Here is a 72,089-nt window from a genome sequence, read left to right on the forward strand (position 1 = left end):
GGTTACCAGGTTGTCTCATGAAATAATTAACAGTGTAGATAACAATAAAATTGCATTCTCAGGAAGATTCTGGGAAAGTATATTTTCTTCACACCTTGGTTTTTGCTTCTCCCTGTACATGTCAATATAATTCATATTGTTGTTCCTTTATGAAGTAGTCAAACAAAACAAAACAAACAGGCAGTTAACAGTTGTCAAGCTTCCCTGAGTCCATGTTGAAAATCCCTAGGGAGGACACTGATTGTCCCAGCATGTTTCATTTGCCTTCTCATAGACCAAAATTTGCAACCTTGGGATACCATGCATTGGTGTATGAATGACTACTCTTAGCATAATTATGTTTGATAGGGGAAAAAAAATCCCTGGGGAAGCAGAAGAGGCAGTACAAGGTTAACTACACAGTACTTTAAATACAACATATTCCTATTCATTCATTCTTCATGACAAACTTGAGGTGACTCCAGGAAGCACTCCAGATTCCTTTTATGGGTTTGGCTAGCATTGTTCCACACACCCTTACTGAACTACAAAATATTAAACACTACTATCAATAAAATTTTCAACAATCCATTTCTGTGGGAACTCGTTAAGGGTAAAATTATATCATTTCACTATTGTATCTGAACCACTGAAAATGTAAAAATAATTCAATGATAAATGCATAAACATACTGAAAGTTTTTGGAAACACAAGCAATTATTTGTACAAACGAACCTTTGAACTTCATTTCTAATAAAATCTTCTATGCATAAAAAGGCAGAACTTATAATTTTCTTTGGAGTCATATGTATCTGTACTCTTGCATAGTAAAATCAAGTGAATAACAAAAAATCCCAAACCTTATAATTATATTGTCTCCTTCTGAAAGAATTATTAGGAATCAACTAATCTAATTGATTTTGTCTAATTGAAAAGATTTGTCTATTGAAAATAATTTTGTACAGTAATACATGAAAAGCATGTGAAAGCCACATAAACTCCCATTATGCTTATAAACTTTCCTATAACATAGTCCATTTGAAAACCTAATCAGCCAACAATTTAAGTTAGAACTTCAATTCAATGAAAAATGCATTTTCTACCCTTCCCAAAAGTGCAGGAAAGAACAGCATTTTCCTCAGCACTTTTAGGAATATATTAAATGTGTTGAAAAAATCAACAACATGTGCATAATGAGGAGATGGTTAAAATTATCAAAGCAATGTTTTGTTCTCCCTCTGCTGGTTCTTAGGTAGTACTGCTCTTTGAGTGACTCAGAAGAAACTCTCATAGATCTGCAAAAACATTGCACCCATGGCAGTGAGTTCTAACGAAGTCAGAGCCTACCTCTCAAAGTCATCAGCATCTTCTCTCCCTATCACTACCAATGACCCTTACAGAAAAATAGAACACACAGAACTGGGAAGCCTGACTAGTTTTCCAAGAGCAATTCAAAAGATTATGTATACTACAATATACACAATTGTTATTATTTATATTATGGTTTTCTTATATGATCTCTACAAGTTGAGATGCAGTCTGAAGGAATAAAGTAAACAATGCATTTTAAATAAAAGATCTGGCTATGAGTTTTGACTTTCCTTGTAAATCAGGTAATCCTTATTATCTACTATTACTTACATATCAGTTAGGCAATATCACCATTTATGGAGCTGAGTTTCATAAACCTCTAAATGAAGAAGCCATGCAACAGAATGGCTGAATCTTTTTTGTTTTAATATTTTATAACTCTAAGTGTTGTTGATTTACAAAATGTTAATGATTTAGTTCTATTTTTTTCTTCATACCATTTGAATATTTCTCAGAATAAGCAAAATTGGTGAAAATCATCATGCAGTTGTCCACTTCCTTCCTTGATATAGTGCCAATCACACTGTGGACACCCAGATGAATCTTAATTGATACAATAATGATTGTGATGGCAATGAAAAGCCCAGGAATTTTAACTGGAGCCAAATTCTGCTCTGGTTATATGGCTAGTATTTTGAGTAGCAGCTGTGGACAAATCTGTTTTCTCTTCCCCACACCACCCCCACAACAGTCTGAAAGCTTTTCTTCAAATAAAAAATATCAGAGGCTAAAAATGAAATTTCAATCTGTTCTGTCCACTTACTAATTAAATTTTCTATACCACATTTCTTTAAGTCAACTGAGCCTTAAATATTGTTATAAGGAAGCAGATGACGAGTAGGGGGGAAGCCAGGGGAACAATTTTGAATCACAACTACATTTCTCAGTTTGATGTGCATCTTTTAAAATTTGTAGACTAAGATGAGCACGGCCTAAATAAAAGAATATGTGTGCTGTCACCCATCATTTCTAGACATAATCAGTGATTCATAAATAGTGGCAAAAATATACTTGCCAGTTATTGAGAGTTCGCTATGTCACATAAGTTATTATATATACTAGAATGCAAAATAATTCTATTTATATATAATTGTTTACATACATGCAAAAACACACATGAATACCTTTTCCCCACAGTATATGTATAGACAGATATATAGATATAGATAGAGATAGAGATAGAGATAGAGATAGAGATATAGATAGATATAGATAGATATAAATTTTTTTCTACAGAAGACCTATCAGGGACATGCTATTTTCCTTATTTTGAAGATGAGTATTAAAGTTTAGGTTGTCCCATTAGCTGGCTGATGAGTCAATATCTGTAACAGACTATGAATTTCCAGAACCAAGTTAGAATTTTTTTGTACTCCTGTGGATCATTAAAGTAGCTGAGCATTCAAACAGCCACTGCTGCGACTTGTATTGTAGGGCAGCATGCTAAGCTTCAACTCCCATCACAGCATTCCATATGAGTGCCATTTGAGCCCCAGCTGCTCTGCTTTTAACCTCTCCCTCAAAATGTACACTGCAAAGTACCTGAAGATGACCCAAACGTTTGGTTTCTTTCCATCCATATAGGAGACCCAAACAAAGTTCAAGCCCCCTAACTTCAACCTGGTCAATCCCTGACTATTGTGGCCACTTGATGAGTTAGCCAACTCATAGAAGATCTCTGTTTCTTCCTCTTTGTAACTCTCTTTAATATAAATAAAATACATATTTTTGCTTTAAAAAATATATATTGTTCCTCTCCAGGATTGCTATGTTCCCCTCCAGAACAGCCAAATTGAAAATGATTAATGGCTAATTTGAAATGTTTATAATAATGTGTAGGAATAAGTTGGTGTTGAAAGGAACATAAAAAGATGTTTGGAAAATTCTTTGGCAGTATCCATTCAAGATGAACACATAAATCACCTATGAGCCAATAATTCTACACTCTACTACATACCAAACAAAAGTGTGCATTTGTGTGCACCAAAAGAATGGTCTTAGCAGTATTATTTGCAAAAGTACCCATACAAATGAACCCAAGGCCTTCAACAGTAAAATAGATAAAGTAATTTTTTTCATTTACATGTAAAAGAAATATAATTCAGAAATGACAAGTAACTAGTGCTATGTACAACATGGTTAAATGTCAAATATAATGTTGTGTAACAGAAATCAGATAAAAAAGAGTATATACACACAATTCCAAAGTTCAAAATTTTAAAAAAAGTCAAAACTAATACATATGCAAATAATTAACAGTGGTTGTCCTTGACAACAGGTGTAACTAAACAAAAGGCAAGATAAAGGAGTCTCCAAGGATACAATGATTTATTGACCTAGTTATGATCATACACACATGAAATCCCATTGCACTCTACACTTTTTGTGTAATTCTCTGTGGTAAATTAAAATTCAAAATGTAAGTTCACCCCCAAAAAACAAAATTTATAAGACACATCTTGCTTTATTTTCTATTTTACTTTTAGAGGACGATGTCATCTTTTCCAAAGTTGGGACCCCTGGCATTCTAATGTTTTGCATTCATCCCAGTGTCAATTACTTTCCATATCCTTAAGTATTTTTGGTGAGAAGCTGAGACTTGTCCTCACAGGGAACTGCATGATCAGTTGACATCTTCTACTCCTGTTCAGGGGCTAGCAAGCTAATCCTCCAACCTGTACTACTACCACCTAATATGGGCACCAGTTCTAGTCCCAACTGCTCCACTTGTGATATAGCTCTCTGTTATGGATAGGGAAAGCACTAGAGGATGGCCATTATATTGGATCCTTGCACCCATTCAGGAAGCCAGCAAGAAGTTCCTAGCTTCAGATTAGCTTAGTTCAGGCAATTGTGACCATTAAGGGAGTTAACCATTGCATTTAAGTTCACTTGCTCTCTGTCTCTCCTTCTGTATGCAAATCTTCCTTTCATATAAATATGAAAACTCCAGTTCAACTCTCTGACCACAACCCATACTCTTCTAATGTGAATACTGACTCTACCTTTATGACTTCTTTTTTGATTTTGAGAGCTCCTGATCTCTTCATTGTCACAACTGCTTCCATTTTGCTTATTAGTTTGTAAAGATTCTTCAATTTGACCATACCATTCATCAACCAAGAGTATTAGGATCTCAGAATTTTATAATGAACCATATCAACATGATATCTCTCATGATTCTGACTATCCAGTGACTTCTTGAACAATACCATAAACCCTGTCCATCCTCTTTCATATGCATCTGATTCATAATTTCTATGTTTTAAATAAATTAATTTTTCTGTCTTGGCCTTCACCAGTCCCACACAAGACCATTTATACACCAAAACAAAAACCATTTTCTGTCTCTGAATGTTCATAATCTCTAAATGGGCCCTAAGTGCTCGCCTTAACGTATGTCCTTTATTATTTAGGTCTTCATTTTTCCTAGTCTGTAAATGAAAATATAGCATGTCAATTATGTAGAAATGAAAGCAACACACTGCATGTTATTAGTAGTGCCCATTGGTACTTTTAAGTACTAATAACATTTTCTACATTGCTTCATTTTTTTTCAACAATGAAAGTCACAGGAGAATTTCATACATTAGTTGGAACTACAACTTGAGCTGTTGAAATTCCCATAGCAAAATCCTGGATTTGAACTATGAATCTGCTCTCCATTTGAACTTCCTGTTTATGCAACCCTGGGAAGCAGCAGGGGATGACTTAACCCCTGACACCAATGTGAAAGACCTAGATTGAGTTCCAAGTTCTTGGCTTTGGCCTCAACCAGCCTTAACTATTGAGGGCACTTGGAGAACGAATCAACATGTGGGAGATCTATTTTCTCTTTGCACTTTTCTGTCTTTTGAAAATAATAACTCAAAATTAAATGAAAGATTTCTGTAATGGCATACTATGATTTTTATAGATACTGCAAAATTTAATACCCATTACTGCTTTGAAATTAGGCCATTTTCAAAAATGATACCAAACTATGCTACTAAATGCATTAGTACCTTTTTACAACACATCTGTCAAGTTTTAGAATCTCCTTCCATCAAGAGGTGGCGATGCTCCCTTCCCTTATTCTGGGGCCAAACATAGTAATTCCAATAAAATCAACAAAATACAGCAGAAGAAACTGACATTATATGACTACAGGGACTAAGTCATAAGGGACAAATTAGCATTCACCTTCCCATTGAACATAGGCTCTGGGAGCCACAAACCACCAGGTAGGAAATTCAACTACCCTGCAGCTATCATGTTGTGAAACAGAACAAAGTAGCCTTCCTAACCCATAGATACCACCTAGAGAAATGAATAGGGGTAGGAATGTAGAAAGTAAGAGAAAAAGGAAAAAGAGGAAAGAGGGAAAGGAAGAAAAGGGGAACATGGGAGAAGAGGCCTACATAGACTGTTACCTTCATTGGTAGAGACTGATGAATGCTTATCATAAGGCCTCTCTACTTTAGCTGATGGAAACATAAATTAGTCCCAGCCCTTTCAAAGGGGACTTCAAAAAGTTCATGGTGAACTGGAATTAAAAGGTAATTTTTCTTTGATACAGAATAATTTTGAATTCTAGACAATTTTAGTAATACATATTTTTATGAACTTTTTGAAGACTCTTCATTAGCATGGGTTTCAATATTTTTTTTTACTCTGAGAATGAATGTATCTTTTATTTCCATTTCCCATGATTTTTAATTACATATATTTGAAAGTCAAAGTGACATAGAGAAAGGGAGAGACAGAGAAAATTTGGATGAGCTAAACCGAAACTAGGAACTAGAAACTCCATCCAGGTCTCCCAGATGAGTAGCTGGACCAAACAATTGCGCTATCCTCTGCTATCCTCTGCTGCTTTCCCAGGAACATTAACAGGGAGCTGGATTGAAAGTATAGCAGCTAGGACTTGAATTGGCACTCTAATATACAATGCTATTGCATCTAAGGGACAACTAAATCCAGTGTGCCACAGCTCTAGCCTTCCTATTAATGTTTCTGATGTACACTCATGTAAGTTATACAAACTGGCTTTTTGATTGCCCCTCAACTCGACTCACAGAATTTGACACTTTTTGCACAGATCACTATTCAAACACAGATGTAAGGGAGCACTTTTGCAGATGTCTAATATTCTCTCAGTGTGGATCCATCATCTCTAAGAGGCTACTCATTGACCTTCCAGCTCCCCACCTGTAGCTGGTTCATTAAGTGAAAACACTGATCTCTACATGGGGACCTGCATTAGTCAGCTTGTTGTTACTGTACCTAAAATAACTGAGAAAAGCTACTTATGAAGGAAGAAGCTCACGTTTTGTAGGCTCACAGTCCAAGATCACAGTACCCCATTTTGGTCAGGCTTCTGAAGAGGGCAGTAGATGGTGGCTGATCTACTGATGAAGAATCACCTGGCAAGAAAAGAAGCATATCAATTTCTGTGCTCTTTCTTGATAAACCACCATGATTAAATCATGGACACCACCCTAATGACACAATCCAATCATTCCAAGATCTTTTTTCATACAATATTATTTCATCTGGTTCCTTTCTTGATTCAATAACATAAGACAGTGAGGATCAAGTCTCTAAATATAGACCTGTTACAGTCTCACACATATTCAATCCATATAATCAGACAACTTAATTTTTTCTTTTAATTTTACAATGTTTCAAAATAATTTACTACATTCACTTCAAATGTAGACATTATATACACAAAAATATGTGCTTTTTCTTGAAAACAGGTATATTAATAGCACAGAGGGGCTCATGACCATGAAGTGAGGAAAGAAGCTATAAGTCTTTTGAATTAGTTATTTCTTTGAAAAGTAGAGTTCGAGGGAGAGACTGAATCTTTCATACAGTTGTTTACTTTCCCAAACAGCAACAATGGCCAAACCTTGGCCATACTGAACAGATTAGATTGAAGTCAAGAGCGAGAAGCTTCATCCAATGTCCTCCTCCATGAGCGCAGGGATCCAAGTACTGGGCCATCATCTGATACATTGACAAGTACAGTAGTAGGAAGTTGGATCACAAGTGGAGAAGCTGAGACATGACCTGGTGCCCATATGGAATGCCAGCATTGCAGATGGTAGCTTCACCCACTATACCACAATGTTAGGCCCATGTGTTATCATTTATATGATCTCTTCAAGAAGTATTTACCTAAGCCAAAGTCATAAAGCATTTCCCATATTTATTCATTAACTTGCTCATTTCAGGGCTTAGGTTTACATTCTTGGTCCACTATCTATTTTTTATGTGGGGTATAAGACAGAAGTCTTGTTTCAAACGTCTGCATGTGGAAATCCAATTTTCTCAACATCATTTGTTTAACAGAGTGTTCTTTCAGGAATGAGTTTAGCTCATTTGTCAAAGATTAGTTGTCTACAGAAGTGATTTCTGAGGTTCTTTTTCTGTTGCAATGATCTACATGTCTATTTTTGTACCAGCTCAACCACAGCAAACTGATTTTGGTACTTTGGTGACGGGATGGGCAGAAGGAGCAAAGCAGTTATACTGACCCCTTATCAGCTCTCCAGGCTAGGCTTGAAGTCAACAACAACTGGAATTCTGTGTTGGATGCCTTGGTACTTTCTTCCTACCTTACCTGGGCAATATGGCATTTCCCAAATGAGAGCCAGATAGGTAGAAGTGCGGACAACAGCCGCAATGTATCTGTCTCCTCTCCTAGCATTGGGTCTCTGCTCTGCTCTTTCCTTTTTCCACTATTTTCCTCCAATCAGCCCTCTGAGAAGAACTAGGCTAGCTGGCTTGCTTGCTTGATTTCTGATGTCTTTCTGTAATTGAATTCAGTGTCTTCTTACTCGTCAAACATCTTGGACACCTTCCTTTAGTTTTCTTACTTGACCTTCTATGGTTGTGTTATCCAATCTGTTAGTTGCTAGCCACATATTGCCACTGAATACTTGAAACACGCCTAGTCTGAATTGAGAGGTGCTGGAGGTATAACATACACATTAGATTTCTAAGACTTAGTAGGAAAATAGATCTCATAATATTGTACATTAATTACATATTGGTATAGCAACATTTTAAACACACTGGGTTAAATAGAATGTGTCTCCAAAGCTAATTTTACTCTTGCATTGTTACCTTTTTCATATTGTTAGTAGAAAATCCACAATTTCATATGTAACTTACTTTTACTGGCACTGCCCCCACAGTGACCTCTAACAACAACAGAAATTTACTTCAAGTCTTTTTTTTTCCCTAAGAACTGCTTTCACCTATTTTTCTAGATACCTCTCTATATGCCCCATCTCGAACTTTTCTGATCTAAATCTACTGTTTTCAATTCTTAGTCTCCTAAAAATCACCTGGGCTTTTTACTAAAATTGTAGATTCTTTGACTTTTTTTTCTCCCACAAACTCCCCCTACTTTCCTGCATCTCTCCAACGGAGCAGGTGTATGCCATTCTCAAAGCACTTTACTCCTTGTTACAATCTCTTCTATTTTCACAAGCATACAGTCAGTGGAGAATGCGCACGTGGTAGACAGGCTATTTGAACACTGCTTAATGTTGTGGTATGCTTCCATTCACCCGTACCCTTTCCCAACTGTGACAAGTTTCCCTTCCACTTTTCATTGCATCCTTAAGTTGACTCAATAAGCCATAGTATTCAAGAACCTTACTTGGTTTGTTCCCTTCCCTTTGGGATAGCTTGCCTAATAGTTTACTAGATGGCTATCATTACATAGTTTGTTTCTCATATGACAGTACAATTTAAGCATTAATTTACTTGTAGAATATCCCTGTTTTATTGTCTCTCCTTTTATCCTGTGAATATTACCATACTGTCATTGTGGAATGTATCACAGTGCACTGATTAACTGCATTCTCTCTCGAGATTATCCACTCCTTTTGCTTTGCTCGTGTTCCCTAGTTCTAGAATTCGCCTAACATAGTGAGAGTCCAAGTCCTGTCTAGTGATGGAGCAGCATAGAAGCGGTGCGGAGAACCATAGCTCAACTGAGAAATACAAACTTTATAGGTGGCTGGCGTCACCGCCAAGCTCAGGCTGTGGGGGATCTTACCCGCCTTTTCACAGGCAGTTTACAACGGTCCCTGCTTTTTGGTTTTCCACTGTCTCCACCTTAAAATGGTTCATTGGTCAAGAACCTCCAATTAAGACATTTTAGGCGTTCAGTGACTCAAGGTGAATGAAATTCACCCCAAAAATGAAGCCCCTACACCTGGCTGGGCGGTATACGACACACTGACTCTTCTTTCCTCACGACAACCACCTTCCTGGAACCTGCATGTTACTCACAGTAACGGCTCTTTTCGTCATTTACGACTTTAAACAGGCATTTTATTATGTGTTTTGACGTGTTCCTTACGTTCCGGGTCCTTGCTTAAGATCCTTTCAACTCTCTCTCCCTCGGAGATTAGGTGCCTTTGGGACCTAAACTCTGTTACAGCTGCCGCAGTCAGCCGAACCTGTATCCTCCAAGACAAAGTCCGCCGGGCCCTTCCAACTCCCTGAACTCGGAGACGCGGCGGCAAAAGCGCGTCGACGTCTGAGGTAACTACCGCGGCCTCTGGAGTCTTTCGCCAGCCCGGGGCGCTTCGCTCCCTCAGCATCCGGAAGCCTCCCGGCTCCGTTCCGCTCTAGGCTTCACCTAGATTTTCTTGGTGGTGGCGCCCGGAGCCTCTCTAGCCTGCCCTCTTCTTCCTCTCCATGGTAGCGCGGAAGCGAGCGGCGCCGCGAGCGGCCGAGTGTAGACGCAGGCGGTTCCTTAACCGGCGCGGAAGAGAGCTGGAGGTAAGGTGCGGGAGAGCTGGGAGCGGCTCTGGGGTGCGGCGGGTCGTGGAGATGCGTTCCTGGCTGGAGAAGGAGACCGGGCGGCTTGGGGAAGATGGGAGAGTAGAGTTGGAAGGCGAGGCCTGAGCGCGCAGGGGCTTCGGCTACAGCCGGGCCGCCCGCGGCCTCCACCCGCGTTCACACCCTGCTGCCCCCAGCTCGGACGTCTGCGCCGTCTGCTCTGGCTTTGAGCACCCAGTCCTCTGCACTAGCCGTCAGGAGCAAGATAGATAACGTCCATATGTATATATTTTTTTCTTCTCTTTTGTTCCTCCTGGTATAGTGAACACAGGTGCCCCTTCCTCGTGGTGTCGATCATTGTAATAGAACCGAACTTGGGACGTTTCCCTGATGTCAGCGCTTCCGCCGTGTGGGGGGGGGGTAGGATTCGTTACAGGGCAGTTAGGACGCAATGGCCTTGCTTTCGGGAGGGAAATTCGGCTTTGTTAGCGTGAGTTTCTGGCGCTTTCTGAACTTGTAACCATGCTGGAGAAGTTGTCTCCCCTGTGCCGGTCGCGCCACCCGGAGCTGGTCCCAGGGGATTCCTTGCCCTCCCAGTGGCTGGTAAGAAAGGCGACCAAGCACAAATAAGCCTGTGGTGAATGCTGTAAATAGGGAAGTGTTAAACACCGATTAACACTTGCCTTCCAAAAGCTGAGCAGTATTACAGAAAACCTTTCCCTGCCTTTGGAGAGTGTTGTGCAAACACACTGGAGGAAGGACCTGTCATTTGTCGTTGAGTAAAGCGTCCTCAGGTGGGCACAGGCCTTAGTGGCATTTAAAAGAAGAGTATGTTAGCTTTTCCTGACACAGAAAACCTGTTTCAAAGCAAACAGGCCAATCCAAAGGCATGCTGTGCAAAGTAACTTTGTAGGCGACGCGGTTTGACCCACTGACTTGGGTTTCTTCTTCAGAATGATCCCAGCAGTTTGACAGTTTGGGCCACATTCAGGTGAAAGAGAACTTTGCAGTCCTCTTGGTCTAGAAACAACTTCTCCGTGTTGAAATCCCTCTTCTGCACTCATTGACATTGATGTATCGAGCAATTTGGAAACCTCAAGAGTTTTTGAAATTGTCCCTAAATAACATGAAAGTACACTTTCATGTGTGAAAAATGGAGGATACGCTTGGTGAACTCAGAATAAGCTGGGAAGAGCTTAGTAAGAGGAATTCTTCATATAAAGTAAACTTTTTTTTAACTTACTCATTCTGCAAATCCATGTTTGAGTGTCAGGTGCTGTACTGGGCTTTGTGACTAACTACAGCTGCAACCTTGAGGTTCTTTACTTGTAGATGGGGTGCCAATCCACACTCCATGTTATAATGAAGATGAGTGAGATGGTGTTTGTGCTTGGTACTGAACCTGGCACTTTAACTAGCTCTTTTTAAAATGGTGCTATGCATGACGTATTTTTTTAAACTATTTTTACCTCTTTTATTGGCCCTGAGCCTTCCCATTTACTTAGTGTCTATTCTCATGCAACAGAGAAGTAATGCATGAAGATAAAAAGCTTAAAACCTTGCTGGTTGCGAGATGCAGAGCTTTTTATAAATATGTGACCATGTTCAAAGCCTCTGATTTCAGTAGTATGGATGGATGAAAATATTTTTATTAAATAAAAGATAATGTGGGGAAATATTCCATAGAACTCTATACAAAAAGAAACAAAAACCCTATTTTTTTTTCAAGCAATGGTACAGTGAAATTTTTACATGAAACGTTTCTACAAAAGGGCAACATGTGAGTTCACCTAAAAAGTAAGTCGTCATTTGGATAGATTTCTTCTTAATGGTTCTGACACCTTGGGCAGGAAAATCATTTGAACCCCTGACAGAATTTCCAAGAATATAAACAGTTGTTTTGCATTGTCACTTGGTATCTGTAGTTAGCCATTGTAAAGTAGATCAGGGATGGTATGAATTCAGAGCCCTATAAAAATCAGAGTGCAGAAAGTATGTAAGATGGTATTCTGAACAGTATGGATTTCTGTTAAAACCCCTTTCAATCTACCTGTCTTATCAGATTTAAGGCAACAGTTTTTACTAAAAGGGACCAAATGTACCTGTCTGTCTAGTTTTCTTACCTTTTTTAAAAATAGTTTTTGTTTTAGTAACAGACCATGACACACACTTAGCACACAGGTTTTTTTTTTTTTTTTAAGCTTTATTTTTATCGGAAAGGCCAATCAAAGCCAGGGGTTTGTTCCAGGTCTCCCACGCAGGTGCAGGGTCCCAAGGCTTTGGGCCATCCTTGACTGCTTTCCCAGGCCACAAGCAGGGAGCTGGATGGGAGGTAGAGCAGCTGGGACAGGAACCTGGTATCATGGTACATGCAAGGTGAGGATTAGCTACTGAGCCTTCTCATGGGGCCCTTTTAATGTGTGTTTTTTTCAACATAGATCATGCTTTGTAACTTTTAAAATTGATGATCTGAAACAGTGTATCTTAGCTTGTAATGCTATTATGAATAACATGGCACTTTTTATTTTTTTAATGCAGGTTCTCATTCTGGAAATCCTGGGGCTGGTACTGAGATTTTACATTCTACCAGGTTCCCAGCTGATGCCAGTTCTGGTTCCTGGGCAGTAAGTAGTCTGTCTGTCTTTCTTTCTTCCTTTCTTTCTTTTTCTTTTCTTTTCTTTTCTTTTTTTTTTTTTTTTAAGCAGTAAGCCTGGTAATCAAGTTTAAAGAAAGAACACTAGACAGACCAGAAGAGGCTCACAGGAAAGAACTGAGAGCCCAGTCTATTCCAAGTGCAGTTTTTATGGATATGGGTATGAGCCCTCTGTCCTCCTCTCCCCTATCTTGGAATGTTGTTGGGTGGTAATTTTCTGGATGTGGAGTTCCTGAAATTTTTCCCAGAACTTCGTAACAGACCTAATAGGTGAGGATGGAGAAGATTTCCCTAAGCTGCTGTCGGGGGGGCGGGTCAGACCCACCTGACAGGGTTGCAGCAATATTTTACCTATGTAACTGTTGGTAAGACTTGCTTCCAATTTTTTTTTTTTTTACCCTCATTCAACCATACAAAAGACCCACCCCATAAATGCTGGTTGTACCTGAGCCTTGCTTTTTACATTTCTTCCCTTATTCATCCATAGTAAATTACTGTTTTCTTTGGCCCCTGATACGCATATGGTCTTTTGTCTACCTGCCTACCTTATCATTCCCTCTCAAGATAAGCATTGTCCAATGGGATTAGCGTGGATCCATCTTCTCTGTTTTCTTTGAGTTGGCATATGGGCATGGAGCTATCTCTTTCTCACCCCCTTCCTTTTAAAAGTTTGTTTGAAAAGGTTATGGAGAAGGGGAGAAACAAAAAACTTGTTTCTTCGCTCTGCAGATGACCACAATGACCAGTGGTAGGCCAAACTGAAACACGGAACTTGGCATTTCATCTAGGTCTCCCATGTGACTGGCAGGGGCCCAAGCACTTGGGCAATCTCTACTGCATTTCCTAGTAGGCAGTTAGCTGGCAACTGGATCAGAAGTGGTATGACCAGGCCACAAACAAGCACCTATATTGTATGCAGGAGTCCTGTATGTTATCTGCTATGCCACAATGATGGCCTCAGGGCTTTCCTCTATTGCTGTCTGTCCCTTGGAGTTTGGAGGTGGCCTTGAAAAAGTTGTTCTGTGTACTACAGAAGGTTGCTCACGACTAGAAAGGTTAGAAGCGCTACCTCATAACCATCTGGAACTGGACAATATTTATTCTTTTTCCATCTCTCCTGGCTGTCTGTCAAATAAGTTACCAGAGACGGCTTCACAGAGGTTCTACATGAAGGTGGAGGTTCCACATGAGACAGAGTAGCAGTAAATTCATTTAATGAAGAAAGTGCACCTAACAGACCAGGCAGTCCTTTCAGAAAAGAACTGAGAGCTAGTCATGTATTTCTACCACTAGTAAGGAAAGACCTAAGCAGTTGTTATGAAAGAACATAGTGTTTTTCTGCCATTGAAGAAAACAAAATGAAGCTATTGGGCCACCATCTGAAGTGGGGGTTTGAGACCACTAGCTACACACAATCTTAAGCTACAGAGTTCAGGTTCTTGTCTTCTCATAAAAAGAAATCCTGACAAGAGACAGACTTTGCACAAACAAGCTAGCAACACAGTGAGGAGAGTATATGCAAGCCAGGCAGGCATTCAGAAAAGTTAGAAAGTCTAGTTTGTATTCATAGTGGAGCATTTCTAGTTACGGGCCCAGTGTTTCTCCCTCCTGTTCTAGGACGTTGCTGAACAAGGGCTTTCCAGACATGGAATTTGTAGGGCTTTATCTGTACTGTGTTGTTGTACCTAATAACCTGGCACAAGGGGGAAGATTCCTTCAAGACTGTCCCCAGGGGAAGGCTGGGAACCACTTACAAGGTTGTGTTATATGGGCCACACTTGTAATATATAAGTGCCGGGCTACTTCCCAAGTGTGCTTCTAGGTTGCTCCCTCATTCAACCTAAAGAACTTCATAATTTTTGTTCTTAGCCCCCTCTCATACACATAGATTAATGTCTACCTTCCTGCATAATGAGAATACCACCTGCAGGTGTAGAGGTGACCTGCAAAGCCACATATATTGAAAGATGTAGGGAATACAGGCAACTTCATGAGGGAGAACAGTCCTCACCTAAGTTGAGGATCTCCTGTTTTATTTGTTTGTTTTAATAGACAAAGGGTTAATTCTCAGGTCAGTGTCTGGTGTTGGCAGTGTTTTGTATGGGCCTACAGCAGTTACTGATCAGGGAATGTGTATCATGGCATGTGGTGCATGAAGGAAAATGACGCTTGTCTGAGTAGGGGGAAGTTCTCACCCTTTATCTGTGTTGAGTTGGTATGGAAGGTGTGCATATATGGCTTTGTTATTGGCAGCCTAATTTTGTCATTCACTATCTACCTGCCTACTGTTATCAACTGAAATAAAATAAAATAAAATAAAATAAATATTAATGTTTCTGGCCACACTGCCAGAACATAGACCAAAATGAACAGAAGCAAAGAGTTCTACAGTAGAATTTTAGCTGAGTGAAAGAGAAAAGAAAGATAACACTGAGAAATATAAACAGAGTAGGAGCAACTAGAGAGTGTGATTTTTAGGAGAAAGACAGTGATTACTTAAGGTCACAACATGAAATTTTGTGTTACTTGAGCTGGCCTCGCTCTTAAGCATTTCATGAGCAAACTAGTATTTATATCAGGAAGTTAACCTATGTCAAGATGCTGAAGTGTTAAGCTATCTTAATTCCGAAATGCATACTTTATATTCTCATTCCACTGAGTTTTAATCAGTGTGTGAAGTTAATTTTTAATGCTGCTGACAATTTATCTTCTGGCAGATAGGACATTTTAGTTTGAAATGGAATAATTCCTGCAATTTTGTTTATAAGAGGTTTCAGTCTTCTTTCAGCCATAAGTGGGAGATGGAGCTGGTACCAGGGGTAAGATGTCTGCTTACAGCAAATGGGGTCACCAGATAGAGCTAGTGGAGTTTTTAGATTTAACAAAAATATAGGATGCTTAACTAATCTTTAATTTCAGATGAGTAATGAATTATGAACATAACTAAAATAAATTATTTGTACGTCTGAAATTCAAATTTAGGTGAAGATCAGAACTGACAGTAAAAAATAATTCTGCCCAACACTGACATGTGAGAGCGTGTTGCCTAGTGAATCGTACAAGGGTAAGAGGTCCTTCTCAGCAAAGATGCCAGTCAAGGTGCACATATCCTGTGTCGGAGTGCCTGGTGTCTCTGCCTCCATTTCCTCATAATGCAGACACAGGGAGTTACCAGGGATGGAAGGTCTATTGTAGTTCCCAGCTCCTGTGCTTGGCTTGCTATTTTGGGAGTGAACCAACTAAGAGGAGCCTTTTCTCAAACGCACTTTCCTTCAAATATGTCAAGTTTTCTTTTGAAACTCTGTGCTTAGTGATGCAGTTTAATTCCTTCAAGTGTTTCTCCAAAAATTAACAGTGATTGTCATAGTAACTCAAAATGATTGTAAGCTACTTTTAATCATAGGGGTGTATTGAAAGTTAACTTGAAAAAGAAACAATTTAACTATGCATTTTCCCCTTAAGAATCTAGGTTAATACTGGTTTAGCATTAAAGAATTGTGGATCTCTTTGGATCTTGGGACAGAGAGCACTGTCACGTGGAAAAAGACCCAGGGGACCAAGGATCAGGAGGACAAACAAATTTATTGTAAGCTTTCCTTACGTCCATTCAACCTGGATTTCTAAACAACCCTAAGAATGGACAATCCTAAGATTACTTTGCCTGCAAGAAGGCCTGGTCTTCTAGTTAGTGAGGCATAGTTCACATAGTACTGTAAAAACACAAGGCAATGCTCCTAAAGCTCATGAACTTGAATTCTCTCCCATGGTCATTAGGCTACAATTGTTTTCCAAGGACTGAAAGCAAGCCTAGCAGGAGTGGGCCAGAGAGCACAGTGGCAGAACCTATTACAGTAGGCAGTGTTCCAATGGGCCTTTCATGGGCCTTCCCCTAGACACCTGGTACACGGCCAAGGTTCTCAGGTCAGGAGGTTCCCAGCATGCACCTCTCCAAGCCCCTCGCTGTTACAGAGACTCTATAGAGGGAAAAATATATCATTGTGGAAAATGAGCAAAAACTTACTAGAAATATTGACTCCAAAGAAATTAAATCAGTGATGTTTTTAGAAGTCTATTTAACCTCAGAACAGGTATTTAGTTCACCAGTGTAAATTACAGAATCTACTAATAAACTCTTGTGAGTTAGGCAATGTCTTGGCTAATGTTAAATTTAAAAAGTGAAGGAATAGAGGCTCTCCAAATATAAGGAAAATATTTTTAATGAAAATAAAATTCATACAAAGATTAAAGGGTAAAGATGTATTGCATACATTTTCTAAAACAAGTTAGCTAAGTCACAGGATACCAGGCCAGCCTAGGTTTTTACTTGATTATAAAGTACTATAGCAGTGACTTTAAATTGGTGCCATTAACTTACACATATAAAGAATCCCTGGCATTATCACCTTAAGTGTTTAGCAGTTTCAGTATTGTGCTATGGCAGAGTTGGCCCAACTTACTTTCTTTTGGTTGTAAAGCTAAAAGAAAGGCCCGAGCCAGATTTGTGTCCTGTACAGCTATTTCCCAAGATGCCTTACCATGTGGTTTAAGGTTATTTTGCAATTCTATTTCTGGGTCTTTTTTCTTCTCCTCAATTTACCAACCTAGTTTCTGTTTGAAAACTGTAATTTTGTGATGTAAGCCCTTTTTAATTCATATGACTGGAACCTGTGTTAATTTTGAAATCTGATTAAAATTAAATACTGTTCTAACTGGAGCTCCTCACATGGGTGCAGGGTCCCAAGGCTTTGGGCCATCTCGACTGCTTTCTCAGGCCACAGGCAGAGATCTGGATGGGAAATGGAGCAGTTGGAAGACAAACCGGTGTCCATAAGCGATTTTGGCATAAACAAGGCAAGGACTTCAGCTACTAGACTACTGCACAAGGCCCTCAAAATAGCTTTTGCATTTTATTTGAAAAATTACAAGTAAGATTTATGGAAAAAAAGTGAGGCACTTGTACAACTACTTAGCCTTCTTTTTCTTTCTTTTTGATTTATTTCTTTGTTTGAAAGAGCAGAGAGATCTTAAATCTGTTGTTTGACTTCCCAAGTGGGCACATCAGTCAGAATTGGACCATTCCAAAGCGAGGAGCCAAGGATTTCAGCCTGAGCTCTCATGTAGCAGGCAGAGGCCCACGTACTGAGAATACCTGCTGTTTTCCTAGGCACATTGCTGGAAGCTGTCTGGAAAGCGGAGCAGCTAGGACTTGAGCCTGTACTCTAGTGTGGGATGCTGGCATTACAGACTACAGCTTAACCCTCCGAGCCACAATATCAGCTCCCTCAGGTTTATTTTCTGTAACTCTTTGAAAACAAAAATGTACTTTCTCTTCAGAAATATCAAAGAATTTGATGTCTATCATTTTAGATGTTGGTGGTTGCATTTATAAATCATATTGTGTGTATAAAATTTTATCAGTGATGCACTCTCTCAGCTGCTCTTTCCTCACCTCTCTCAGCTTTGTCCATGTTGATTCATTTAATTCATCTTTAATTCATTTTAACCTATGTAGGAATCCTTGTATGAAAAACCCGTAATTTCTGATTCTTCACAATTAGGGCATTTCTCATATGTCACTACCAAAAGCAATGGATGGTGAAAATCTTTCTATATAGCTTGTGCTTTTGTGGAACTACTTTTCTTCAGTAGTCATCATGAACTGAAAAACTTTCTAAGTCCTAGAGTGTACACTGCTTCATGCTCAGAAGAAAATAACAAAAGCTTTCTAAACCAGTTACACCAGCTTCTGTTCTACCAGTGTATAAGAAGCACATAAAATTATCCACTTTTTAATGATTTTTTTTAATTTGTTTTTTATTGGGAAGTCAGATTTAAAGAAAGGAGAGACGAAGGTCTTCCATACACTAGTTCACTTCCCAAATGGCTGCAACAGCCTGAGCCGAGCCGATCTGAAGCCAGGAGCTTCTTCCATGTCTCCCACATGGCGGCAGGGTCCCAAGGCTTTGGACCATCCTCCACTGTTTTCCCAGACCATAAACAGGAAGCTGGAAGGGAATTGGAGCAGCCAGATAAGACCTGGCACCCATATGGTATCCTGGCCCATGCAAGGCAAGTACTTTAGTCACTCGACTACAGCACTAGGCCTAGAAGTATCCACATCTTATTCAACACTTAGGATATCAGATTTGAGTTTCTCTAATTGCTAGGGAGCTTGAGCATTTTTTCATGTCTGTTAACCATTTGGATTTCTTCCTTTGGAAAGTGTCTTCTCATTTTCTTCGCCCATTTTTTGATTGGTTTGTTTTTGTTATGGTTATCCTGGAGTTCTTTGTAGATTCTGGATATTAGCAGGTTTTTTGTTAATGCAAAGTGTTTCAGAAATGCAACCTAATTTACATTTTCCTGAGAATTGTTAAGTAGACGTTTTTTGTGCATATATGGATTTATTGCTTTTCTCTGTGGATTACCTATATATTTGCTTAGGGTTTTTTTTGTGTTTTTTTTTCTTTTTTCTTTTTTTTGCTGGTATCTTCATCTTTTTTTTTAAATTGATTACATTTCATTTTATGACACAGTTTCATAGGCTCTGGGGTTCCCCCAACCCCTACCCCAGCCCTCCCCCCATGGTGGATTCCTCCAGCTTATTGCAATGTTACAGCTCAAATCCAATCAAGATTCTTTCATTGCAGACATATACCAAGCATAGAGTCCAGCATCTTATTGTCCAGATACATTCAACGGTTTCTTGGGGAGACCATCTCTGGTCTGAAGGCTGAATTGGCAGAATATTTGCTTAGTTTTATAATGGATACTATGTCACTTTCTAATTGAGTTTTAGAAGTCAGAAGATTTCCTAGTATTTGAGACAGTATCCTAACAATAACTTTAAATTGTCTTTTCCCTTTCTTTAATTGAGATGTGTATAATATTGATAAGTAATGAAATATGGCATTCTTTGTCTTAAATATTTTCCTGCTTGAAAAAATATCCCATATTCTCATGTCAAAAACTCCTATACATATGTTCTCATAAATTTTTACAGACTTTTTCAGGTTTAATTCTTTAAGACATCTAATTATGTTTGTGCAAGACATTTTTATTTATTTTTATTTATTTAGAAAATCAGACTTAGAGCTATCCAGCCAGGCTAAAGCTGGGATAAGTTAGGTAGATAAAATCCAACTAACTAGTGATTGTAGTACTATGTACCATATACCAGGCCTTCATCTGTTTAACTATTTGTCCATGGTATGTCAATACTAATCTGTTTTAATTTCAGTAGACTTATGGTAGAAGGGTATCTTATTTTCAATACAGATTTCCTTGGGTCTTAGATCTACTATGTACATCTGCTTGCTATATTCCAAAGGTGTTGGAGATGAAATATCCAACGGGAGTTTGATTGGAATAGTGCCGAATATAAATTTCTGAATATTACATATTTCCTAGAGTCACATTTTACATGATATTTAACTGCTTTTATTTAAGATGTCTTTTTTTAGTTATTTTTGCTAATAAAAGCTTTATATATTTTTTGTGTAAGATTTAACATATTTTGTTGGCTATCTTGTAGTGTCTTTGGTTTACAGCATCCCAATTGAATTATCTGACTAGTTTTAATAGTTTTTTGAGCTATTTTATTTCTCAGGTAAATATTCATATTATCTTTGAATGTTTTTTTTTTCCTTTCTATTTTAAAATGTATTAATTTTTGCCTAAAAGGCATATTTTACAGAGAAAGGAGGAGGGACAGAGAGAGATTGTCCATGTGCTGGTTAACTTCTCAGATGGACACAACAGCCAGAGCTGACCTGAACTGAAACCACTAGCCAGGAGCTTTTTCTAGGTTTCCTACGTGGTTGCAGGTGCCCAAGTAGTTGGGCCATACTCCATTGCTTTGCCAACTACACACAGAGCACTGGATCAGAGTGGAGGAGCAAGGGCACAAACCTGGTGCCCATATGGGATGGCAGGGCTAGCAGGCAAAATAACCTGCTCAAGTCCCCAATCAATTCTTACACTATTTAATGTGACCTTAAGTGGAAGCTCTTAAAGCCAGTATTGCTTTGTGGTTCTCAATTCTTGGAGAATGCTTTTCTCATGTTTGGTGATTATAATGTTTATTGTAGACTTTTGATGTTATTCTTTGTATACTTCTATCCTTTTTATATGATGTTGAGTCTTATTAGATACTTTCTCAATTTCCCATATAAAACGTAGCTCAAATATGATTCTTTAATGTTTTCTCTAGGGTGATCAGCGTATGACCTGCTAAGGAGAGGTTCTAGACAAAATAGAACTTGGAAATTTGCTAAATCAAGAATGATGGATCCGTGTTCAGTTGGAGTCCAGCTTCGTACGACAAATGAGTGCCATAAAACCTATTATACTCGTCACACGGGTTTCAAGACTTTGCAGGAATTGTCATCAAATGATATGCTTTTGCTTCAACTTAGAACTGGAATGACGCTTTCCGGGAACAATACAATTTGCTTTCATCATGTAAAAATTTACATTGACAGGTTTGAGGATTTGCAGAAGTCATGTTGTGACCCATTTAACATACATAAAAAACTAGCCAAAAAGAATCTGCATGTGATCGATTTAGATGATGCCACTTTTCTGAGCGCAAAATTTGGAAGACAGCTTGTACCTGGATGGAAATTGTGTCCAAAATGTACTCAGATAATCAACGGGAGTGTAGATGTTGATGCTGAAGATCGTCAGAGAAGAAAACCTGAATCAGATGTATGTATAAGAGTCATTTGTTTTTTTCTACTAATGACTTCCAGATTGTGACATTTATTTAATTACAAAAAATTGTATTTACCTCATTGTTCATTAGCAGACCATTATTTTAACATTGGAGGGTTGAAAGTAAGTAGTGTAGCCAAATACTTCTGCATACCTAATTTTGGAAAAAAACATTTTAGAAACTGTTGCTTGAGAATGTCAATACACCCAAGATGCCAAACTGCAGCTTGTAGTGCTTCGATATTAAAGGCAGCTTTTAGCGCATTCTGGCCAAATCAGTGCTTCATCAAGATTTTTTTTTCTGACACGTAGCTAAATGGAACTTGCCAGCCAGCCAGTCTTTAAAGCAGGATAAGTTCCTCTTTTATGATGGATCTCAAAGTTACTGCTCTAGAAGGAACATCAGAGAAGTGATTTAGAACAATTGTTTTTTTATTTCAATCTTTGTTTGATGATGTCCAGTAGTTGTTGAAGTTTTGAAAATGCCTGCGAGTTTCTTGGCTTCCGTCTTTGAAGCCTTATTTCATACTGTCATCGCTAATTTCTGGACTCCCTGTAGCCTAACTGCATTTTTACTTTGGAGAGTATTCATCATTATTCTCATGCCTGCGTGCAAATTATTTAATCACATCAAAACATTTTATAATTCTTGCTGCTGGAATATTTTTCTCCTTGATGTAACAAGCCGAATTAGAGGTATTTAAAGCTTTGAACTATACATACTGTTTTTCTTTTGCTTGCCTCACAGAGGCTTATCTCCAGGACCCAGTGTCCTCTGTAGTTCATACCATTCTGCATTCATTCTGATGCATCATAGTAAAGGTCTTTGCCCTTATTTGTTGCTTTTATGGGAAATATTACAGGCAGTGTTCTTTCCCAAAAGCACAAAGCTTTTTCAAAAAAGCATATTATTTGCAACCATATTACTTTTCTGCTCTTAAAAATATATAAAATGCAGTAATAAAACTTTTTCCTTAATGGCCCAGGGTCATCTGTAAGCATCTCGGTTATGTGTTCATGGATTATACGATAGTTTTCTGCCTTCTCCCAGATTGTGAAGCAGCCTTTGCAGTTTTTACCACTTTATGTAATATGCCAGAGACCAAAATTATATCATGAAAATGTCATTAATAAATTAGCCAGCTATCTCTGAATAGGGTCCAGGGTTTTGTTTTACTGCACTTGAGTTCTAAAATTGTGTGCATATGCATGTATTTCACACTGCTAGGTTGGTGTATGATCTGGATGAATATATTGTGGATATTAATATAGTTATCATCTGAGTTAGCGACTTCTTTGTCTTTTTTTTCAGGGAAGAACTGCAAAAGCTTTGAGGTCATTACAGTTCACGAACCCAGGAAAGCAAACAGAATTTGCCCCAGAAACGGGTAAAAGAGAAAAAAGAAGACTTACCAAAAATGCATCTGCTGGTTCAGATAGGTAGGCTGTATGTTGCCTAAAGCGTTTGTTAACTTGGTGCTTCATATCTGTTTTGTCCCCTTATTTTCCTCTCACATTTCTAATTTTCTGGGTAGACATTTTTAAATTGGATAATATAAAATGAGGAAAATTTTCCTAAGCCTTGATTTTTACTCACAGATATTAAGACATCTATTTCAACTATAAAAATGTGTTTCTAAAGGGTGGAAATGAAGTGGCAGTAATATTTTTGGCATGAGAGATAACTGAAAGGCGCTGGCATTGTGGTGTTTCAGATACAGCTGTATCCTCCAATGCTGACATCTCCTAACAGGTAACAGTAGGTGTTCCTATCACTCCACTTTTGATCCAGCTCCCAGTGAATGTTCCTGGGAAAGCAGCAGAACACAGGCCAAGTACTTGAGCTCCTGCACACAAATGGGAGACCCAGAGGTTCTTAGTCTTGGCTGTGATATCCATCTGGAGAGTGATTCAGTTAATGGAAAGCTCTCTTTTCTTTTTGTTTTCTCTCATACTGGCTTGTTCTTCTCTGCCTGTTTAGAGACATCTTCCATTGCAAACCACAATGGAAGGGGTTGAGCCAAGCTGAAGCGAGAGACAGAGGCTTCATTTCAGCCTCTCGCATGGGTTTAGGAGCCCGGAGATTTGGTTCATCCTCCTCTGCCTTCTTATGCATATTAGCAAGGAACTGGATTGGAAGTGGAATAGCCGAGACTTGAACCAGTACCTATATGGGATGCCAGCATTACACACAGCCATTTTTAATCCACTTCTGTGTAACACCAGCCTCAATAAATTTTTAAAATCCCTAAAAACATATGCATTTGGATTAAAATTTTTTAAAAGAATTAATCATATAATTGGCAAATGGATTCTTGAGTTGTAGCTAAAATATATTTTATCAGAATGTACGATTTTTCTTTTTCACATGTCTGAAAGCATTATTGTACAGTCAATAAGATGAATAGGTGAACTGCGTAATTTAGAATATGAATCTAAACTGTGGAGCATTTCTATGCTATTGGCAAACAAATGTTAGTGTAATTACTGAGGCTTAAGTGCAGTCAACATTTCTACTAGTGCATTTATGCCAGCTGTTAAGGTGAAAATAATTTAAAGTTGAATGATTTAAATATTTTCAGGCCATGTTTTCTGGAGTTCATTGAAGAACAGAAAGCAGATTAATTGAAATATAAAAGCCTACAGGGTGATATACTGTACTACAAATAACATGCTCTATGGAGGTGTTTGCATTAGTGATAAGACACCTCTTCAGACGCTCACCTTCCACTGATGTGCAGTCCCAGCTGCCTATTAATGTGTACCCTGGGAGACAGCAGGTAATGGCTCATGTGGTTGGGTCCTCACCACTCAGATGGGAAACCTGGATTGAGTTCCTGCTCCAAGCTGTTGTTAGCATTTGAGGAATGAACCAGTGAATGAGAGCTGTGTGTATGTAATTAAATACAAATACACACACACATACACAGACATATGTATTTATTTAATGGAAACTGCTTACAAAGTATGACCAGTGAAATGAAGCACCGCTAACTAGCCAGTGGGTTTTTTTTTTCTGTTTACAGTAAAGGAAGAAAATTTTTTTGACAAAAATACACTTACCTTTTGAACAAGGCTCTTGTCCATTCCTTTGCTATTTACATGTAAATGGACTTGAACGTTTTTGGGATTTGTAGAATTCATTTGTTACTGATGTAAAATAAATCTGGCAACTTACATACCACTTGACAGAATCTCATCTCTAATACAGACTTCTTAAAGATTTGTTTATTTTTATTGGAAAGTCAGAATTACAGAGAGGAGGCTATACAGAACGATCTTCCATCCGCTAGTTCACACCGCAAGTGACGGCAATGGTTGGAGCTGAGCCAGCCAGGAGCTTCTTCCAGGTCTCCCAAATGGGTGCAGGGTCCCAAGGCTTTGGTTGTCCTCTACCACTTTCCCAGGCCACAAGCAAGGAGCTGAAAGGGAAGTGGAACATCCGGGATACAGACAAGCACCCATATGAGGTCCCAGCTTCAGCCACTAGCCTACCGCGCCAGGCCCTATAAAATTCTTATGGCCTTAAATATTTTATTGGTTTTCAGTTTAAAATATTCAAAGGCAGTGTTTTTGTGAGATGTAATTCATTGTGTCTTACTTCTAGACAGGTGATACCGGCGAAGAGTAAGGTCTATGATAGTCAAGGCCTCCTGATTTTCAGCGGCATGGACCTCTGCGACTGCCTTGATGAGGACTGCTTGGGATGTTTCTATGCTTGTCCTGCCTGTGGTTCTACCAAATGCGGAGCCGAGTGCCGCTGTGACCGCAAGTGGCTATATGAGCAAATTGAAATCGAAGGGGGAGAAATAATTCATAACAAGCATGCTGGGTAATTTGTAGTGTTGAACTAAGATGTTTGCAATGGCCCTCATTCTCTTTCTAAAGTTCTGTCTTTCTAAGATAGATTTTAAGCTTGATTACCAAATGACAAAGATTTAACCACTTTAAAATGTACTCAGTATGCTCTGGATGCCTCTCCAACATTCTCAGCAATCAGCTTTAAACCTCCATTGGTCAGCTTAAAGAAGTGAAGTGTAGACAGTGCTCAATTTGCATAGTTTCCATAGGCACACATTTTTGTGAGCACAATTTAGCTAAAAACACCAAATCTCCTAACAGCACAGTTTAGCTTCATATATCACAGGATATTACCGATTTGTGACTGCATCAAAGGCCACTACACTTCTTTGTGATGAGGGACCAGTCATATTCTTTGTAAATTCTGTGCATGATTGTTCCTGTTATCTGTTCAGTTCACTCACAGCAGAGCTTGTAGTTGCACTGTCACTCAGGTGACATTTCATACAAGTGCATAATTAGAAGAATTGACCAATTAAGATGAAATGCAGTCAAAAAATCAAGTGATAACTGAAATTTGAATTCATGGAGTAGTAGATAGTATCAGTTGTGACAAGGTTTTTACTACTTTTGTTTTAGATTCCGGATATGTATGTGGAGGCATTTAGTGAAGGCAAGCTTAACAAAAATGAGAAACCTGATGATAATGAAAAGGGTGACTGTATCCCAGTCACCTTCAAAAAAGGATATGTAATGTAGTTACGGAAGTATACAGCATTGAAAGCACAATGAAATGGGTGGACGATGATTCAAACTTAAAAGGAGTATGATGACTTGTTATGGAATACAAATAATTCTCAGTATCATACATAATTATTTGATAGAAAAAAATGGCAACTTCCATTCAAACCACTAAGTTTTTACAATGATGTAAAACACACTAATTAATAGTATTTAAGACTGCTCTCATTTTCTTCGATATTTGTGACTGACAGAATTTTTAATGTTTTGACAGATTTTAATGGCTTGGAGCACTTATAATTTCCCCCATAGATTATTCACATGGCCTTTCATGACTGTTTTTTTTTTAAAGATTTATTTTATTTTCATTACAAAGTCAGATATACAGAGAGGAGTAGAGACAGAGAGGAAGATCTTCCATCCGATGATTCACTCCCCAAGTGAGCACAATGGCCGGTGCTGCGCCAATCCCAAGCCAGGAACCAGGAACTTCTTCCAGGTCTCCCACGTGGGTGCAGGGTCCCAAGGCTGTGGGCCATCCTCGACTGCTTTCCCAGGCCACAAGCAGGGAGCTGGATGGAAGTGGAGCTGCTGGGATTAGAAGCGGCACCCATATGTGATCCTGGCACGTTCAAGGCGAGGACTTCAGCCGCTAGACCATGCCGCTGAGCCCTCATGACTGTTTTTATGGTCCCTTAATATCATTGCAAAGGGAGGACTGCCTGCAGCCTGGGACAATGCCTACTTCAGGGAAATTATTTTGATTCAACTAATTGAGTGTTAAGTATTTGGAAATCTACATGTCTAAGTGATTAAAAAAAATATTTTTCTTACCTTTCGTTGTACCATGCATCCTCTAGGAAAATTTGTTCTTGAACACAAAAGGCTTGAAAATTCTCCTTAAGGGTGTGATAATGAAAAGAAAGCAGAAAAGTACTGAGTTGGGCTGTACCAGGAAGCAGGACCTCAGTTCAGATCTATGTGAGTAGCAGGGTTGCAGTCCCATCACCTGCTGCCTCCTGGAGTTCACATCAGCTGGAAGCTGGGACCAGGAGGGAGGCTCACACCCAGGCACTCCAATGTGAGATGTCCTTATTTCAACCCATGATCCAGCTGCTAGACAGACCAAACCCCTGTCCCAGAAACATTTCTGGTTGGAGAAATGGCTTTAGAATTCAAATCGCTGAATTCCAGCCATGCGTGGTAGGGAAGATCCGTTATTTTAAGACATGGATAACTTTTTTCGAGGGAAAACTGCTTGAACAATTTTGGTAATGTTTATTCACGTCCATTTTGGGAGTCAGACTTGTAATGGTAATATGAAAAGCTTAGAGAGGGAGGTACAGCTAGATTGAGAATAGACTGCTACATGAGTAAAAGCTCTGTTTTGGAAAAATTACATCACAGTTCTAGTTCAGAATCCAATAAAATCTAAATCCTCATTCTTTGTATATTTTCAAGTGTAGCTAAATAATTTCAGAATTTTATTTGAAAGATAAAAATAATACTTAATAGTTAAGTTCTTTGTGTATAGCCTATTAGAAAAGTTAGTGTAATGCCACTGACACTGATCTTACAAGTGTTACCGAAAGTAAAAAATGCATATGTAAATTTGAATAAAGTGTCATTACATGTGATATAATACCAATTTTATAAATAAATATAAGGAACGGGTATGTACCTTTGGAATATCATGTTATTCTATTTTTGAAATAGTATGTCTACTCCTATTTAGCGAGTGGAAATACAATGTGACAGTCAATTCTAAAGCTACTTTCCTGGCATAAATTTTAAGCAAATAATTTTCAGCAAATACAGTAACTGTTAATTGAAAATATAACTTGGTAAGTTTTAGCTTAGTTCTTTTGAGAAAATAGTTATGAAAAGCTGATGAATGGTGTTATGTAATTTCAGAGACAAGTACCTATATTTGTATGCTCCAAATAGGTATATTCAGAACACCTGAGCATGCTGAAGTACCAAATATGCTGTAACCTATTTGATTTTTTTTAAAGTGACTGAAGTATAGTTCAATTTGGTATGTAGTAGTATTTGGTGTGTAGTATTTTAGGTGGGTGAGTTTTTTTTTGGTTTTTGTTTGTTTGTTTTTTTAACACTTTAGAGCAGAAACCAGAGTATTTCAGTTCTTAAGGAGGTGCTAGTGCCTGAAAAATCTCATTGTGGTCTCTTACGCCCTTTTCACATCCAAAGTTGTGTCACGGTATAGAAAAGTGAGATGTCTCACCTGGACTTCCGTTATAGTTACCCTGCTAGAAATAGCTAACATCCTTGTGCAAAATTCTTGTCACCTCTTAGTTTTTACTGACATCTGCTGGTATCTTTGTGAAAATAAACTGCTCTTTGCTGCTACTACTTCTGCCTAATCTCTTTACTTCTGAATGGAAACTCTGAACATGTAGTTATGCAATAATACCCTGCTGAAGTGGGAATTTAAAAACATTCCTCAAAGTAAAATGATTTCTCTGTGTAGCATACTTATCACCTTTCCAGAAGCAGCTGACTGTTGCTGGCTTTTGTCTTCTTGAAAATATGAATGAGGAAACGGAACTGGACTTAGTTACTTGAGTTGATCGTTTTCTCTTTTTTGCATGTGATCAGCCATTAAGTGTTTAATATAACACAGTCACCAGATGGACAGTTAGCTTTCCTCACATGAGAATTAACATCACCCAAGCCCCAGGGTAGAATGGCTTGTTTATAACTCAAGTCCTGGGATGGAACTCAAACCTAGTTCCCAAATAAGAGTGTCTATATTCATTTCCTGGCTTTGGCTGCTGCCACTGGCTTCGTTCTAATGCATATTCTAGAAGGAAGCAGTAGTGGCTTGTGTAGTTGGGTTCCTATCACCCACATGGGAGACCATGATTGAATTCCTGGCTCCTGGCTTCAGTGCAACACCCAGCCATTACAAATAATTGGCGAAATTAGTTAGGGAGGTGGGAACTTTGTCATTCTCTTATTCTCTCCCAATCCCATGTGTCTCCAGTTTCAAAAAGAAACACACTCATGCCCTTTGGAACTTTTGTTAATAAAGGACAACAAACAGTTATGACCATCACAGTTCCTGCTCTACATCCTTGCAGAATTTTTTTCATATAGTTCTTGTGGGTCTTAATTCCTGTACACAGATATAGCATGTCTTGTGGTGATTTGACATGCTAAGACGCCCATAGTTTAAGTTACCGTTTGGAATGGGGGATGTTTTCGTCTTTCTATTCGTACTACCTGCCTTCAAAGCATTTAACATATATGCAATGTGTGAAGTATTCCCTCTGTGATCCTGTGATTTCATCTCTAGAAATTAGTCCTAGGTCAAGGAGAGTAGAAATTTTTTAATAGTGGGGTCTGGTTAATTAACTAATCAGACAGTTGGAGGAGCATCCTTGACTCTTGTCATTTATGATGTAGTGCTAACAACATTAAACTTAAGAGTCAGGAGCTCCACTTCTTTTTCCCTCTTGCCCTTACACGAAACTCAGCTTTCTGGTTTTGAAGAGATAAATATGAAGTGGTGGCCCTGAAGACAAAAGGGAACTCAGCCTAGCTCCACATTTTCTATATGTCTTAATCCATGTGGGCTGCAGCAGCATACTTCCATACATTGGTGACATAAAAACAGCAGGAATATATTTCCCAAAGCTCTTGAGGCTAGGAAGTCCAAGATCACAGTACTGGCAGGTTCACTGTGGAGAGGTCTTGCTTTATCATTCATAGATTGTTGCTGTGTTGCCAAAACCTCACTAGTAAAAAGACCAACAGATTCCTTGATGTTCAGATTCCTGAGTTCTCCATCATGGCCCACTGACTTTCCAGAACCCTAGCTCCAAACACTGTTACACTGGGGATTAGATTTCTGCATCTCAGTTTGGATTTGGGAATTACAGATAGCCCATGCACTATAATTCTGCATGGGTGACTTGGGTGCTTGACGACTTAAATAGTTGGGGCTGACATTTTGGCACAGTGGGTTAAACCACTGCCCATGACACCAGCATCCCATATGAGCACCTGTTCCAGCTGCTTCATTTATTGCCCCAGCTCCCTCTTGTTGCACCTAGAAGGGCTATGGAGGATTGCCCAAGTGATGGGACCCTGCCACGCATGTGGGAGACCCAGATGCAGTTTCAGGCTTGTACATTGGACCAGGCCCAATCCTAGCCATTGGGACCCCGTGGGAAGTGAGCCAGCAGAGAGAAGATCTTTGCTTCTGTCTCTCCATCCTCTCTCTTGCTGTAATTCTGCCTTTCAATAAGTAAATAGATAAATGTATATATATTTTTAAAAAGTATTGGGATAGGTGCATAGCCTAGCAGTGAGATGCTTATTAAGATTCCCCTGTCACATATTAGAATATTTGGTCTCACAATCTGGCTCTAGCTCCTCACTCCAACTGTCTTCTTATGAAGACCTTGGAAGGAAGCATTGATAGCTCAAGTTATATATAAGTGTGTGTATACACATATATATACACACACAAAAATTTTAAATAGTTGCTTTTGTACTGCAATTTTATAATTGTGATAGACCTAGTACTTTTTCACAGATAGCATGACTTAAAAAAAAGCTAACAGTTGCATATTTGTTACATATTGTCTTGGTTCATTTGGGCTGCCACTGCAAGATAGCTTACAAAAAGCAGAAGCATATTTCTCAGAGTTGTGAAGACTAAAGTTTTATGGTCAGATCATTGACAGTTCCTGTATCAGGTGAGGGCCAGCTTCCTCGTAAACAACTGGCTTTTACTTTGGGCCAACCATCGGTGGTCTGTCCCCATGAACTAATCACTAGTTAAAGACCCTCACTTTCTAATAACTTCACCATGCAGGTAAAGATTCCAACAAATGGAATTTGGCAAGTTCAGAGGATTCAAACTATAGCAGCTGCCATTACCTTCCATTTTTTTCATGTTTCCTAATTGATGACTACTTTTGTCATTATGTGGTAGAGGAAACCTAGGTGTCAAAATATAGCTAACTTAACAAAGGTCACAAACCTTATACATTGAAAAAAATGAGCCAAATAAAGTTTGACTCTAAAGTACCAGGGCTGACCAATGTGCTTTATAATTTTTCTCCTTTTTTCTTATTTGTATGAAGTTATTCATGTCAAGATTCATTGGAACTGTTTGGTTCTGACCACTTAGCAGTTACTGCAGTTTAGTTTTTAAATGTTTGTTCTGTAGATAAAGATGTTATTTACTCCCATTCATATTTTTCAGCTACCTCCATAAAAGTGGGTGGGAAAATATTAATCAGCAGGTTCTGTGAGATCTTTCTGCTTGCATCATAATAGGTCACATTAATGAGTAAAATACATGCCTGTTATATGTTAGCAACAGCCTTTTATTGTGTGATTGGATGCATAACTGAAGTGTATTTTTCGTTTTATTATTTAAAAATCCATTGCATTTGTCTCCATTGTATGATGCTCTTCTGTCCAGGAGAGGGTGATGTTTTACAACAAACTTACAGTAAAATGGTCCCACAGTTTAGAGAAGCAAAGGTTTAGAAAATGAGTTTTGTTAAGGTTAAATTGAAGGGTCATTTGCTTAAGTGTCTTGAGAGATAATTGTTTCTTCAAAATATCATGTGGAAAAGAGCAAAATGTTCTCTTTCTTGCCCACTTCATTTTTATGTAAGTTAGTGTTTCAGTTGAAAAAATCCAGTTCTGTCTTGGAGTGCAATTGACAATTTCAGGACCAGTTTTTTCAGTGCAAAGAACACTGATCTTGGGATCAGATAATTCTGGTTTGATAGGTAAGTGTCTTAACTGCTAGGTTAAACCTACATCCTTTCACTTTGAATTTTAAATAAGCAACAAAAATATTCTAGCGTATCTCAGAATACTTAGAGAACACACAGGTATTACATGATAGTAAAAAAGGTATTGAATTAAATTGAAATTTAACCACATTCACTGTGTTTTTATTTACCAAATTCAACAATCTTAAAATCTGCTAGCAAAAGAAAATATCAAGAAATTAGTTTCATAGTTTCAAATTTCCATTAATAATTTTTTTTTAATTTCTAGGATCCAGGAAAAGTAGTATGGATAATAGTCTGAATTTTTGAACAAGCAGCCAATGAAAAGATGGAAGAATTTTTCCTTTAATGTGGACTTAGCAGTTTCTGCTCCCTATTGCAGTCAGTGCAGTCAATACAGTGCTTGTCTTAGAGGTTAAGTCACACATCGGGACTCCTGCATCCCATATCGAAATACCTGGGTCTAAGTCCCAGCTCTGCTTATAATTCTACCTTCCCTCAATTGCATGCTTTGAGAAGCAACAGGTGGGACCTCAAGTAGCTGTCTCTACCTTGCACGTGGGAAACTTAGAATGAATTCCTGACTTGTGGCTTCCCAGAGAGAAGCAGTTAAGGGGAGGTCTTCCCCACCTCCTATGTGTGTATGTATGCATATGCCTCTGATATTTAAAAGATAGAAAAGGGAAATATATATTCACATATATTCAGTAAATTTTGTTAAAATATTTGAAGGTATAGAAAAGTCTATTTCATAGAAGAAGCATGAATGCAGAGTTAAAATTGACAGTGCAATCTAATCTAACCTATATGTTGCTACCTTTTCTTCCTCTCCCTGCCCCGGATAAGAAAATTCAGTCCCTTTCTTTCTTCTTTGAATAGAGAACGTGAGGTTGACCAAGTTGCAAAAAAGAATGAGGAGGAAAAGTATAATAAAATTTTGCTTGCCATCTTGTGTCTTCTTTTCAGAAAGAAGGCCAAGCCTGAGCTGCATCCAGTGCCAGCCATAGGTGCCAGGGCAGATGTGAAGGTAAAACCGCTCTGCAGTGAAGTAGCCACTAGGGAGCTGTCAGAGGCAGCCCAGCATCTCGGTCCCTTGACTCTGTTTCATTCATTCTCATTTCCTCAGGTGAATCATTGCCTGGCTGAATGCAAGGCGGCACTAAGCAGGGAGAAATGGCTGTGGGTCTTCTCACTTTGCTGGTGTTGGCTTTGGATCTCACACTCACACCCCAAACCCAGCTGCATCAGCTCCCAACAAGTGCGATAGATCATGTGGACCCACTTACGCCAAAGAGTTCATTGTAACTTAACCAGAACATACAGATGATGACACCTCGGAGAGATATCATTTGTAAATGACAAACATGGCTGCCTTTGACTGCCTTTTGTACTTCAATGTGGAGCTCCCGCACAATATATTCCATCATATTTGTAGTAGCAAAATTTGGAAACTCTAATTTTCCACCCAGGAAAAAACACTGGAATCACTAATGGTGCACCATTTGTGTATTAATATAATATAGACAAATAAGCTTTGGGGGAAATTTCAATGATACGGGCTATCCTAATGCATAATTTTATATTTTTTTAAGGCAGACTGTGAAGCAAAATAAAGGGAGAAATTTCCAAATTTGAAAAAGAGTAGGATGTACTGGAAAACCCCACCCCAAAATGTTAGCAAAACTTGTCTTGCAATTACCTGCTTTTTAATATTCTATAACTTTTGTAATTTTCTGTACTAAACATGATTACTCTTACAGGAATGAAAATATAGCATTATGTAAAGATACTGAGGTTATTACTGCTAATCATTTGTTTTCCTTCTCATATAGCAGATGAACAATGGCTGTATGCCTGTATTTACAACCCAGTTTTGAAGGACCTAGGGCAATTCTCTGAACTCATCCTCATTTTTTTTTATCCTACAAGAAAGAATAATGCAAGAGATGGAAATTTCATTAGGAAGTTGTAATGACTGAGATGGTGCTTAGTCCAGTATTGGTACAGATGAAGCAATCTATTATAGTATTAAATGCAAACTATATAAGGAGTTACCTAATTCTAGCCTTGGCCTCTTCAATCTGTTCTCCAGATCTTTGATTTCATCTTGTTTTCTTCCATCTGTTTCTGTATAAGCAGTTGAATAAGATTTGACTTTGCTTCATTTTGATACAAAAATTGGAGATAAATGAACCGTAGACCTTACTGGAAAATGGATTCCCAAGGATGGAAACTGAAAGGAAGGGGGAGTGGAAAATGAAGGAAGAAAAAGCAAGAAAGCATGATACAAGTGGGAGAAAACGATAACCCCCTGTCTGTCAGAGTGAAGGGTTTTGTTGTCTGTCTTCTGGAGTTACAAAGCAGGAGAGATGGGGCTGAATTCCATCAGAGACAGAGGACCCTGATTCTGTGTCCTCAGGAGGAATGCGTCTGGGAAAAATTGAAATGTTCTTGCTTGGGCCATCCAACTCAAGTCATCACTAACACATCCTGGTGGACAGAGAAAGCAAATAAGTTTGAGTCAAGCATCATGAACCAGGGCAAAAACTTCATAATTTAAAACTCTTTCATAGTGCTCTTAGCAGACTTAACTCCAGCAGGAAAGTCATAGCAACAGAATCCCTTCAGAACAACTTGAGAGCTCCCGTGCCAAGGCCATCTGTACAGATTCTGACCATGATTGAGTTTACCAGCCATACTCATCCCTTCTGCTGTCCTGCCACATGCTGTAAGAGTCTAGTCCCTTTGCACATGGCCAAAGGAGCCAGATACTATCTATCAGATTTGCTGGAACACATCAAGAGAAGCTCTATAACAATTTTCTGAAAGACAGGCTTTAGAGAGAGTCAAAATAGAAGCCATCTTGAGGCTCTGTGTGCGTGTGTGCATGCACGTGTACATTTATGATCTAAAAATTGAGTTTTTTTTAAAAAAAATGTTTTTCTAGTAACAAGTCTGCCAAAACCAGGCTGAATTATAATTCTGACACTGTAGGGTTTGAGTGCTATAATTGTTAACCATTTTGCAGGTGAATAGATGCTTTGTGAGATAATTTTGCTTTGTTCACTTTTTTGTTGTCCACAGTACATACAACATTGGTTGGTATTCAGTTGGTGCTCAGTAAGTATTTTTTTTTTTTAAGATTTACTGTTTTTATTGGAAAATCGGATATACAGAGAGGAGGCAAGACAGGAACATCTTCTGTCTGCTGGTTTACTCCCCAAGCAGCCACAGCTGAGCTTCTTCTGAGTTTCCCACATGGGTGCAGGGTCCCAAGGCTTTGGGCTGCCCTCGACTGCATTCCCAGGCCAGAAGCAGGGAGCTGGATGGGAAGTAGAGCTGCCGGGATATGATCTGGCACCTGTATGGGATCCCAGGGTGTGCAAGGCGAGGACGTTGCCATATCGTGCTGAACCCAATGAATATTTTTAAATTAATGAATGAACTTCATATTCGTTCTAATAATGATTGAACTGTGTGCAGGATTATGCATTTACTTAAGTTTATGCAGGAATATGAAGATTATACCCAGAATGACCTAACTTCAAAGGCTGAGTTCTCAACCTGTGCCTCCAGTTAACCTCTTAACCCATAGCTTCACTAGTCTGAGGAGAAGCATGGCCTTGCTGGTGGAGGCTTTTTCCTGTAAAGCACTTAAAGGTATTATGTCATTGGAAATAATTAGACTTAGAGTGATCTCTCCAAGGTTGGTGTTTAGACATTACTGGCAACCCAGGGCTTTCCTGATTTACTCGTTGGCTGTGAAACCTGGATCCTTCTTGATGACATAATTCTCCAGGCCTTCAATTACATGGAGTAGTCATTGGCTACTTGGCAAGCATCTCTAGGTACAAACAGACATATCACTAGAGGTAAGCTTGAGGGCTTTGAAAGTCTCAAAGAGTGGTGATTAAAGAAGTTTCAGCTAAGAAATTATTAAGATTAGGGCTTTACGGATTAAATGTGAAGTCCATAGCTTTTGGGCTCTCTAAACTTTCTATGGTGAATATATTGAACTTGCATTCTTCTGTGTCATGAACATCAAGTACTCTTGAGTTTGTCAAAAAGAATTAAATGGAAAAGAATTTTAAAAAAAGATAGACAATTTCAGTTTAAGCAGTTGTTGGGTGTGAAGTGGACACCACAAGTCTGGGACAAAGGTGGAGATGAGCCTCATCTCTGACAGACCACAGGGACGGCAAATGCCTAAGTAGAAGCCATGTGACAGGCCCCACATTTCAGCTCCAGCTCCACCTACACACTAGCAGTGTGACATTAGGCAAAATCACTCAATTTCAGGAAGGACATTTAGCCTAGCAGTTGAGACACCACTTGGGATGTCTGCATTCAATACTCAAGTGCTTGTGTCTAAGTCCTGTTCTTCTTCCGATTCCAGCTTCCTGTCAGTGCATATCCTGAGAGACCATAGGTGATAACTGAAGTAGTTAGATCTCTGCCACCCACATGGAGGACTCAGATTACATTCCATGCTTCAATCTGGCCCAGTTCTGGCATTGTAGCCATACATATTTGATAGTAAACTGGAGGATGAGAGAGATTTCTCTTTGTCTCTCATTTTGTTGTCTGCCTTATATATTTTTTTAAAAAATTATTCAGTGTCTTTGATGCCAGCATCTCATTTTTCAAAGTGTCAAGGACTGCTCATAACTTTCAACTCTCGCATAGTTTCTTGGTGAGGGCTGAGAGCGCCAGGTAAACACCTGGTATAGGGTTTGAATGATCGGTAACATCATTGGGAGATGATTATTATGGAAAAAGATTTAAAAGGATTCATTGGTGAATAAACCCTTCTATCCTTGTTTAGCTTTGTGAAAAGCTAATGTGATTTTGAAAGCCTCTTGGAGAACTACCCATGATTATAAATTGTTGCCTTGAAAATAACTTTGCTGACTTTGCAATAAGTGCACGTCTGTGAGAAACAATTTAGTGGCTAAGAGCATGAGTCCAGGGAGACACACTGACAGGATCTACCTGTGTTGTATGACTTTGGTCAAGTTACTAAGTCTCTCTGTTTTTCCAGGTTCATTTCTGAAAGGGGGTGTTAATGAAGATTAAATAATTTGGGGGCCCGGCGTGGTGGCGCAGTGGTTAAGGTCCTCACCTTGCACGCCCGGGATCCCATATGGCGCCGGTTCTATCCCGGCAGCCCCGCTTCCCTTCCAGCTCCCTGCCTGTGGCCCGGGAAAGCAGTCGAGGACGGCCCAAAGCTTTCGGACCTGGCACCCGTGTGGGAGACCTGAAAGAGGCTCCTGGCTTCGGATCGGCATAGCATTGGCCGTTGCGCTCACTTGGGGAGTGAATCATCGGATGGAAGATCTTCCTCTCTGTCTCTCCTCTCTGTATAGCTGCCTTTCTAATAAAAAATAATAAAAATAAATCTTTAAAAAAAAGATTAAATAATTTGGTATGTATAGAAGTGCCAACACAGTGTAAGAAATGTTTTCAGCATCACTCTTTCATTTTCTTTCAGGGATCTTCTCAATTGGAAGAATGGAACATAAGTACAAACGTTACATGGTCAGATGTGGGCATTGGGGTTGGAAATCTGCCACCTGCAACACTGGCATTCTTTATGGATGCCAACTGAATTCTCAGCTTCTTCACCTTCGATACAACTCCTTGCCGATGGTCCAGGAGAAGCAGTGAAGATGGTCCAAACACCGGAGCTCATGCAGTCATGTTGGAATCCTACAAGATTCTGGCTTTGGTTTAGGCCTGGCCCAACACTGGCCATTCCAGCCATCTGTTGAGTGAACTTGTGGATGGAAGATCTCTCTCACTCTCTACCTTTCTCTCTCCCTCCCTCTCTATAACTCTGCCTTTCAAGTGAATAAAATAAATCATTCACAAAAGAATATGGGTGATGATATAGGGAGGTGCCTACATCTGGGCGTGATTGAAAGAAGTCAGACACTTGAAAGTGGGAAAGGTTTCACAAAACTTGAACAATAGAGTTCTCAAAAGAATGTACTCCAGGCAAAACAAAACAAAACAAAACCTATGCATTGGCTTATGAGACTTAGATTAACCCATTGGGGAGTAATGGACTATTTTATAACTCTGGTGAAGTGGGTGACAAATATCAGACTGGATCTCCAGAGTGTAAGACTGGCTGCCCTGAACATGAGTTGGCAGGCAGAGAGCAGAGCAGAGCCCTAAGGAAAGCATGGGGGATGGAGGGAAGTAAGGCTGTTTCCACTGAGCAGGTGTGTGTGTGTGGCTTTAGTGCCATCTACTCTAGGAGGTAAGAGCTGTCCTAGGAGAGAAGGGAATTGAGCTCCAACTAAAGTTGAGTCCTTCTGCCAGTTTTCAGTAAGGACACTCATAGTCTAGGTTAAGTTTGTTATGCCTTTTCAGAAAATATCTTTCTCCTATTTTGAGCTCAAGTCCATTATTTGTGAAAAGAGCATCCAGATTTATATACTCAGGCTCTTTCCTGTGCCCATCAAAGTATCTGCAACCTGTTTCCCTTCCCTTCAGGGTCTGAAGAGGTGACCAAGTTATCTCATCAGTGCTAACCAAAGGATAAAGTATTAATCCTCAATCCTCTTTCCCAATTTCAATACTGCATCTGATTCACATATACATGCAGAAATTAGGGCAGACATAAGCTTCTCTGTTTTACAGATTAGCCCAGATAAATGACTTGCCTAAGTTCTGTTGTCTTTTGCAAAAATCTAAATTTCAGGCCACAGCTTTTGCTCCCAAACCCCATATACTTGTCCCTACATTTTCTTATTTTAGGAAATAAAAAACAATACATAGGTTTTAGTTATTGATGAAGGCCGGTGAGGAATACAGCATGGAAGAGGGACCTTCACAGGATCTTCAGAACTCTTGTCAAGCACTTGTGTAGCTAATCTGCCTACAGTTAAAGAGATTGTCTGGTTGTCAATGTTTTATGAGACCAGGGGGAATGATAAAGGACCGGGACAAGGATGAGGCAAGTAAGACGTGTGAAAGATTTCAGTAGTCACCCACCCTCAGGATTGTGCAAGACTTTCATAGGTCCTATAAAATCATTTAGGTCATAGAAGTAAAACTCAAAGGGTATATGTACTGAAATACATACACCCCCTATGGGCTATGTTAGTGGTAGGAAGAATGTGAAAAAAAGAAACAATCAGGTGAACAGAAACACCCTAATGGTCACCGCTGTTTCACTTAGCACCTAGACATCCTTGCTCAGTGCTTGCTTCTATAATTGACAACTTTAGCAATCACACTCTCAAAAAACATGTTTTTGCACTTACTCTTACATACTAATGTCCTCCAAAGTAAACTTTTACATGAAGGGAAAACATATATATGTAATTGCCTTCTGATGGAAACAGGAAAGCCAGCACTAAAAAAGTCGCTGTTTTGAAAGCCAAAGTAGATTCTAGAGATAATCTATTTCAAGTTGGATTTGGATTTCTGTCACTTTTGACCAAATACTCGCAATTACTGTACCCATGCTCCCAAGCTGCTCTCATCAATCAAAACTTACTTGTCCTGTTTCCCTTTCTTCAGTGTCTAGAGACATATCAGAAAATTGAAGCTGATGGGACTTCAGTGAACTTCTCAAGGTCATATGGCTTGTTAGTGAAAAAGCTTGGATTGGAATTCAGACCTAAGAGCAAGTAATATTTGCTCCATGGCACTGTGAGCTCTGTACTGAGTACTTGACAAGAGTTACTGTCCAGAAGTTTAGAGAAATTCTTGTTACTATATATATACATACATATATAGTACTTTGAATTTTTTGAGCAGTTTTTCATTTATTACTTCCAACTCATAAAAATGATGTGATTAAATTACAACTAGGACCAGGAAAAAATTTGTGATTTATCTGAAGGAATCCACAAGGTGAGAACACGGCTATGGTTTTCCTCCTCCAGTGTTATTATTTACGACCAGATTCTAGGACAAACTGAACAAATGGAAAAGTTACTTATTTGTTTAATACCCACCCTACCATGCCCTGTATTATGTATCTATTGCTTTATAACAGATTACCCTCAATACTTCACTTTTAAATAATGTTTATTATTCCACAGTTGTGGTGGGTGAGCGCCACTTAACTGGGTACCTCTGGCTTATGGTGCCAAGAAGTCTAGGGTACGAGTTCATCTTAGGGCTCCACTGAGAATGATTGACAGGCTTCCATTCCTTATGTGTTATTGGGCTGAAAGTCTCAGTTACTCACTGGCTGCTAGCCAGAAATCCCCTCAGTTACCAAATAGTTTCTCCATAGGGCTGCTTATAATGGGTGCATGGTGAGAGGATGGCCCAACAGAAGCCACGGTACTTCGTGAAACCCAGTTTCAGAAGTGACAAACTTACTATGCCATGTTATTTTCATTACAAGTGTGCCAAAAGTTCAAGCCCACAAAAGGACAGGATTATGAAAGGGTGAGAATATCAAGAGATAGAAGTCATCAGGGCCATTTTAGAGGTTCCTAACACATGCTCCAAATTAAAATTACACATTCAAGACGCCTTAGGAAAAGCAGAGTTAAGCCTATAATCCTCTGTTTTTAAGAAAAAAAAAAAGGTTGCTATTGTTAGCAAAAACGTGTTATTCATACAAAAAATTTGTAAATGCCAGCTTGTTTGGTTTTTGGAAGCCATTGTGTAAAGTGGACACATATCCCAGAGGGATAGGGCTGTGAGTCTGCCATCCAGCTCTCTCTTTTGAGCATGCTAATGTCATAGTTGGATTTTTTTTCCCCATATGAACTGAAAGTCTTGCCTTCCAGAAAGCAGTGAATGACACTGCCTGCATGTCAGAAATTGCTACTGACATTTCAATTTTGCTTATTTTTTTCTTTCTTTGATAGTATTATAGAGAAAATTTACATTTGAATAAAAAGCAAATAGTGCATGTCAGAGTAAGCATCAGGGAATGTCAAATTGTTTTTTTCCAATTACAACTCTATTTCAAATAGGGTAATGCAATTAAAGGATAATTACTAGCAGCACAAAGCCAAGGTTACGATCAGAAATGGTTACCCTTTCGCTTTAAGTCCTGTCTTGCTAAATAAAATATTCCTGAGGGGCAAGTTAGTGTTTAGAAATAGAATGCACTCGTCCAGGAGCGACCAAACACTGGGCAATGTTGACCACAACATGTATTTATGCATCAATCCAAGTGTTTAAAGAGATGAAAAGATGCTAAAGGTAGGTTGCATTTTCTTTGGCTTTATCACTTCTGATTAATAATGGGATAAATTAGCTGTGTGTTGCAATATTAATTAACAATATGTTAGCTGCATGTTATTGCCAATAACATAACAAGCCCTGAAAGAGTAGTCTAACTAAACTGCTGACGCGGGTTTTTCTGTAAGCTGAGCTATAGTTTGATTTCTCATTTGTCCGAGTGAAGCATCAGCAACTGAGTAAAACCAATTACCTCAAACCCACCAAGCCCTCGGCAGCAACTCAGTGCATCTACGCTTTGCCCAAATGTTATTACTTTCAAATTAAAGCATGGTCTGAGATGAGACATCAAAGAATTTCTACTACTGGAAATAATTAAATATGGCAGTCCAGTTGTGTAACGCTTTGTGGGGCCAACTGGAAAGCAAGATTTGTTCCAACTTGGAAACATCTTGAGTCCATGGCTATGAAGTTCTGAAAGGCCAGCAAGGAAACTCAGATGGGGAGTAGGAAAAAGGGGAAACATTTCCTGATTGCTTCAAGTAAAAGAGTTGTGGGAGAATTTTACACTATAATGTTTGTGTTTTTTTAGGTGATGTCCTGAGTTTAAGGTGGGGCTTGCTGAAGAAAAAAGACTTAGATCAAATGTGAAAAATAATAAAGGGGCTATCGTAACAGCAACTACCTCATCTCTCTATGAAGTGAAAAACTCTATAGCAATAGAGTTCTTCGAGTAAAGAGAAGCCACTGAGTGAGCACATGATGAGAGATCTTAAAACAAGCAGGACAGAGCGTGTTACAGGTATCTGCACAAAATTCCATTCATATAACTCATGGGGGGGGCGCTAATTTTCAACTTTTCATTGAAACTTGATATATGCATGGATGTCAAAATATCTTCTACCAAAATAAACATACCTTTTAATTCCATTTTCCATGAACTATTTTTTAAAGATTGATTTTATTTTTATTGGAAAATCAGATATACAGAAAGGAGGCAAGACAGAGAGATCTTCCGTCTGTTGATTCACTCCCCAAGCAGTCACAACGGCCGGAGCTGCGCCGATCTAAAGCCAGGAGCCAAGAGCCTCTTCTAGGCCTTCCATAAGGGTATAGGGTCCCAAGGCTTTGGGCAGTTCTCAACTGCTTTCCTAGGCCACAAGCAGGGAGCTGGCTGGGAAGCAGGACTGCTGGGATTAGAACTGGTGCCTATATGGGATCCTGGTGTGTGCAAGCTGAGGACTTTAGTCCCTAGGCCATTGCACCAGGCCTTCCATGAACTTTTGAAGTACTCTTGTTCTCAGTTTTCACCACAGTCCTTCCTTTTCCAGCCTCCCTTTCTTTCTCTTTTCTCACCACTTCCTCACTCTACTCTACACTTGCATTTTATACCCTTATTTAAATTCTTTCTTGGCAATTAACCACTATCTGAAATGACATTTTGGATAATTTATTCCTCCATTTATTTGTATTTCCACTCAGTTGTAAATCCCCTGAGGACATTCCTACCCTTCATAACTCCAGGCGAAGTTTCTGTTGATACACTGCAAAATAACACCTGCTGTACAGTAAACACAAGATCAGTTGCATCAAGGAATCAATCTCTTCAGTGAACTTAACATTTAACAAATACCCAAATGTCGAAATGCAAAGGATTCAAACATGATGCCAATCTACTATTTACTGGAGGTGTCTCAATGAACTCAAAGCTTTACATTCAGAATTTTATTTAAAACTCTGGTGGCCCTTTTTGCACATGAAGAGGTAGAAGCTGAGAGATTAGCTTAATGCCACAAAGCTCTAGAGAGGTGTGAGTGAAAGTGGGGCTCCTCTGACTCTAACTCCAAACATGTCACAAAGATGAACATCCTCTCTGAAAACTTCAGACTCTTGGTTTGGTTTACGGCAGCACTGCCTTAGTGGGTCTGCTATTTTTTTTCCACAACCAGAGGAAAACATCAGTGGTGATTTCTAGCCAATGAAAAATGAGACATCTACCATCCCAGGAACTTCTGGAATGTTCCCCTTCATATCAAAATCTGGTATTGCATGCTGTTTTATGTTTGGGTGAGGTCAGCTTCTGCCCTCCTTGTTTGCCAGAGCAGCAGGCATTTTCACCTTCCTGTTTCCAAGTCTGTCTGTGAATCCAGCAACTGTCAGAGATCCTATTTACTTTTAGTAAATCTAACAAATGAATGTCAAATAAAGGATGAGTCTTTTGTCTCAGAATCTAGCAAGGGCAGGCCCCAGCCAGGTACATGGAGACTGAACTCTCTTTCAGCATTCATAGCTGAATTCTAACCAGGTCCACATCAAATTTCAAAGTCAGTGTGGACTAAGATGTCTAGATATTTTATGTTTACAAACCTATTGCTATCTCTGGTTTTCTGAAATAAAACAATTTTTTCACTCATTCCTTCCATGAATTAAAAACGAAAAGGATTTGAAAAGGTCTCCTTGGTTACAATGCTGTTCATGTCCTTTGACCAGAAGGAGTTAGAGGAAAACTTCAGGATTGATCTGAGGGACACAGAGCCCAGGTTCCATTAAAGTATATTAATGCCAAGGTCTGTGCAATTAGTGAAAAGTCAATTCCCATTACTAGTTAACACTATTGAATATCTGCTTTCTTTAATAAAAAGCCATGTCCAGTACATAGAGAACAAATCAATAGGTTGGCTGCATTTAGGTTTATTCTGCCTTCTACAATGCACAGAGACACTTCCTGTCAGAACTGCACTGACTGTCTGCCAAGCTCAGTCCTGGAGCTGGCAGCCAGCCCTGACTTCTTTGCCTGGAATCTTTCATTAGCACCCTCTTGTGTTAGCTCTCATTTTTCTTTTTTTTTAATTTTTTTTTTTTCTTAATCACATTGTCTTATATGATACAGTTTTGTAGACACTGGGATTCCCCCTACTCCTCCCACAACCCTACCCCCATGGAGCTCTCATTTTTCTAATCAGGAATGTTGGGTTTATCCCATGCCTTAAAATCCTCCATTTGTACTGAATCCTGAATTACCTCTGACTTCGGCTTGATTAGAAGGCACTCCATCAAAGTTCCTATGGCCACAGTTCTCGGGAATTGCTAGGAATCAATCAGCTCTGCCTCAGGCCAGGAACATGTGAGATGAAGAAAGCCTTTTACAAGAGGACAAATCATCCACAAGGCCTGAGAGAGCTTACCCCTTCCAGCTATACCTTCTGCAGTCTTTTATAGCTGGATATCCTAGTTGCTGGAGACAACTGGGATGTTCTAGATTGTCAATTATGAAGATGCATGCATGGATACCCCTGTCCCATGAATTTATTAATAAACAAAAAAAGGATACACTCATCTGCTTGGCATGGAAGCTCTGTAAATGAGTAGGGCTATTCTTTTCCAGTGTGGACAATAAAAAAAGGCATTTAGACACTACCTTCAGTGTCATGCTTGGTTTGTGAAAGACGAGGCTACTTTGAATGCCCCTCTCACTCATGTACATTTATATTACTCTTAAATTGGAAAACTGTATTTCCATTACAGTGAATTATTTTTTCCAAGTCATTTCAGATTTTATCACACGTCTCAATGTTATATTATAAATAGGTTGATATATACTTTGCTTTAGTCCACATTTACTGCACAGAACTCTTTGACACTTTTCCTTATCCTTGGGGTTTATCTGTTGGATCTTATTTTGCATCCTCTCTGCCTTCCTGGAACATGTTTTTGGTGGGATGGACAGGCTTGGTAGGTATATTGGTTTGAGTCATTGGTGGAAAAGAAGAAGATATTTGAATTATATTTCTTTCAGCATTCAGAAAATTGGTAGAGCTTTTTCTAGGCTTTACAGTTGGTTCATGTTTATCATTTCTCATCCAATCAGGTAGATGCCTCTAATGACACAATGTCTGCTTATTCCTAATTCTGGGGTCATTTTATGCCATTTTCCGTGACTCCATTACTGGTAATGAGCTCTGGTTTGCCATTAGATGTCATTGCAAATCAGGTCCTTTATTATAAAATCAAGAAAGAGTTTACAAGACTGAGTTAGAAGCTTCAGAAAGCTACTGCAATCACACATTGTGATCAAAGAATGCAGGGAAGGAATCTCTTGCATCTTCATGAAACAACTTGCTGTGTGAGAATAACTGAGATGTGCTATGACAAGTTATACTAACCTACAAGAATGAAAACTGTTTAATTTTGAAGAAGTGTTTTTGAGTACAAAAACAAGTTTCTCACATTCGGTGATACAGATTTTGAAAAGGCAGATTTATCATGTGACAAAGAAATCTTTGAAAGTCATGAGGCAGGTTTATGGAGAACACTCCAACAGCTGAGATGATTTTGGGAAAGGGGTGCTCAGAAAAACAGGATGTTGGGGGTGCAGAAATCTTTATCATCACAGGAGGATGCAGGCTCACCACTTGGCTTCACCAGTTGCAGTGACTGATTCCCTCTTGGGAGTGAAGAGCCATAAAAACCAGAAGATGAATAAGTGCTGTCCCAGGCAATCTGCCTGGGTGACGTTTAGACAGAAACACTCTCAAAGAAGTTGGCTGCTGTCTTTGGTCCTTAGCAAAACCTGCTCTGCTAACTTTGAAATGAATTGCAGGAAACAGAATTGAATTAGACAGTTTTACTTTCACAAAAAAATATTGAGAGATTTAAAACTTTGATGTTAAAGAATTACTTAAAATGGTGGAAACCCTATGAAACACCAAGCAGCCATCTCTCTTGCTTTCAAGACGGATCTCAGAAAGTATCCTCAAGCTGTAGCAGCTCTGAAGAACTTAGCTTTCACATTTGAATTGTCAGGCCAGAGCTGGGAAGAGTTGCTCTACAAGATAAGAACAGAATGAAATGCTCTCTCACCTTTGAGTTTAAGTATATGTTGAGTTTTTTATCTGAAAACAATTCTGATTAATATCAACTAGGGCCAAAGAAAAAATACATTTAAGTATGTGTTTCTACTTGTTGACATGTATAAAGGATATACTTTGAATCTGAGTCAAAATACTGGAATAAAAGACTTGAGAAATGCATACCATTGATAACAGTCCCACCATGAAAGTCCACATTCTAAGTTCCACAAGAGACAGAGAGACATATTTCAGGGAGGTTTTTGCTCATTCTTTAGTGATAAGAACACACTATGGTTATGAGCCTTCTCTTGTTCACATCACGTTGTTCTTTTCATTTATTGTCTCAGTTCCTCTAGCTAATACATTATCAATTTCCAGTCATTTTAAGAAGAAAGTGAAATGGACATAGCTCCATGAATGCTTTACAAGTCTCCTTGTTGGAACAGAGAGAGGAGAAAAAGTAGAGTTCTGTGTTCGGAAGGCATTGCATCCATGACAGAAGATGTCACACAAAAACACAAGAAGAGACTAGAGCAAGCCTTTCTCCTCAGACGACAACGATGCACTTTCCCATCGCCATCTCTCTTTACTAAACCTGAACCTTTCCCTTTGGCCAAGTTACATCTTGAAGTGGAGATACAATGAATTTTCCACATTAGGAAGAACTGGATCTAGGATAGATAGTACCTTATTGTAAAAGGGAAGCAGTTTTTATCCCCTTATCCACTCTTGGCATACAACTCTTATATTCTCTATTCTTCTTCTAATGAGTTGTCACCAAAAGTTGAGATATCTAACAGTTGAATGTTGTTTTCTTGATAGAGACTTCCTGAATATTTAGTTCTTATCTAAAAGTTTATCTTCTGCCAACTCCTAAACAATTTCCCTTCCATTTTTTTTCAACCTAATTTCCTACAGTTGATTGTAGGCTCCATGTGAATAGCCTTTTACCTATTACAGTATTCCAAGTGACAAGAACAATATTTGATCTGGAGTAACAACTCAGTAAATAATACTTGAATTCATGAATGAATATCAATAATTTGCCAAATCCATATCCTTTACAGGGCATCAATAGCATTATCACCATGACCTTCATCACAAATGGCTGTTAGTTTTTACAATGTCCCAAATATGGTTTGCAACATCTTAAATGGATGATCTCAGTCTTCACAAAAGCTGAATGTGATCATCCTCAGGGGACAATAAATGGTGAAACAAGGAGATCAGTTAAAAACTGACCCTCATTGACGACACGATTTGGTATAGCTCACAAAGAAGCTGGCTTTGTCCAACATGGAGGGCTTCAAGCAGCAATGGTTTTTCTCCTCTCCCCTTCCTCCTACTGCTACCAATGGGCATTTGGGCAATGTCTAGACACATTGCTGCTAATAGATTCTCACAGCAAGCTTTCACAGATGTTACTAAGCATCCTACAATGCACAGGATAGCCTCCAATAACAGAGAAATAGTGGTCTAAAAGATCCATTTGTGCAGAGGTTGAGAAATTCTAGTTAAAATGCATAAATTCTTAATCACTTTACAGTTTTGCTCAATTAGATTTTAGTAGCAGTGCAGCCACCTCAGCCCTTTAAAATATAAACCAGAATAGCAATGTTTCTCGAGAGTGTGAATGCTTTCCTACTGTTTGACCCTACATTCCACTATCTCTAGGTATCTGGCCTGAGGAAATAATCTAAAACACAGAAACAGTACCCAAATGTTTACCATGACATTATTTGTAATAGTAAGAAATTGGAAACAACCTAATGTCTTGTAATGAAAGAATTATTAAGTGAACTCTGAAATATCCACTTGTTGGAACATTAAGCAACCATTAAAATGAAATGTATTAAGAGTTTATAACAACATGGCAAATGCTTATGTAGAAATGTTCAATTTCTAAAATTAGATTTCAGAAGCACAGAAGTAGTACGGCTATTTAAGCTCACAAAAATTATGCACACAAAAGATATGAAGCACAAATGCACTAAAATATTAATAGTATGTTAGAATTATGGGTGGTTAATTTCTCTTTTATTTTTGGATACTTCCAAACTATTATATAATAACAAGACTTTCACTTCATATTTCATGCAAATATCATACAAGAAAGAGATTTTTCTCTAGTTATAGAAAAAAGAGGGGTAAATAGATTGTTCCAAAATGAATATCAACACCAGTAATAGAGTCACCTCTTGCACGGGTTAACAATGTGTAATTAGCATTTATTAGTATTTCTTTTATTTATGTATTCTAATTTATTTTACTTACTTGAAAGCCAGAGAGATACAGACAGGTAAGGATCTTCCATCCAACATCCCACTCCACAACAAGTAGGACTGGGCTGGCTAGAGTCTAGGAGTGAAGACTCAAACCCAAGCACTCTGATGTGAAATGCCAGTGCCTCAAGCAACATTATAATCTCAATGCAGAACACTAACTTCTAGTACTTCTTTTAGATATCTATCTCAGGCCCAGGGTGGTAGATGGCTTAGTGGCTAAAGTCCTTGCCTTGCATGCACCGTGATCCCATACGGGTCCCAGTTCTAATCCCAGCTGCTCCACTTCCCTTCCAGCTCCCTGTATGTGGATTGAGAAAGCAGTTGAGGACAGCCCAAAGCCTTGGGACCCTGCACCCGTGTGGGAGACCCGGAAGAGGCTTCTGGCTTCGGATCTGCTCAGCTTCAGCCCTTGCGGCCGATTGAGAAGTGAATCAGCAAACAGCAGAGCTCTGTCTATCCTCCTCTCTGTACATCTGACATTCCAATAAAAATAAAGTAATTAACATTTATCTCTGTTACAGGATGAAAAAAATGATCATTTACATAGGAAAAGCTGGAATTAGCTCAATCTCTGCCAGTGTATACCTGCCAGAACACTTTACTCATTCACCTTAAATATTGTTTTCTGTTGTTCTGCATATTCTAAAAGTATTTAGTTCCACTGGAGCATAGAGTTTCCACACTTGAAAGCAAAATGATTGTCACTGTGGTTTCTTTATGTGTTTGTTCCACAGGAACATGTGGCAGGTAGGTTGTCATGGCTAAATTCCTTCCTATGGGCATCCCAAACTTGAAGCCACAAGTCTAGTGGTCACCACTGTGGTCTTTAGATTCAGAATTTTGTTCAAATGCAGCTCCGCATCCACCAGGGCATCCTTGAAATAGATCTAACATCCTTTGGCCTCATTGGGCTCGGATGTGAAGGCAATCTGGTTGTGACATCTATCACCCTATTGATCACCAGGGTTGATTCGGCTGATGTGGCTGCTTAGGCGGGGATCCCCTTACTCCCTCACTGCTCCATGTGCATCCCTCCCGAAATTGTGCACTTGGTTGAAGAGGACGACCATCCCCACTAGAGGAGGACCGATCTTTGGTCAAGGGTATACAAGTAGCTGTGGTTCCCCTGCTAGAAACTCCAAACAAGCTCACAGCCATGTTTAAAATTACTGTGAAATGTTGTCAAAACCTGAAGGTTTCCTTGCATTTTGGATGTAGCAACTTAGGACCATTCATTTGGGTAAGCTTGCCCCACAACCAGCCTAGCCCCTTTTATCATCTTGCATTCCACTTCCCAGATGTTTTTGTCTCAATGAAACTTCATAGTTACAACACTATGTATGACAGCCTCAACTAAATTTCCCTCACTTCGGACTTTTCTGTAAATCAGACTAGTCCTCGGGGTAAAGATTTAGCCTTCTGATCGACCTCAAACTACAGCCTAGCCCAAGCAAGGAACACAGAGAAAAAACATCTCATTCAGATACTACCCTAGAAAGCAAAGAATGGAGAACCCTGGTATTTAATTAACCCTCAGCATTATCTGGCATGTAAACATTTTCTTTGTAAAGCTCTGAGGCCTCTCTTGTTTCCAACGAGTGGGGCTTTATTTCTGCTTCTCCATCTGTTTCTTTGCTCTTGACCCCCCTGTGATACATTGTTAGATGACTTGTTTGCACAAAGGGACAGGCTCCCCTTGCCCCTCTGAATTCTTGCAGCATTAGGAATGTTCTCCCTTATCAATTTTCCACGGACTGGCCCTCTATTCCCTAATGGCACTAGATTGGTACACACCACAGACACTGGCTCAGAAACAAAAGGAAAAGCAAGAAGATAGAGATACACGTAGCCAGCCTCCCTGTCTATTCCCACTGTGCCCCACTGACAGTGCTGTGTGGAAGGGAAATTGTTCTATCAGCGACTGTGTTAGATTCATGACCCCACCACAACCTTGAATTGGCCTTTAGTTGTCGCTGATGGGAACTGAAGAACAGCGCCTGTCGACATGATTGCTACTCTCCAATGAATCAGAACATACAGGGCGAGGAGCAGCACATTAAAGCAGCAACAGAAATATATCACTGTACTTTTATATAGATGTATTGCTTTTGCCCAGGCATATGAATGATTGGGCCAGCAACTTACTTTTTTGTCAAGGACTATAAATTAAATATAAGCTAATGATTCAAAAAAAAAAAAAAAAGAAAGAAAACCATGGTAATTATTTTAAGGCAATAGTTAAATACTGAAAAATCATATGAGCATTTTAACCACCAGCACTGGGAGGAGTACCAGCCCTTGCCAGTTACATTCATGTGCTTTTACACATGGATTCCAATATATAATGGTGTGTCATTTGGCACCTGATCTATGCTTAAAATTTTTTTTCATGTTTACTTTCTTGTGTATGGAAGAAAGCATAATTTATGCATTTAAGTTACGATTTAGACAACAAACATATTCTCCAGTCAGAACAAGATGTAGTAAAAGTCAAGGTATTCGGAGAAATTTGAGAGTAGGGATCAATAATTTGTACATTTGGAGCTTACAGGGACCCACTGAAGCTGACAAAATCTCTCTTCAAGAGTCCATATGCTTGCAAAATTTTTCATCTCATTTCAAGGACATATGAACTCTCATTCTGAAATCCCTCTTTGGAATCCAAGTGGAGATTCCCAGAATTTAAGATGATCTTATAAAATTGTGTCACACTGGGATGTGGTGATCTCCTGAGATGTATACCTCAAGGAAATTGTTATTAATAATAAAACAAATATGGTTATATGCAAATGATTTTTTTCTTACAAATATGCACATTTGAATTGAAATATTCGCTCTAATCACAGGTCTAGTTCCTGTTGACTTCAATGAAATCATCTCTTAATTATTTTATCCTTATCCTAAAAATCCCAGGCACAAAGTTTCTCTTCTGACTTAGCACACTCAGTAATTTTTTTGTCTCGAGATAATTTTCAACAATGGGCAACATTCTAGACATAAAAATATCACAAAATCCATTTTGTATGGGTCTTAGATACTGTGGAGGGCAACATGCAATAGACGCATAACCAAATCCATGACCCCTGCGAATGTTACAAACAGATCTAAACGGAATGATGGGCTACAAAGGGACTGATAGGTAGCTGAGGAAGATCTCTGGGGAGATTTTACCTGAAGTTTCATAGTGAAGAAGTGCAAAACAACTATAACTCATAAGGAAACATTTTCAGGCAAATGCAGTAGTAAGTGCAAAAGTCCTGAGCTTGGCCAGAACCTTTGGCTTGGAAAGTTAGGAAGTAGGCCAAGTGACATCTGATTGGCTCTCTTAGAGAAACTTAAATTATCCATGCCATTGCCCAATTTTCTAAGATTCTATTGGAACTGGTAGAGTGGTTACAAACAAGTGCTTTATTTCCATAGTACAATTTGGACATTTTATCAAAATCTGGGCATGCAAATTGGGGTTATTCAAGTTCCAACCTTAAATGTGGTAACATAAGACTCTGAGAGAATATATCCGAGATCGCACAACTGGTTAGTAAGTACGCTTAGTGTTGTGGCCAAGGGGAAAAAACCCTGGTTTCTACCTTAACAAGGCGGTATCTTGCACCATCTATTGTTTTGAAAACTGGTCTAATGCCTGGTTTTACATGGGATTATGGTTAAGCATCACATCATCATTCTTCTGGTTTTCAGTTTATTTGTTCACTGTGTTAATACAAAAATGTAACTCAGAGTTCCTTGATTTCTTCCAAGATTGATGTAGTCAAAAATCTCTCATCCCTATAGAAAACCAAATAATACTCTTTCTTCTGGGCTAAGCAGTGCTGTCAGTGAGATTAGTAGATTGTGGTCCTCATCTGCTTTTGGTGGAGCCAAAGATTGGAGAGTGGAATAGACGGACTTCCAGTTTGCATGTCCACGTGAAAGAGGAAAGCATGACTCCTCCCCTTTCCAACCCATCCGTGCCCGTCACATTGCTTCAATGCAGTAAAATAAAATGTATTAAAATATCCTGAAAAGTTGGAGGAATGTGAGTGAAATGTTTTTGGCATCCATAAGCTGACACACCCACATAAATAACCATTCTTACACCAGTACTGACCTCTGTCATTTCAAACTTCCAAGAAAGAGTCTGGCTCAGGCTGATGTTGACATCCAGATTTAACAAAGAAGTACAGAAAAATGAACCCAGCCTCTTCTGTGCTGCCTCTTATTGAAATCTAAGTTTTTCAAATCCTCACTCTCAGCAGTCAAGATCTGTCTTTCCTCCAATTTTTTTTTCTCCTTTCATGCATTGCTGGTAAGTCACTCCTCTAGGCACATGGTTTGACTACTAAATATCAAAAACTACCTCCAAAAATGCTGTAGTTTTCAACACAATTATACTTCAATTGTACTTCCTTTTAGTCATAAGGAAATTTGGTACCAGGAAGATTTTATGCCAAGATAATCAAAGAAGTATTATTTACAGTAGTAAAATCTTGAGAATAATTCAAAGGGGACTGGAGTAAGTCAACATTTATCTTGAAGAAACTTACAGTTTTCTCCAAACACGGCCTGGCATGATAGCCTAGTGGTTAAAGTCCTTGCCTTGCATGCACCGCGGTCCCATATGGGTTCCAGCTCTAATCCCAGTGGCCTGCTTTCTATCCAGCTCCCTACTTGTGGCCTGGGAAAGTAGTTGAAGACAGCACAAAGCCTTGAGACCTTGCACTCATGTGGGAGACCCAGAGGAAACTCCTGGCTCCTGGCTTTGGATCAGCTCAGCTTGAGCTGTTGCAGCCACTTTTGAATGAATCAGTGGATGCAAGATTTTTCTCCCTGTCTTTCTTCCTCTCTGTATATCTGACTTTCAAATAAAAATAAGTAAATCTAAAAATACATAACCTTGGAGCTGGCGTGGAGGTCTAGCAACTGAAGTCCTTGCATTGAACACATCGGGATCTCATATGTGCGCTGGTTCTAATCCCGGCAGCCCTGTTTCCCATCCAGCTCCCTTCCTGTGGCCTGGGAAAGCAGTCGAGGACAGCCCAAAGTCTTGGGACCCTGCACCCATGTGGGAAATTCAGAGGCAACTCTGGGCTCCTGGTTTTGGCTTGGCACAGCACTGGCAGTTGTGGTCACTTGGAAGTGAATAATAGGACAGAAGATTTTCCTCTCTGTCTCTTTTCCTCTCTATATATACATAGATATCTGACTTTGCAATAAAAATTAAAATTCTCCAAATATAGACACACACACACAAGAAATATGTCAACAAGTAAGTTTGGGGTACTTCTCTTTCTGGAAAGGTTTATTTACTTATTTTTATTTATTTGGAAGGCAGAGTCAGAGAAAGAGTGAAGCAGGAGCAGAGAACTCCTGTCTGCTGGTTCACTTCCCGAAGGTCTGCAACAGCCGAGGTTAGATAAGGCTGAGGCCGACCCCGCCCCAGGTTTCCTGTGTGCAAACCAGGGCCCAAGTGTTTGAGTCACCAGCTGTTACGTCCTACAGTGTGTCCAGCAAGAAGCTGGGGAGAAGGCAGACTTGTAATCAAATCCAAGCAGCCCAGTTCGGGATTTAGGCATCGTAACTGCTGCGTGGAACACCTGCCCCACTCTCACTCCTCTTTAGAACAGAGTAACAGAATATGCTAGTAAGCATCTTGTGAGAATTCCTACAGTAAATTATTTTTTAATCACGCTTACCTCTGTATGTCTCAATTTCATTTAGTCAGAGACCCCTTTTATACAAAACACTTTTTTAAAAACAAACTTCAAAACTAGGAGTCGGCAAAATATTTTCAAGGATACTCTAGGCTGATTTAATTAACACTCTTATGCTATGGGCTTTTTTGACCTTTAAAACAATATTTAACAGTATTGATTATATGTAATAAATGGTGATGATATACTGTTGACATAATAATAAAAAACAAATTATCTACAATGAATGTTTTATTAGCTTAATTTTGAAAACAAAATGGATGTATGTGCAGTTATGTCAAAATATTAACACATTGAATCTGTCAGTGATAGCATTACTGATACTTTTATGTTTTGTTTGCATTCATTTTATGAGGAAAATGCTATTTTTGTTACATTTTTACTTATTTATCTTATTTTTCCTCAATAATAGACAGAGATGTCCTAAATCCTAGTTCACCCTCCAAATGCCCATAGCATCTCATGCTTGGCCATGCCAAGGCCAGGAGCCAGAAACACCATCTTGGCTTTCCACATGGGTAGCAGAGGCTCAAACTCTGAATCCATTAGCCACTGCTCCCCAGCAAGTGCAATGCAGAAAGTTAGGCCAAAGTGTGATGAGGACTCAAACTCAGGCACTCCAATGAGATTTAACCCTCCCAAGAAGCTTACTCCACTGGGCCTCAATGTTTATAAATCAAATTACTTTACAGAGCTTCAGAAAATGTCCAAAACACAATCAGTAAAGTTTTCATGCACCCTTTATCATTATCACCATTGTATTAACCTATTTTTAATAATACATTCATTTTGTTTTGATGATGTTTATATAATTGAGAAAGATGCATGCCCATATAGACCCCCGATTAGGGTGGAGGCAGTTGAGGAATGGGCAAAAGTGGATAAGACACCTGCCTTCAATCTCCTTTTTCCTTCCAGTATCTGGAGAAAGTGAGAAGAGAAGGGGAGAGAGCTTCTCTTAGCAGTTCAACTGCATCAATACCTGGCGATGGGGGACGGCCATCCAATGTCATCCCATGATCTCCGATGTGGAGCATGTTCTGAAGATATTGCTTAAGTGGTTTGAAATGCTGTTGATTTCATTGAGAAAATTGTTCCAAGATCTATTTGCTGACATAGTCCACATTAGAGTCTCAATTCACCTAGGTACTCATCAAAGCTTGACGGGAGAGCTGTTCAACTTGTTCTGTCCTCCATGGTACTAGACATCCTTAGTAGGCCTCAGTGAACTGGTTGTCCTGTACCCAGTGAGCTTCTGGGCCTGCTGTCCACTGCACAGGCCTCAGCAACCATAGAGACTCAGTTCTGACACATGAACTCCATAGACCACAGATCCTGTGATTTTCACCATGGTTGGAGTTATAAATAAAATCATACAGTTGGGGGGTCCCCAAAGAAACATCAACAGCAGTGACCCCAACCTGACTCCTGTGTATGCCAGCCAATGTGGGGTCCAGTTCACTCCATCATCTACATGAGCATACACTCGCAATGGTGGTTGCAGTCACCTGGTAAGTTTGGTTCCCAGCCACAGCTTATATGCAATCCAATGGATGCTGCAGCTCAGCCTAACCTTGTCCACCACACACTTGGCCCCTACACACCAGTGGGAGCTGCAACCTAGTTGGAGTGACCTCAGTAACATTTACCAGGCCTATACCCAGCCCTGGTTCTTGTGCATGCTGGTATGTGCAGCAGACTGGTTTGAACTTCCTGCATTCCATTTGGCTCTCATACACACCAATGAGTGTTGGAACCTAGCTCAGCTCAACCAATCCTACTATCCAGCCTATACACATACTGATAGGTGTCACTGCCTATCCAGCAAAGCCCACCTTCAGCACCGATTCCCAAGCTTATGGGTAGGAACTGTAGCATTTTGGAGGGGTGCCCACAATTTTCGTACTATGCCTACTCCCAGCCCTGGATCTTGCAATTTCCAGGTGGTTCTGTGGTGTAACATGACGGGATGTGGCAGGTGCTACATGGGTACACACGAGTATAGATGAGGCCATTTCCCACTCTCCTCTCTGGTTCAGGAAAAGGAAATCCAGACTCCCACAGTGTATTTAGTGGCCAGTCTCTTCAGCTTCCTTCAGTCAGTGTCACTTTCTAAGTCTAGTTTTCTTTAATCACCTAGATATTTTCCTTTATAAATTTTTATTTATTATTTTCACTTTATTTGGAAAGAAGTGAGGGTGGAATGGAGAGAAATCTTACACATCCTGATTCACTCCCCAAATAACAGCTCTGGCTGGGGCCAGCTGAAGCCAGGGACCTAGGACTCCGTCTGAATCTGCTGTGTGGGTAGCAGGGACCAAGTTCTTGAGCCTGTATCTGTTGCTTCCTGAGCTGCATGTTAACATGAACTGGGATCAGAAGTGAAATAGCCAGGATGCAACCAGGCACTCTGATGCAGATGCAGGCATCGCAGAGCAGTAGCATGACCACTGCTGCACATGGCTGCCCCACCTTCCCACTACAAGAATTGTGGACGATTATCTGTAGAACAGTTGTCAATTTGAGTTTATATGAAGTCTGGATTTACTTTCATGCTTTATTAAAAATATTAGAAATATAAAAATATACTCTTTTAGTGTACTATATGAACAATTGCATGATGCTAATATCTTGTAGTTCTATAATTTTAACAATTAGTATCTAGCAGAAAGATATTTTGTTTTCATTTTGTTTGAGGTGCAAGGAGAAAGAGTGCTCACTTGATATGTTGATTCACTCCCAGAATGCCCCGACAGTAGACCAGGACAAAAGCTGGGACCCAGGGATTCAGTACAGTTTTCCCTCATATATGGCAAAAACCCAAATATCTGAGCCATCATTGCTGCCTCTGTATGTTGAAGACACATTCTATGTCTTTTCTTGTGAACTGTTCATATCTTTTTATTATATTTTCGGTCCTTAATCTCACAATTTTAAGAGTTTTTAAAGTAGTAAATGAATTAGGCTTTTCTTAAGGTTCATGCTTTAACTTTATAACCCTCTTCCCATCAATCTGTTTTAACCTCTTGGCACTCTGCCTGATGGCCCTGTCCACCAATTTCTTGTGACCCCTGCCCTTACTGACTGCCTACCGCCTCATCAATCCCCTGATAGTCCTATCCACCAATTACTCATGGTCTGCCCACAGCTGATCGCTCATAGCAAGCATTCCCAATGCCTGACCCCTGGCCATAAAGGCACACCCCACGTGGGGGCCCTCTCTCAACTCTCTGTTTTCCCAGCTCTCGGCTGTCTTCTCGTCCTCCTGTGCCCACTCCCTTATCCTGCTCTTGGCTCTCTGCTCTACCCACTCTTGGTTCTCCCCACCCACACCCCCACACCCATCCTCTCTTGTCCCTTAGAAACCACTTCTGCACTATGACAGGAGATGTGTCTCTTTGCTCTCTGCCTTCTCTCCCTTCCCCGTGGCCATCTTCCTCTACTCTGCTTTCTCTGTCCTCTGCCGACCCACCTCTCCCACTGGAATAAAGACCTGCTGTGTGACTCACTGAACCTGGCATTTTGGGTTAATGGCAAAATTTCCTAACAGGCTTAATTTGTGTTATGTATTGCAATTATTCTCTGTCCTACTGCATCCACATTTGGTCCACCTTTGGCATTAAAAAAAGTATTTACATATATTTGAAAGTAGACAGAGATAGAGCTTCCATATGCTGATTTACTCCCCCAATTCCTGCAATACCAGGGCTGGGTAACCTGGAAACCCAAAACCTAGAACTCAACCTGGGTCTTTCACACATGTGGCAAGGATCCAGGTACTTACAGTGACACCCATTGCTTCTCAGCATCTCATTAGCAGGATGCAAGACCAGAAGTGCAGCTGAGACTCAAATCCAGGTACTCTGATGTGGGGATGTGGGATGCTGGTGTACTCAGTGGCATCTTAATTCCTGGCCCAAAGGACCACAGACAGATTTGATAAAATGATGTGTTTTGGGGCGGGGGTGGAGGGGGCGGTATTGCAGAAAATTCAGCACAAAAGATGAGAACAACTTCATTTCTTGTCACACATGAATGGAGAATTTTCTTGTGGACAATTTCAGTGTGCAAAGCATAATTTACTTAAGAGAGAATGAAAGAGAGGTCCCCTGCCATAGTCACAGGAGGAGGCTCTAAGGGAGGAGAAGATCTGAGAAAATGTTGGAAGTGGTATATTTCATGCACCATCTCAGGGAGGGAGACCAGTAAGTCAATGAAGAGAGAGGAACTCATTTACAATAGGCAGCAATATCTAGCACCTTGTTCAGAACAAAAAGGACATCAGAAGGGTGTGACTGGTGGCTTACTCCTCCCATTCTGATGATAAGCTGAAAAAATCAGGAACCATCTCTCTGATAGTAATTCAGAGATAGGGATTGATATAGAATGTCTCCTTGCTTTTGTCATGACAACAACTCTAAGTGATGAGAACTGATATTCTGATTTTGGTAACTGGGGGTACAAAGCTTGGGAGAATGTGCTTTTTGAAGGGTAAAAAATGAGGAGAAGCAAGATTTTGTATTTTAAAAGGTAACTTCATCAGGGACCAGAGGTCTTAACTATTAGCCTCTCTGACTCTTCACACCAGTGTGATGGCTCAATATTGAAAGAGACGCTAGGATCCCATTAGGGCATAGTTCATGTCCCAGCTGCTCCACTTCCAATTCAGCTTCCTGCTTATGTTCCAGGAAAGTAGTATAGTTCAAAGCCTTAGGACCCTGCGCCTTTCTGGGAGACCTTGAAGAAGCTCCTGGCTTCAGATATGCTCAGTTCCAGCCTCTGCAGTCACTTGGGGAGTGAGCTAGTTGATGGAAGATCTTTGTCTTTCCTTCTCTCTATGAATCCAATCTGTCTTTCCAATAAAAATCAATGAATCTTGAAAAAAATGATGTGCTTTTTTGGCACTGGTGCTTTGGCTCAATCAGTTAATACTCCACCTGCTAACACTGGCATCCCATATGGGCATAGTTCATGTCCCACCTATTCCAATTCCTATCCAGTTCCCTGCTTATGGCTTGTGGCTTGGGAAAGCAGCAGAAGATGGTACAAGTTCTTGAGTACTTGCAAGCATTCATGTGGTAGACCATTTAGGGTGTGAACCAGCAGATGGAAGATCTCTCTTTTTTAAGATTTATTTATTTTTATTAGAAAGGTGGATATACAGAGAGGAGGAGAGACAGAGAGGAAGATCTTCCTTCTGATGGTTCACTCCCCAAGCATCCACAATGGCTGGAGCTGAGCCAATCTGCAGCCAGGAGCCTTAGACTTGACTGGTATGATCTCGCTCATAACCCACAACAGGACATTTTAAGCCAGAGAAAACAGAGAAATTCAGTTGGAAATTCAAGGCCGTGAAATAAGATGGTATCTATGCTGAAGTAGCTTCATTTTCTTTTCTTTCTTTCTTTTATTTTTTATTCAGCTGTGAAATCTTTGTGAAGATATTCTACCTTCAGGAATCTAGATTCTCCTATCTATAAAATAGGGTGATAAAATCTACCATGAGACAATATGAGAATCTGAAATGCTTACTGAGAAGCTTGTCACAAAAGGAACACTTTATTATCATCTTATTGTTATCACATCAAATGGGAATGATTTTACGAAAACTTCAGAATTACCCAATACCGTTTTCTCAACATTATTTTATCAAGACATCTCTGCTTTTACTATATGAACAAAGAATCTTTAAGGTTTTCATCTACTCAGCTGTTCAAAAATTCATTCTCCTAGCCTTCTCAAATATATTCACAGCTCCATTTTGCAATGAATTTGGAGAAAAGCTATGAACATGAAGGAGTTAACATTCCCAGCATACACGGAACTGACAGATAAGGGTAGCTGAATGAGTTCCAGAAAGGATTTTAATTAACCCAATTTATTATCATCTTATCTCCCTAAAGCCCTTTACTGATCCCCACCCCAAATTCAGTTTTATGCTTTATTTCAAAAGATATGTATTCCTTAGAACAGAGATTTTGAGCAGACACTGGTTATTTTCAATATCACAAAAGTAATCATTGGAATTCTCATCTTTAAATATGGTTATCCCAGTTTTGGTCCATGTGAAATGAAACAGGTGCCATAGAGAAGCTTGATGTCATCTTGGTTTTCAATGCTGTTAAAAGCAAGGACAACCAAGACATTCATTCCTTTAGTCCTTTGGCAGCTACTTGTAAATTATTTTAACATGATACAGCTTCCATTTACCAGCATGTTCATTTGGGCACAAGTGTGTTCTAACAGAACACAGGCATGTTACAGACAAAAAAACAAAAACAAGACAATCAGTAAAAATAGGTATCATAAATGGGAATATATTTTCTTTTTTCCTGATATTTATTCTTTTTATTGCCTTATTGCGAAGGGACTGATTTGACTTATCATGGGATTTCATACTGACAAAACCATTGTGAGCTGAAAAAATAAATTGAAATTGCATTCAATGTATCTAAGCTACTGAACATTAAAGCTTTGCCAAACACTATACTATAGAGCTCTGGTGATTTATCTGTGTGATCTCCACTGGACTGAGAGCTGTAGCTTCCTGCTGCTGTCCAATGAGACAGAAACCAACGCTACGTATCACTAGCCTAGGAAAAGACTGATATAGAAAATTCCAAGTATGATTTCATACTATCTATTGTCAAAAATTCAAAAGTCAAGCCATCCTGAGTCAGAGACTATCTGTTGTTGTCTTCCCATCCTTTGTTACCCTTCACACCTCAGAGTACATGCAAGTGAGAGAGATGAAAATGTGGAAAGGGATAAGGAAAGATAATGGTGGCTATATCTCACATGTAACCTGAACACCACACAAGCTCCTTGGAACTAGATGATTTCAAGGGAATAACACCTCTGAATAGCATTTTAAAAACTGGTGCAGCTACATTTTGGTTGTCATAGAAATGGAAGGATGCTTGGGTCCTTGGGTTTGCCTGTATAGTGGGATGCCAGGTTGGTGAGCCCTAGGGCAGGGGAGTCTGGCAGGGCTCTGGCTTCCTGGCCTGGGTTCTTGGGCCCGCCTGCATGGTTAAGTGACAGTTCATAAGGTTCAGGTTCTTAGACCCACCTATGTGGTGGATACCGGGTCTGTGAGCCTCAAAAGCAAGGGTATGCAGGGCTTGGGGCACCAAGCCTGCTGGCGTGGTGGGTATCAGGTCCATGAGCCCTGGGGACAGAGTGTCCTTGGGCCCATCTGCACTGCAGGTGCCAGGTCTGTGAGTCCCGGGGGTGCGGTGTCTAGCAGGGCCCAGGTCGCCTGGCCCAGGTCTGTGGGCCCACCTGTGAGAATTGGTCCTCTTCACTGGAAAAGACAGAGCAGTGGAAAGCAGGCCCTGATGCACATGGAGGATATGATAGCCTATTGTGGCCTGCAGAGGACACTTGGTACCACAGCAGAGGAAGGAGAACAGATCAGATTGGACAACCACCCCAGCAAAGGATGACAGTAAAAATCTGGGTGAACGGAAACTGAAAAGTCAGTTAAGTCAGCCAGTGTACATTGGAAAGGTTTCCTCATCCTGCAATCAGTGAGAACAACAGCATTGCAGAGCTTCCAAACCACCTGGGCAGACCCCTAGGGGCATGTGCCATATAGGAACCTGGGTTGATATTGGGAGCCTGTTCTCCATCCCCAGGTACTGGGGCAGTTGAGAGGCTGGGCATGGCTTCTGCCCTTATCTCCTCCTTTCTCCCAGAAACAGGAAGAAAAAATAGAAAAATTGGAAATGATGATCACACCCACTTTTTCCAATTTTTTCTTTATTTTTGACAATCTTTACATAGTTAATTAGGGCACAAAGGTTCAAGGGTGACAGGAAAGTGGGTAAGACTATTATTTCCACATTTTTTTCTGTATCTGGGGTAAAGCGGGAGATAAAGGGAGATGCCCCACTCATTCTCCCACCAATCCCAGGTCCCTGATGTGGGGCATGTTCCAAGGGTCTTACTCAAGTGGTTTTGATAGTTCAACAGTTACAAACTGCTGCCAATCTCACCATTCCAAGCACGATGAGGTTGCTGCAGAATGCACTGATTGACATAGTCCACCCTAGAGTCTCTTTTTGTCCAGGTTTTCACTGCCAACATATGGCTGGGGTAGTTGATTGATTTGTTCTGTCCTCTGTTGTGGTGCCAGGTATCCTCTGCAGGTTCCGATACACTGCCATATCCTCCATGTGCACATGGTTATGTTCGCCATTGCTCCGTCTGAGTCTCTGAAGAGGCTCAACTCTGGCATTTGCACTCCATGGCAGACCATGGAACCTGCACTTCTCCTCATGGTTAGGGTCATGTTCAAGGCCTGCCTGTTATTGTAGTCTCTCCATAGTAAGCTGGAAGTCAAGAAGGAACTGGGGAGGCCAACTGTTGGAGTGCAAGAGTGACAGAAGCATGTGACCACGAGAGCAAGCCCCTTCCTATCATAGGCAACTGGTTACACAACATTGCAGTACCGTCCCCGCTCGAGTTCAAGGTGATGACAGGTGAATGTCACAGGTAGGCAGAAGGATTACATGGGGCAGGGGGTGGGGTTAGGCATGACTTTCAAGCTTGTGATCCTGAACTGGCTGATTAACACCACAACAAGGCAGCTTCAGGATGAGATCTGGTCACCAGAAGGAACAAACCTGATTAGAAGGTTGAAATTTGCAACTCACTCCTACCATCTCCTGCACTTTTGGAGATGGAAAAGGGGCTGGAAGAGCAAATTTAATCACTAATGGCTAACTTATTTAATCAACCACATCTCCATAGTAAAATATGTTAAGCAATGGAGTAAAGAAAGCTTCGTGGCTGGAGTAAATCTTAGTGTGTTAGGAAGATGCATGCCCAGCCAGACAAGGGGGACACAGAAGCTCTGTACCTCCTTTCCCCCTTCTCCAAACCTTGTTTCTGCATTTGTTCTATTTGGCTGCTTCTGAATAACTTCCTTTGTAATATATCTGTGGGAGTAAAAATTGTTGGGGGCACTGACCATTTCCTGCCCTGTGATTGGCCCTTTGCCCTGATAGTTCAACTCTGGATAGTTAATATCAGCCCTGAATTGTTGAACACTTGATGGTGTCAAAAATAATCCAAAGAAATGGGAACTAAAGATGTGTTATGCTAGATATTTTGTAACTCTTGAAACAGTTCTACAAACAAACAAACAAACAAACAAAAAACTGTTGTCTTACACCCTACAACACTTTTCTGACACGTTGGAGAGACATGGTGGCATACAGGCTAATCCTCCACCTGCTAACACTGGCATCCCATATGGGTGCTGTGTTGGTTGCTCCACTTCAAATCCAGGTCTCTGCTTGTGGCCTCAAAAAGCAGTGGAAGGCCATCCAAGTTGTTTTCATCTGCAGACTCATAGATAGGAGTAGATTTCTGCGAGGTTAATGAAACTGGGGGGTCAGAGTCCTCAGAATCGTTCGCAGACACCCCTACTGCGAGTTAGGAAGACAGCCAACAATATTTTCATACAATCATCAGGTCATCAGTTTTAATTTTACAAAGTGCTTGGTATCTTTAAAAAATATTTAAATTTTGCTTTTTTGAAAGAAAATGGGAGGGTTGGAGAGAAAAAGTACATTTTGTCTTACATTCATTCTCCAAATGTCCACAATATCCAGGGCCGAGCCAGGCCAAAGGCAGGAGCCAGGAGCCAGGAGCCAGGAACAGGGACTCCATCCAGATCTCTGATGTGGGTCGCAGGGATCCAAGTGCTTGATCCATCACCTGCTGCTTCCAAAAATATGTTTCAGCAACATGCTGGAATTGGAAGCAGAGCCAGGACCTGAGCCCAGGTTCTCCAGAATGGGATGCTGGTTTCTTACGTTGTGTCTTAACTGCTCCAATTGGTTGAAACTACTGTCTCTTTTCACTGTAGCTTCCTTTCCCACACGGATGTCTTTGGGTCAGAGATACTGTTCAGCTCTAGACAGGAAAACTTGAGACAGGGATTTATTTAGTTTGGATGCTGTGGAATGTATATCTGTGGTTTGCATCCCTTCTACACAGAGGTAAATATGTCTACTTTCCTGGGGGGTAAGAATGGCTTCCTGAAATAGTTTCTTTCACTAATGATGCTGGTTCTCATATTGTGTCCTGACACTCCAAGGCCAAGCAAGGTCTGTATGTACTATAAAAGTGGCATGTAGCACCCTGCATCAGATGTTTAAGAGTAACATAGCAAAGCAAGACATAAAAGGTGCAGAACAAAAAGTTTATTTGTGAAATTTTTTTTCCAATTCTTAGATCTAATAAATAAAACTTATGGGGGTTTTCCCAAATTTGACAATAATATTATGAATATATTAATTTTAACCATACAACTAGCTTAACTGAAGAAAAAACTTTTCTAAAATATGAAAAGTTAAAGAATTTAAAAGGGGGTTTTAAAACATTTATTAGAATGAATTAGAATAATAGAGATTGAGCGAGAGAGAGAAAGAGAAAACAAGAAATTTTCCATCTGTTATGCCACACCCCAAATGGCTGCAATGGCCAATGTTGAGCCAATCAATGCCAGGGTGCTCGCATGGGTAGCAAAGGCCAAATCATCCAGCCATCATCTGCTGCCCTTCCAGGTGCATCAGCAGCAGGTGGAACAGAAGAACAGCTGATACTTGAACCAGTGCTTCAAAAATGGAATGCTGATGTTGTAGACATCATCCTAGCCCACTGCAGCCTAAAGATAAATTCTGATGATAGAAGAATGACAGATTCATCTTTGTAGTTTTCCTTAGAAAATAATGCTATAAAAGCTTGTAAAAAAATCAGTTGTACACAAATTGAAAAGTCATAATGTGTGTTGGGTAATTATATCATAAAATTATAATACATTTCTACATATGTGATGTTTGGGCTACTTTTAGCTTTTTAAAATGTGTGCTTAATTATGATTTATTTTCTCATTAGAAACAAAATTCATTTTACACCTAAACTTGTATCAGTAATCATATATTGTTTTTCTTTAAAAAGTTATTCTCAAATTGTATATACTTCAGTTCTCACAAAACATGAACTCATCCTACTCATGAGATCTGCATTAGGTATTTTCAACCTGCGCTACCAAAATAGTTGCATTTGTTTACATGGCTTCAGGGGCTGAGCTCCTAACTCATGGTAGGAGTCACAGGCATGGAAATTTCAGGTTAAAGTTTTAAAAAAAAAGTTTTCATAATCAGAGCATTCAAGAGATGAGAGGGAAGCTTCAGGAAGCTGTACGCTCTGCGATAACAGAATTTTCACAGCAAACATTGTGTAATCATTTAACATCACTACCATGAGGGACCAAAGTTGGAGTCTGGTTGGTGGTAATGAACTTTCAGATATACTATGAAGTCAGGAGTCTGCTGTGTTCTTGTATTCCTCCTCTCATCTCTAGCTTTACTCTCACAGTGTGATTTCATGGAGGAGATTGAGAGGTGCAGAAAAATGAGGGCAGAGAACAAGCTTTAAGAATCATTTCATGAAGAGATACTGAAGGCTCAGAAGTGCAATTAATAGTGTGACATGCTCAGTAGTTGAGAGGGAATCCATAGCCGACAGCTTTAAGAAACACCTCCACAAGCTTACCAAAGACCTAATCAAGTCCTAAGGGAAAGGCTGAGCTTCTCACTAATGCTGGAGGCGATTGCGTTGACATTAACCTTTTCAAGCGGTTGTTTCCACATCATGAGCCCAACATGCCACCCAGAAAATGTAACTGAACAACATTTTGCTTTTCCTCTTGCTTAACTCTTCTAAATGTCCTTGAATTGCATTTCTCCAACAGGCTTAATTTTATGGATTGTGGATTACATTTACTGCTCAGCACTTCTTGCTCACCCCTTGACAATCATAGACCTACTGAGTTGTTAACTCACATGGTCAGCATTAACGTCGGAGACTAGTTATGCCAAATGACTGTAGCATAGCGCAATTAACACCTGGCCTTAGAACATCCCAATGAAATCAGCACTTTGGTTCTACTTTTCTTGTCCAACGAAAAACCCAGGAGGAATGTACAAGTAATGACTTGGGTTAACTGTGCTTGTCTTAGAAAACAATTCAAATTCTATCCTAATGGTGTTGTCTCCTTTATCTTAGAAAATTGCAACTAAAGCTCTAGAATGACGATTTTTCCCATCATAAATTTCTACAAAATGATTCTGACTTCTTTAAAATCCCACAGAATATTAGTGGGTTATTCTGTCATTTTTTTTTCCCTCTCTATTCCAAGCCATTAGGTTATGAGTATTCAAAATAACTGTTTTAGAATATACAGAAAAACTTAGATTCGTAAGAACCTTGAAGCTGAAAGGGACAGTTACAATGTGATGGGTTTTCAAGAGTAGTGTCAGAAAAGGTTCAAAAGAAAACCTTAAAAATAAATTATTTGCATCATTATCCTTTGATTGCCTTCTCAAATCAAGTCAACTACAATGTGTCTCATTGTGACCATCAGCATGAACCATCTTACCTACTGATCAGTGTAAAAAAAGCCAATCATGTCAGAGGAACAAATCAAGAAACTAGAGAACATGAGTCCAACTGGTTCTGAAGGACACATGACTTCATTACTAATAACTTCATCCGCTTTGCTGGATCTTTTCTCAATGCAGATCACTGTACAGCCAAACTCAGGACTATGCTGGAATGCTCCAGCTTAGAATGTCAGCAATTCTGTTTTGGTGGGGGGTTATCCACAGTTGCTGGAGGTGGGAGGGAGGGATTCTCAAATGTTCTTTCCTGATTCACTCAACCATCCCTCCCAATGCCCCCTTGAAGGGGAGGTTGACAAATTCCCAATATCAAAAACCAGCTGTCAGGACAACATAGGGTAATAGCTGTCCTTGTCAAATGCACCAATTAATTCACCAGACTGTCAATGCTGGGATAATTGATGGACTCTACAATCTGGCTGAGTAATGAAAGTCAAAGGCAGTAAAGTCCATTTTAGCTCTTCACAGGCCTTGCAGTGGAAGTGAGACTGTCAGAGTTGAACAGTATCAATTAACCTCTATAAAAATTAGAACTTGAATTTTTAAGTTACATGTGTGTGCAGGGGAAAGAAGGCTCCTATCAATTGTATTGGTTACAATGTGATGGGTTGTCAAGAGTAGTGTCAGAAAAGTTTCAAAAGAAAACCTGGCAGGTCAGCACACATTCTGTTAGTTTATTGTAAAGTTTGCCTGCATGCAGACCTGGATCCACACCTTATTATTTGGGGATGTCATTTTAGAATGCAATAGCCTAGACCTTTCTGTATATTCACTTAGCTCAAAGCAGAAAACAGAAGTCTAGATCAACAAAAATCTAGACAAATTATTTCATAGGAAAAATTTTTTGGTCCTACAATAGCGTAGGGCAGCCCAATGACTACCGAGTAATGAGAATACTCCCATGTTTACAGATCTTTGCTAATATGCAATTATATAATAAAAGCATGTGGAATTTCAGGATAAGTCTCATAATAGATTGTACTGGAGGGATGACCACTGAAGTTGAAGGCCTGGTGGCTTCCCTAGGAAAACAAGGAAGCTCAATGGAGTCAGTTGGACAAGAAGAGTTAAACAGGTAAAATAGGTCCAGTCAAGATGAGAAACATGAGGGTCATAAGAGCTATCTACTCCCATGGATGAGGTTGAACTCTTGATCTCTACACTCCAACTTTGCTTCAGATTCTTTTTACTAATTTAAACTATTCGCTTAGCACAAACATGCTCGGCCCAAAGTTAGCTAACAATACAATTTACTGAGCACTTCGGTTCATTTTTTTGCACATTATCTCAATTAATTATCATAGCCACCATGTGAAGCAGACAAAGAAAGAAAACCCTTTTTTTAAAGATTCATTGGCAGGTAGCCTAACAGAGGTATCAGTAATAGCCATCTTAATACTCCTCCTGTACCTGTCTCCCAAAGAGAAAGGATGCTTTTTTGCTCAGAGAAGCTCTAAACACGGATATAATCAATAGCATACTGATGGAGAGAAGAGATGGTAAGAAGGGAGGAAGAATGCCATGTTGATGACAATGGGGAGATTGGTTTAGTTTTTCAGAAGTGTTTAAGAGTGAAATGATTTGTTAAATATTACAAAGAACCAAGTTTTAAAATCATCTCTTAATTTGCAGCAAAATGGTCCCAACTGGAAACCATAATGTTTGGTGAAATAAGCAGCCCCCCAAAATGTCATTTGTTCCCTCTGATATATGACAACCTTCATGAAAAGTAAAAAAAAAAAAATAGATAAATAGATAACCAAGTACATATATTCTCATAGGTGAACTGTATAATGGAGAGTAGCATGCCAGGAACTGATGATGTGCTGCAGTACACATCTATACTCCAGAATAAAAGGATAACTCCTGGTGAAACAGTTAAATACACCTTGGTAATGTGATACTAGATTTTCTACATTTGTCTATGTCTACAATGCCATGATGCACTTAAATAGCAAAATGTTAAACTAGTAACTGTTACCAAAGGGTTCTACTACTATAACGATATGGCAGAAAATGGCAGATGGGAAAATAGGGGAAGGAGGAAGTGGAGGAGGGATAAATCTTTATACCTACAAAACTATATCAAGGAAATAATAATAATGTTAAAATAGAAAGAAATCTCTAATGAACTTCAAGGAATGCCAGCAAATCCAGAATATCTTTCAATTTCCATCAGACTCTTGCAATCAGCGCTTATTAAATACAATGTAAGATGAATGTGCCTGATCTCTGACGTAATGAGGATTGAATAAAAAATACATACTTCATGTAAAAGCAAGGATATGAGAATGCAGAGAAATTATACACTTTACACAAAGTTATCAATGATTTGGGGAATTGTCATTTACATGTGACCATTTTAGTATTCCAACACATTCTATTCTAGAATAGATCCACTTTCTAGAATTTTATTTGGACAATTATACCAGTTTCTCTCAGAATTTAACTGTTTTTCATACAGTAATAATATCAAGTACTTACTATACAACCAGTCATGCCACAGACTTTAATTTTCCCATTTAATCTTCATGGACTCCCTGGTAGTTATGGTTATCTGCAATAGGCAACAGAGAAAACTGAGGATTCAAGAAATTAAACTAGTATCCTCAGTTGCACAGTTTGCATATGATCAGTCAGAATTTATGCACACCTCTGCTTAATGACAAATCTGTTTCTCTCTTTGCTTTATAAACATTTTTTTAAAATATTTTCTTGTATTTTTTAAATTATTTTTGACAATCTTGACATAATTGGGGTAAAAAGGTTCAAGCACTACAGGAAGATGGGCAAGACAATCAGTTCTGTATTGTTTCCTTAATATATCTGATGTAAAAGGAGATTTTAAGGAAGAAGCCCCACCCAGTCTCCCACCCACCCCAGGTGCCAGATGTGGGGCATGCTCCTAGGGTCTTGCTCAAGTGGTTTTGATAGTTCAACAGTTCTGAATTGCTGCCACTCTCACCACTCCAAGCATGATGCAGTCATTGGAGAACCCACTGATTGACATAGTCCATTATACAGTCCCCGTTTGCCCAGTATTTTCATTGCCAACATATAGCTGAGGTGGTTGATTGACTTGTTCTGTCTTCTGTCATTTGATGGTTAGCGTTCTGAGTCTGAAGGCTCAATTGGGTGGATCCCTAAAGAAACTTGGAGGTGTTCCCACACCAGATTCTTGTATGTACCAGCAAGAACAGGGCCCTGCACTGTCCATCACCCCGATAAGCTGGTGGTTGCAATCGCTGGGTTGGTTCTGTTTCCATCCCTGTCTTCCGCTGGAACCAATGGGTGTTTGCAGTTCAGCCTGGTTCTGCCCAGCACACACTTGGCCCTCACATAAACCAGTGGGAACTGCAGCCTACCCGGAGTGACCCACAATAATCCCCACCAGGTCTGCCCCCTACCCTGGTTTGCCAGTATGTGTGGCAGACTAGTCCAGTCTGTTCCACATCCCCTTCTGCTCTCATACATGCCAATGGGTATTAAAACCTTGTTTCATCTAACCGGATCAACTATCCAGCCTTCACAGATGTTATTGGCTGTCTCTGTCTAGCCACCCCAGCCTCTGTCCTAGTTTTCATGCCCTCCCGTGGGGGGTAGTAACCCAAGAAGGATGAGCCCACTATTTCCCTCCCAGGCCACTCCCACTCCCAGATTATGCACTTCCAGGTGGTTCTGTGGTTGAACTTGGCAGAACTAGGCCCCAGTGCCAACTTCTGCCAGCTCTTGCTGTGGTTAAGCCCAAACAACTCTCACCCACTCTCTAATTTTGTTTGCACCAGTAGGAATAATCAGCCCAGCCTGGTCTTTGCCTGATATGGTCCACATGAGGCGCACAGGTGCTACTCTGTTCTACCCCCATCCCAGCTCATGCTCTCCAGTGGGAGTAGCTGTTTGGCAAGAGAACCACCCCTATTTCCCCTGCCGGTTTTGCCCCTTCCATTCCTGGTTCTCATGTGTGCTGGTTGGGTGCTGTGGTCACAAGCAACCTCACCTTGGCACTCCATATTGTGCACTTCTTTTGTTGCAACCGAACCTGGTTCGGCCCATACTCTGTTCTGGTGTTCAGATTTGCCATTGGATGATGTGAACTGATTCAGCCTGGTCTGCCCCTGACCCATGTCAAATGTGTGCCAGAGGATAAATTTCCACAGCCTGTTCTGGGGAGTTTCTTATCATGCTTCTTGCGCTTACCTGCTGGGTCTGTGTCCTGCCAGAGGAGTTTCCCAGGTTCCTCCATCAGAAACCCCTCCAAGTGCCAGATTTCGTGCATACCAGGAGGTCCATGAGCCAGCACTACTCAGTTCACCTCCTGTCCTAGCAGAAACAGTGGATTTTCCTGACTGGCCTTCAACTCATTTTGGTTCTTGCTGTTGGATGTTTCAGCCCAGCCATGGCTTGTCCATACCCACATATAGCTCATATATGGCTCAGTTGGAGTTGAGACCTAGCCTAGTCCATCCCATATCTACCCTGGTCCTCCAGAACACACCAGCTTGTGTTGCAGTCTGGCCCAGCCTGGTTCGTCTTGTCCCAGTCCACACTTGAGCCAAGGGAGACTACAACTGTGTCCTGACCAGAACACAGCCCCATTCCAGCTCGTGCGCCCCTTGGTGGGAGCCTCCACCCAGCTAGGGTTGTCCCCTTAGCTCCCCAACCGGGCCTGTTCCCAGCCAAAGATCACACACATGCCAGTGGTTGCTCTGACTCAGCTTGGTTCAGTCCCTCACCTGTCACGACCCCTTCCTTAGACACTGTGGTACAGCATCCTGGCTCATGCAGACCAGTTGGTGCAAAAACCTAGCTGGGCATGTCCTGTGCTCCAACCTGGTTTCCAATCTTACTTGTGGACTAAGGTTTGCTCAGTGCTGCCCGGTGTGCCCGTTCCATCACCTTTTCGTACATTGACAAGCCATTGGTGCTACTTTGCTCAGCCTGTCTGACCCCCAGGTCTGGACCACCTGTTCACCAGTGGGAGCTGTAACTTGCCAGGGCAGCTTCCCAAGGATCAGAGGATCCCTCTGATCCTCTCCTAGACCCAGTTGTCATACATGCCACTGGGCTTTAGGCCAGTGCCCAGTGAGGTCAGGCCCTCCCCTTGGCCTTGCATGAGCTGGTGAACTTTGCAGTCTGGCCCACCCCACACCCCACTCAGGATGCATGCACACTTGAGTGCCGCTGCCCCGACTAGTTCAGACTGCTGCAGGTTCTCCAATCTGTGATCAATGGCAGGCTTCCTGGTCACACCTAGCTTAGTCCACCACCACTCCATCTCTTAAAGTGACCCGTGGGGCTATACTTCCCATAGGGTTTGGCCCACACATCCCCCACAGAATCTTCTCCCGGATATGGTTCTCTAGCGTTTTTGTTAATGTCATGGCCCTGCTTATTGTGACCGGTATCCTCTGGGTCAGTTCTGTGTCCAGCCCTGACATCCACTTGGACCAAAGGATATTGTGGTCCAGCTTGATCCTACCCACTTCACACTCAGTCCTCACGCAAACCAGTGGGAGCTGCAGCCCAGCTGGGGTGATTCCCCACAACCCCACCAGGTCTGCTCCCTTCCCTAGTTCCCATGCATGCGAGTATGTACCGCAGGCTTGTTCAGTCTGTCCCACCTCCAATTTAGCTCTGGTACTTATCAATGGGATTTGAAGCCTAATTCGACCCAACTAGCCTACTATCCAGCCCACACACATACTGGCAGGTGCCTTTCTGTTTAGCAACCCTACCCCTGTCCTGGTTTTCTTGCTCTCCAGTGGAAGTAGT

At 40.1% G+C, this 72,089-nt stretch overlaps 1 protein-coding gene across 5 annotated transcripts; it reads left to right on the top strand.

The window, feature by feature from the left end:
• Positions 1 to 10,058: 10,058 nt before the first annotated feature.
• Positions 10,059 to 37,705, top strand: LOC121156394 (ADP ribosylation factor like GTPase 14 effector protein). Of its 5 annotated transcripts, XM_040980023.1 has the most exons (7): positions 10,065 to 10,140; positions 12,679 to 12,764; positions 15,776 to 15,857; positions 21,006 to 21,502; positions 22,821 to 22,948; positions 25,116 to 25,340; positions 37,325 to 37,705. In XM_040980023.1, the coding sequence occupies exons 4-7, from the start codon at positions 21,077 to 21,079 to the stop codon at positions 37,353 to 37,355; spliced, it is 810 nt and encodes a 269-aa protein (XP_040835957.1). In that variant the 5' UTR covers positions 10,065 to 10,140; positions 12,679 to 12,764; positions 15,776 to 15,857; positions 21,006 to 21,076; the 3' UTR covers positions 37,356 to 37,705. The 5 variants fall into 5 exon arrangements, with proteins under 5 accessions (XP_040835954.1, XP_040835957.1, XP_040835958.1 ...); XM_040980020.1 differs by lacking the exon at positions 15,776 to 15,857 and having other exon boundaries at positions 10,059 to 10,140; XM_040980024.1 differs by lacking the exons at positions 15,776 to 15,857; positions 37,325 to 37,705 and having other exon boundaries at positions 25,116 to 25,348.
• The last annotated feature ends 34,384 nt before the right edge of the window (positions 37,706 to 72,089 follow it).

The sequence above is a fragment of the Ochotona curzoniae genome, unplaced genomic scaffold (assembly GCF_017591425.1).
Source record: "Ochotona curzoniae isolate NIBS_2020 unplaced genomic scaffold, NIBS_Ocur_1.0 contig_3432, whole genome shotgun sequence".
NCBI classification, from domain to species: domain Eukaryota; kingdom Metazoa; phylum Chordata; class Mammalia; order Lagomorpha; family Ochotonidae; genus Ochotona; species Ochotona curzoniae.

Bases quoted from the DNA above. Each gene is read 5' to 3' on its own strand.
- LOC121156394 (XM_040980020.1), top strand. From the start codon at position 21,077: ATGATGGATCCGTGTTCAGTTGGAGTCCAGCTTCGTACGACAAATGAG. The intron at 21,503-22,820 runs GTATGTATAAGA...CTTTTTTTTCAG, and splicing joins GAAGAAAACCTGAATCAGAT to GGAAGAACTGCAAAAGCTTT. The intron at 25,341-37,324 runs GTAATTTGTAGT...ATTTTCTTTCAG, and splicing joins ATTCATAACAAGCATGCTGG to GGATCTTCTCAATTGGAAGA.